The sequence below is a fragment of the Apium graveolens genome, chromosome 3 (genome assembly GCF_009905375.1).
Source record: "Apium graveolens cultivar Ventura chromosome 3, ASM990537v1, whole genome shotgun sequence".
Lineage (NCBI taxonomy): Eukaryota > Viridiplantae > Streptophyta > Magnoliopsida > Apiales > Apiaceae > Apium > Apium graveolens.
In genome coordinates this window covers 94,582,480-94,654,568 of record NC_133649.1, presented here as the reverse complement: position 1 = coordinate 94,654,568, position 72,089 = coordinate 94,582,480, and the positions used below count along the sequence as shown (strand labels likewise).

Here is a 72,089-nt window from a genome sequence, read left to right as displayed (position 1 = left end):
AATATTATTTGAATATTCATTCGAAGGCGTATGACTCCTTTTAATTATTTATTTGAATATTATTTGAATATTCATTCGAAGGCTTATGACTCAGTTTATATTATTTAATGAATATTCATTTGAGGATCTATGACTCCGATTATTTGCTGAGGTATATTCTTTATTTTATTAAAGAATAAGGTGTCAATAATCAAACTTATTTTCGATTATTCAAATAAAGATAATACTTTCATATAAGTATATCTTTGATTATTTAATACTCGTTTCAAGTATAAGTTTTAATACTTCTACTTCAATTATTTTTATAAAGATTATTCTTTGTGGGAATATTATTTAAATAATAATATTCAGACATTTTCTAAATATACTGGGGACTGATTTACTTCATTAAATCAGTTTTACTCCAAACACTCTTTAAAGTGTTTTCGAGTCTTCAAAAGGATTTTTTTAAAAGTTAGAGCGGATCCCAAAACTCATTTTTATATTTAAGATCTTCCTTTTTAAGGGGATTTAAATACTCGCTCAAAACCTGAGGGATCCGGCTCTGTGGTGTATTTTATATTCGCAACAAGGTTGCAGTTTTGGTAAATGAATTGATTACTTGCCCAATGTTCGGGAAGTAAGCCCATCTAATTGAGTCGGCATAAGCGACAGGCCGGGGTACGGTCTATTAATGTGTAAGTGGCTGGGTGGCAGTCCATCAACGCGTAAGAGGCCGGGTGGCGGTCCAGCACAAGGTCCTTATGAGGCCAGGGTGATGACCGGTGGGGGATTCATCCATCTACTAGTAGAAAAGGTTACTTATTGGTATCTTTGCCTGATCAGCAAGATATCTGGTTTATGCCAAAATTCTTTTCCTTTCCAAAATTTATTGGATGTTTCAAACTCTGTTCATACTTTACATAACACAGGTTCCAGGAAATGTTTAAAGAGATATATATGTGGATATATATATATATATATCGGGACTAAATAAAGTATCTCGTAACTTTTTTTTATTCAATAATATTTCAAAGATTGAATCTATTCAAGTCTTAACTTGTGGTCTCATCTATGGGATGTTTTTCTTAAAACTTATAATACTTGAACGGTGGTAGTTCAAGTAGCTTTATAAATGATATAAGTGTGGTGAAGTATTGGTAACTTCATTCCTTGTTTTTACTTATATCTAGTAAGTAATTATCTTGCATATGATAGAGATTCTATTAAGTATCCATTTAGATACTTATATTATTGTTATCACTATGTATTATCTTGCGAGCTGTAAGGCTCACTCTTGCTTTATTTCTTCATCACACAACAACAGTTAGGAAAGATGGCCAGACTCCAGCAGACCCAGCGCAAGCGCGTGGGAAGCGTCCCGCGTCTTCCCGTTGATGTTGTAGCTGCTATAGCTGCAGAGGTAGATCTATTGTAGATCAGACCATCTACTTTGAGAATCAATTATGTATAATTATAACTTGTGACAGATAATGGCAATTAACTGTAAATTTATCAAGTAATCATTTTGGGTTGTAATAACTTTTAAATTGTGGATTCAAAGACTTGTACTTATTTAAATTTCATCTCTGAGACTATAACGGGTTGTGGTATGTGTTAGTGTGGGGTCACAGCATAAGGTTATTTATTATTAATTAAGTGAAGTGATATTGTGGAAAGAAAGACCGTGACGACCCGGATCCCCGACCCCGGATCTGGGGGTGTTACAGAAATGGTATCAGAGCTAAGCGTTATAAACCTCAGAGATGATGCGTCGATATAATAACAAACTCACAAAGATAATAAGAACTCTTGCCAAGTTCATGGTCGGACTACTTAAAGTAGTGCTGATAGTTAAAACCCTTATGGGAACCCTTATAAGTATCATGATAGTAACTTAGCTCGTTTAATGTGTAGGCGCCTGAGATAGAGGACCCTGAGATGTTCGAGCGTGAGCATGATGAGGCATTGCTAGATGTTGAGGATCAGGAGGAGCCTGAGATGGAGGAGGATGAGGAGGACCCCTCAGAGGAGCCTGAGACGGAGGTCATTGCTGTTTCAGATGAGGAGGACCCCTCAGAGGAGTCAGAGACAGAGGTTAATGTTATTCCAGATGAGGAGGACCTGGATGAGGTCCCAGTAGCTGAGGAGCATGTTGGACCTATGGTAGTGTATGCTGGTACCCCATTACCCACACTTCCGGTGGTTAGAGCCCCTACCCCTCCACCACTATCTTGGATTCCTGATAATGACAGCTCAGAGACCCATACTTCCGAGCCTAGGCAGACCGAGGAGGCACCCTCAGCGGCTCCGGATTCACCACCTCTTGACCCTGCCCACAGGCAGTCTTCGTTAGCACATGGATATGTTCAGGATGTTCTGAGGACCCGAGTGGCTGTTGCCGAGGGCCGACTAGATGAGGCCAGGAGGGAGTTGGATGCAGAGAGGGCGGGTAGGCGTACCCGAGCTTATGAGACTAGGGCTTCTATACCCCGATCCTTGAGGAGGGAGCTTACGGGGATAGAGCTCACATCCCGAGCGAGACTCAGATCGCTCCAGGGGGACAGGCATGGTAGGATCTCCAGGCGGCAGGCCGACTATATCTTCCGTCGTGCGATGGAAAGGGTTTGGGAGCTGACCCGCTCCGATGTGTGATTCAGGATTGATGATGGAATAGTCTAGTTGTCTAGTTAGCCGAGGCCTTAGTAAGAGCCAATTTTCCGGGATAGTTGACTTGTATATAGCATCCCTTTTTCTGACTAGACAGATAGACTCTTGTGTATCACTTTTGGGACAGATGACTGTAGCACTGTTGTACTTTTGACCAGATCAAACTATGTATTTCTCGCATTATGTATATATTTTATATTTGTTTCCTTTCGGTTCAGTTCCATAGTGACGGGATCACTGTTTTATCATTATTATTACTGCACTTCGTATTAGAACTTTCTTAAAATAATAGAATTGCGATATACGTTCTCCCCATTATAAGAGCTGTGCAAGGCACAATGTTGTATATGATTGTGACCTAACGTTGAATTTTCCCAAAAAAAAAATTTTATTATTATCAGAATCATGCCGCCAAGAAAGATTGGAACTAGGGCGAACCCTGGATCTGAGGACCAGGGAAGCCATAACCAGGATGATAGGAACCAGGAGCACAGTGAAGAGGAAGATGAGGATTATGTGGAACAGGATGACTCCCTGTATGAAGAGGAAGAGGAAACATATGATGTTGAGGGATTTGAGATAGAGGCTGAAGAAGGAGAAACCGAGGTTGAGCAACCAGTACCAAACCCAGGCATGGATCCCATGGGCCAGTTCATGCAACTCCTAAGGCAGAATTTGGAACGTCAACCCAACCCACCCCCTCAAGGAAGTAACAATGCTGTGGCAAACTCTTTCAGGGCTTTTAAGTCCCTTAAGCCCCCTGAGTTCCACGGATCAGCCGACCCAGTTGAGGCAAGGGCATGGTTAAAGGAAATGGAGAAATCTTTGAGATTTTAAGTACCGAGGAGGCACAGAAGACTGTATTTGCTACCTACCTTCTGAAAGGAGAAGCTAACTACTGGTGGGAGGCCAAGAAAAACATGGAAACAGATGCTATTATAACCTGGGAGAGATTTAGTCAGTTGTTTCTGGGAAAGTATTTCCCGAGGTTTATGGAAAACCAGATGGAGCTCAAGTTCTTGGAGCTAAAGCAGAATAACTTGTCTGTAGCAGAGTACGAAGCGAAATTTACTGAGTTATCAAGGTTTGTGCCGGAGTTTGTAAGCACCGAGGAAAAGAAAGCTAGGAGGTTTCAGCAGGGACTGAAACCGTGGATTCAGAATAGGGTGGCAATCCTTGAGCTTACGGACTATGCCACTCTGGTGCAAAAGGCAACGATTGTAGAAGTCGGAAGTGAACAGATGCAGAAGGAAAGAGAGAAGAAAGGAATAAAGAGGAAAAGTATGAGCATGGGTGGAGGTTCCGCAGGAAGGAGCTTCCCAACTAGATTTAATCGAGGAGCAGTGTCCCTGCCAGGAAGGAACACTGGGTTTAAGCGGCCAATGAGTGTGAGTGTGAGCCAGGGCGGCCAGAAGTCAAGAATGTCCTATTCCAACCAGTCTCGACCCCCATTGCCAGCCTGTAACATATGTGGAAGGAAGCACACTGGGGAGTGTAAGGTAAAGCCAGTAACCTGTTTTAAGTACGGTCGGGAAGGCCATTACTCAAATAAGTGCCCATCATCAACCCCTGCCGTCATTCCAACCGCCACTTGTCATCAGTGCGGACGCCCAGGTCATTGGAAGAGGGAATGCCCAATGAACAAACCAGCAGCTTCGGGAGCAAGCAGGGCTGCTTCCAATAAGCCACCTACTGCGAGGACTTTCAACATAACAGTCCAGGATGCTATGAAAGATTCAGATGTGATAGCAGGTACCCTTTCTCTAAATTCAGTCAGTGCAAATGTTTTATTTGATTCGGGAGCAACTAAATCTTTTATATCAAAGGACCTTGTGCGTAAGTTAAGACTTAAGGCTGAACCCTTGATAGAACCCTTACAAGTAGAAATAGCCAATCATGAAATTATTCCTGTTAACCAGATTCACCCCGCCTGTGAGATAGGCATAGGGGAGCAATCTTTCAGTGTTGATCTGATTCCTTTTAAATTAGGGGAGTTTGATGTGATTTTGGGAATGGACTGGCTATCTAGCAACGATGCTCAGATAGACTGTAAAGGGAAGAAAGTTAAGTTAAATATCCCCGGGAAGAAAGAAGTTATATTTAGAGGAAAGAGGCAGACGCAGAAATTTTTGACTATGGCTCAGGCCAAAAGGATGCTACGAAAAGGAAGTGAGGCCTACCTAGCCTATGTGGTGGACACGCAGAAGGAGGTGCCCAACTTACAAGATATTCCAGTAGTCAATGAATTTGAAGATGTATTCCCACAAGACCTTCCGGGATTACCACCCGATAGAGTGATTGAATTTGCTATTGAGTTGGCCCCAGGGACGGCGCCAGTTTTAAAAGCACCTTACCGGTTAGCCCCATTAGAAATGAAGGAACTAGCTATCCAATTGCAGGAACTCTTGGATAAGGGTATGATAAGACCCAGTGTGTCTCCGTGGGGAGCACCAGGTTTATTTGTTAAGAAGAAAGATGGGAGCATGAGGTTGTGCATAGACTATCGAGAGTTGAACAAGCTAACCATAAAGAACAGGTACCCATTACCTAGAATAGACGATCTGTTCGACCAGCTAAAGGATGCTGTTTATTTTTCCAAGATCGACCTGAGAACTGGATATCACCAACTAAAGATTAAACCCGAAGATATTTCCAAGACAGCGTTCCGTACCAGGTATGGGCATTATGAGTTCTTGGTAATGTCCTTTGGATTAACCAACGCCCCAGCGGCTTTCGTGGATTTAATGAATAGAGTATTTAAGAAGTACTTGGACAAGTGTGTGATAGTTTTTATCGATGATATTTTGATCTACTCAAGGACTGAGGCAGAACATGCGGAGCATTTGAGGATAGCTCTAGGAATACTCAGAGAGGAGCAGTTATATGCCAAATTCTCGAAGTGTGAATTCTGGCGAAATGAAGTACAGTTTTTAGGACATGTGATCAATAAAGAAGGAGTATTGGTCGACCCCTCCAAGATAGAGGCGGTCTCAAATTGGGAAAGGCCAACAACACCCACAGAGGTAAGGAGTTTCATAGGATTGGCCGGCTACTATCGTAGATTTGTTCAGGACTTTGCGAAGATCGCAGCCCCTTTGACACGACTTACTCGTAAGACAGAGAAGTTTGAATGGACGGAGAAATGCGAGAACAATTTTCAGGAATTAAAGAAAAGGTTGATATCGGCTCCGGTATTAGCATTGCCGGACGGAAAAGGAGATTTTGTGATATATAGTGACGCGTCGCACAAAGGATTAGGATGTGTGCTTATGCAGCACGGTAAAGTTATTGCGTATGCGTCGAGACAACTGAAGGAATACGAGGTTAGATATCCTACTCATGACCTTAAGCTCGCGGCAATAGTATTTGCTTTAAAAATTTGGAGGCACTACTTGTATGGAGAGAAGTGCGAGATTTTTATAGACCATAAGAGCCTCAAGTACATATTTACGCAGGAAGAGCTCAACATGCGCCAGAGGAGATGGTTAGAACTAATCAAGGACTATGATTGTGAGATTCTCTATCATCCAGGGAAAGCCAATGTGGTGGCTGATGCCCTTAGTAGAAAGGAGAGACTCAGAATGATAACGACTTCGAAAGAGTTGATAAGGGATTTTGAGAGAATGGAAATAGAAGTAAAGGTAACCGGAACCGGAGCTGAAAAGCTTTTTGAGATCTCAATGCAGCCAGAGTTATTGGAAAAGATCAGATTGTGCCAGGAGAAAATAATGAATGAAGGCAGAGAGTCAATGACTGGAGAGGAGATCCATACTGAGAAAGATGATAAAGGGATAATGAGGTACTCCTACCGAATTTGGGTTCCGAATGTTCAAGAACTTAAAGATGAGATTTTGGATGAAAGCCATAGTTCAAGGTATTCCATTCACCCGGGAAGTACCAAGATGTATAGGGATTTGAAGGAATATTACTGGTGGCCCAACATGAAGAGGGATGTAGCAGAATGGGTAAACAAGTGTTTGACTTGTCAAAGAGTAAAGGCAGAGCACTAGAGACCCAGTGGACTTTTGCGACCCCTGGAGATTCCCGAATGGAAATGGGAACAGATAGCGATGGATTTTGTTGTAGGCTTGCCAAGGACGAAAGCCAATCATGACGCCATTTGGGTAATTATAGACCGACTGACAAAGTCAGCTCATTTCATTCCTATCAATGAGAGATACACAGTCGATAGACTGGTGGACATTTACCTTAAGGAAATAGTGACGCGACATGGAGTCCCAGCGTCCATTATCTCAGACCGAGACCCCAGGTTCAACTCCAGATTTTGGAGGAGCTTTCAGGAATGTGCGGGGACCAAGTTAAATATGAGTACCGCGTACCATCCCCAGACGGATGGACAGAGTGAAAGGACCATCCAGACACTAGAGGATATGTTGAGAGTCTGTGCAATAGACCTTAAAGGAAGTTGGGATGATCACTTGTCGTTGATCGAGTTTTCTTATAACAATAGCTTTCATGCTAGCATCGGAATGCCGCCTTATGAGGCCCTGTACGGAAGAAGGTGTCGATCTCCCTTATACTGGGATGAAGTAGGAGAGCGGAAGATGCTCGGACCCGAAGTGGTCCAAAGGACCAAAGATATAGTGGATCTTATCAGAGGGCGACTTGTAGCAGCCCAAGACAGACAAAAGAAATATGCAGACCTAGCCCGAAAGGACAAGGAATATGAAGTAGGGGACTTAGTACTGTTGAAAGTATCCCCTTGGAAGGGATTAATGAGGTTCGGAAAGAAAGGAAAACTAAGCCCAAGATACATTGGACCTTTTGAGATATTAAGACGGATTGGAAAGTTAGCTTACGAGCTAGCCCTACCCCCTAATTTGCAACAAGTTCATAATGTGTTCCATGTGTCAATGCTAAGGAGGTATCATCGGGATGCCAGGCACATAGTGGAGTACGAGCAGGTGGATATGCAGCCAGATCTAACTTACGTGGAGAAGCCAGTAAGGATTATGGATAAGAAGGAGCAGGTGCTTCGGAACAAAGTGATCAAGCTAGTCAGAGTACTATGGCAGAATCATAATGTGGAAGAATCAACTTGGGAACTAGAGAGCACAATGCTAGAAAAGTACCCCCATTTATTTTCTGTTTGATTCCGGGACGGAATCCTTTTAAGGAGGGGAGACTGTAATAACCCCAAAATTTTCAACTTGTTGTAACCCTTGTGAATAGTGTTTTAGCTGAATGAAGAAATTTTTCACGCCACACTATGTAGGGGTTCTGTTATGGATATTCTGGGATATTATTAGTACTCTATGAAGTATATAAGTGTATGTAAAGATCGTCAGAATCCAATTCCGAACACTTTGGTTTTTCCCGGAAATCCACAAGATACGGAGAGAATTGAGTATAAGGTAACAGGATAAAAAGGATTTAAATTAAAGGATTATAATAGAGGATCATAAAAAGGAATATAATGTATTGAGAAAGGTTAAGGGAACCTAAGTAATAAGATCCCGGGTATGATCCTTCAAACGATAAACGAGAACGAAAGTTAAGCGAACCGTATAACAGATCAGCGGTCATTAGGCAAACGATTAGGAAGTTAATCAAAGGGATTAGTGGGAAGGATGTCATCCAACCAATAGAAAGAGGACAAGGAAGGGAGGATGACATCATGAGGATGACACAAGCATGACATGGGAAGGAAGGAGGTGTGGTGGCTTTGTAACCACACAAATTCAAGGGCAAAAAGGTAATTGACTAAATCAAATACAAAAACCAAGCAACCAAGCCAAGTAAATTCATTCTTCATCAAAAATCAAAAAGAACCAAGGCATTAGTTCTTCATTGCTCACGGCTTTTCACTATTCAAAAGGCAAGAAAAATTCAAAATCAAAGATCCAAGCTTCCTAAATTGGTAAGATAATTCCCTAACCATCTTCATGCTTAGTTAGGGCTATATCATGAGTTTAAGCCATTAATTCCTTCTTAATCTTCTTCATTTAATAAAAGAATAAGACTATGAATAGTGTTTTCAAGTTTTTAACTTGAAGTTTTTCTTGTTTTTCTTGAAGATCCAAGCTTTCCTAAGACTTCTCAAAGCTTCTTAAGGCTTCCTAGCTCCTCCCACTACTTCAAGGAAGGTATACCATCTCCAAACCCTAGGTTCCTATATATTATAAGATGATTTTGATTAGTAGGATGATATTGTAGCTTGTTGTTGTGATTAGAGTTTGGGATTTGAAATGGTAGTGAAATGGAATGGTAAATGTTGTGGTTTTGATTTAAAAGAACTTAAGTATGATTAAAGTTAAGTTTAGGCATAAGTATGAATGATTAAATTGAATTGGTTGGGGTTGTTATGATGAGATAAGGATGGATGTTGGTTGTATGTTGGATTTGAGGTTGATTTGGAATGGTTTTGAATGGTTTAAAATATTGGAAATCGCGTAAACATAGCCGTCGTAACGTCCAACTTTCTTTGGACTGTTTTTGTGCATAACATTAGGACCCGAGAACCCCCTGCTAGTTTATGACCACTGCCATGTTTAGATAGCTCATTTTACGAGCTTCGTTTTGATATGTAGTTCGTTCGATTCCGATGCACGGTTTAGGAGAAACGACCGTTTCAAGTAACGGCATTTCGCGAACGAAACTTTTCCCCTCGCCTTACTTTGAAACATAGGTTAAAGACCAAAAAGGGTTAATTAATGTATGAAACATTTATGGTAAGTGTGATAGGCAGTTGGTAAGACACTCGCGAAGGAATCGCTTTAAAACTCGTAAAGGTTAAATTATTAAAAATGGTGGAGCCGAGGGTACCCGAGTGACTTAAGCGAATCAGTGAGCGCAAAATAAGCGTTAGAGTCTAAGTTAGTTAAAGTATAGATTTACAAGTGATTTTGGTTTAATTCCAACTTACTTGTTGTTTATAGGTCACCAGACTCGTCCCGAGCCTTTTATCACCCCAAGTCGCTCAGGCAAGTTTTCTACCCGTTATACTGTTGTTGTGATGAATATGTGTATATGCATGATCTTGCGATAAATGCATATTGGTTATTAGCAAATTCTTGCGTTATATTGTAGCATGTGATATGGTATATATGCATGCCTGTTTCATATTCTTGATTTATATATCTGTTGGTTCAAATGCTTATAGTTGCATAATACATATGCTAGAGGATAGCGGTAACTTGCATATACCCTTAGTATAGGGACCCAAAGGTGAAAATATTTTCTAAAACCGGGAGTCGAGGATCCCGAGTAGATTTTTGTATATATGGATATGGATATATATATATATTTATATATATATATATGGTTATAGTTTTCCAAACTATTAATCGAATAAGATTTATTCGATAACTTTAACTTTATTTTATTATTGAATATTATTTCGAATATTATTCGAAGGCGTATGACTCCTTTTATTTATTTATTTGAATATTATTTGAATATTCATTCGAAGGCGTATGACTCCTTTTAATTATTTATTTGAATATTATTTGAATATTCATTCGAAGGCTTATGACTCAGTTTATATTATTTAATGAATATTATTTGAATATTCATTTGAGGATCTATGACTCCGATTATTTGTTGAGGTATATTCTTTATTTTATTAAAGAATAAGGTGTCAATAATCAAACTTATTTTCGATTATTCAAATAAAGATAATACTTTCATATAAGTATATCTTTGATTATTTAATACTCGTTTCAAGTATAAGTTTTAATACTTCTACTTCAATTATTTTTATAAAAATTATTCTTTGTGGGAATATTATTTAAATAATAATATTCAGACATTTTCTAAATATACTGGGGACTGATTTACTTCATTAAATCAGTTTTACTCCAAACACTCTTTAAAGTGTTTTCGAGTCTTCAAAAGGATTTTTTTTAAAAGTTAGAGCGGATCCCAAAACTCATTTTTATATTTAAGATCTTCCTTTTTAAGGGGATTTAAATACTCGCTCAAAACCTGAGGGATCCGGCTCTGTGGTGTATTTTATATTCGCAACAAGGTTGCAGTTTTGGTAAATGAATTGATTACTTGCCCAATGTTCGGGAAGTAAGCCCATCTAATTGAGTCGGCCTAAGCGACAGGCCGGGGTACGGTCTATTAATGTGTAAGTGGCTGGGTGGCAGTCCATCAACGCGTAAGAGGCCGGGTGGCGGTCCAGCACAAGGTCCTTATGAGGCCAGGGTGATGACCGGTGGGGGATTCATCCATCTACTAGTAGAAAAGGTTACTTATTGGTATCTTTGCCTGATCAGCAAGATATCTGGTTTATGCCAAAATTCTTTTCCTTTCCAAAATTTATTGGATGTTTCAAACTCTGTTCATACTTTACATAACAGAGGTTCCAGGAAATGTTTAAAGAGATATATATGTGGATATATATATATATATATATATCGGGACTAAATAAAGTATCTCGTAACTTTTTTTCATTCAATAATATTTCAAAGATTGAATCTATTCAAGTCTTAACTTGTGGTCTCATCTATGGGATGTTTTTCTTAAAACTTATAATACTTGAACGGTGGTAGTTCAAGTAGCTTTATAAATGATATAAGTGTGGTGAAGTATTGGTAACTTCATTCCTTGTTTTTACTTATATCTAGTAAGTAATTATCTTGCATATGATAGAGATTCTATTAAGTATCCATTTAGATACTTATATTATTGTTATCACTATGTATTATCTTGCGAGCTGTAAGGCTCACTCTTGCTTTATTTCTTCATCACACAACAACAGTTAGAAAAGATGGCCAGACTCCAGCAGACCCAGCGCAAGCGCGTGAGAAGCGTCCCGCGTCTTCCCGTTGATGTTGTAGCTGCTATAGCTGCAGAGGTAGATCTATTGTAGATCAGACCATCTACTTTTGAGAATCAATTATGTATAATTATAACTTGTGAAAGATAATGGCAATTAACTGTAAATTTATCAAGTAATCATTTTGGGTTGTAATAACTTTTAAATTGTGGATTTAAAGACTTGTACTTATTTAAATTTCATCTCTGAGACTATAACGGGTTGTGGTGTGTGTTAGTGTGGGGTCACAGCATAAGGTTATTTATTATTAATTAAGTGAAGTGATATTGTGGAAAGAAAGACCGTGACGACCCGGATCCCCGACCCCGGATCTGGGGGTGTTACAGTTTGGGTATTTTTTGTTTATTTCACTAGCATGTAAACCTAGCCTGCATTCTTATCAATTTTTTTTTGTAGGCTTGGATGAACGCTTTTTCCCTACCAATATGAATTCACAGTCACGTTCTTCTGGTTTAGGTATGTGTTATGTATATCTTTTAAGCGTATTCACCTTAATCATCTAAGCCATGTTCTGCTTTTCTAGGTATTAAAAAAAATCAAATCCAGTTGTCTCAAACGTTTTCATCAAAAGGTTTGGGTATTGCGTTGTTGTTTCTGTAGACTGTAAAATACACAGCATTATGATCAATGTTTTTTACAGGCTTGGATGAAATTTTTTTGCATGCCAATAAGAATTCTCAATTACAAAATAACCATGATTCATCAAGTTTAATATACAGCTCTGTAACAACTCAGTTGACACATTCTCTAAAGGAAGGACATGTCAGCCATGAATCGTCATCAGGTAAGTTTGACGATGCAGACGTTTAAAATTTTAATTTAAGCAAATGATCTTTCCTCACATTTATAGGTCATAAGCGGTTCTGTCCTGGCCCATTGTCTCCTTCTTCAGCGCCTAAAGGTATGCATTTTTTTAAAAGATAGTACTGCAACTAATCCTGAATTACAATAGTTTATTAGCAAATTTGTTTACAATAGGTCATAAGTGGATCTGTCCTGGACCATTGTCTCCTTCGTCCGCTCCTAAAAGTCTGCCATTTTTTAAATATATTAATGCAACTAACCTAGATTAATTCACAAATCAAACTAACAAAACATTTTGAGCATATTTTCAGCTTTGAGGATAAAAACTCTGCAATCTTCTGAACAATCTAAATTGTTCAGTCAACGTTCACTTGATGAGAATGCAGACCCCAATGTTTCAGCATTAATTAAAAATGGTAAATATAGTATTCCATTCACTTGCATTTTTTTGCCAACATATATCTTTCCCGTTCACGCATGTTTGACAGTATTCGTATGTTAGGTTTTCTTTTCTCCGTCATGCAAGTAATCCTGCAGTTACTACTACACCATCACAACGAAGGCTTAATTTATTTGATTTAACACCTCAAGCTGGATTGATGCACATAAACTCATCGGCTAATCCATATAGTCCTAAACAGTCAGCGTCTTCAGGTATAACTATTAATTTTCAAAAACTTTATAACTTTCGGATAGTTAGTAGTAGTACATTTAACTTTTTCAATCCATGTTTGTCAAGTCTTGCAACAAAGTCCAGTAGCTCAAATATTACAGAATAGGCCAACAATGGCTAAGAAACACAGTATGTTTGAGCTCCCTGCATCTAGGATAATACCAAGCAATAATCCAAACTTAAATAAGAACGATCCAGTTCATTTTGGTAAGAATTTACAATCCCCGTCAAAGTTACACAATAAAGACAAAAAGGCGCAGATTGATGCTCACATTACTGAAAATTCTACCATGGCTAAGAAAAGAGAACGACGAAATACAATATCAATTACAATTCCAAAGACTGAGGATCATGGTATTCCACTACCAGGTCGTTTTCAATATTAATATATTAATTATTTTATCTGTAGTTCTTTCACTGTTTTTATATTGATATTGTTAAATTTAAAATTTGTCTATAGAATGGTTTCCCCGTAATGAAGGTTAGTTATGTCTGAATATCTTTTTATTTTTAAAGGCATTTATTCTAGCATGATTTTTGTTTTTCGGCAATTTTTCTCGAAGTGAATGTTTGGTACAGAAGGAGCCTCTGCAAGCAGAGTAAATCTGATGGATGCTTTCAATAATGCAAGTGATGTAGTACTGGAAGATATGTCGGAATATGAGCAATACGTAACTGGTAATGTCACATTCACAGATTGAATATTCTTCGGATAATTTGGGAAACATCCATGAAAGATGAATGTTGATAATTTTACATCCTGAATGTTTTTACAGATGATGAACTTGATGCAACTGAAAGCCAAGGTGAATATTTATCATACTGTAACGATGAATATATAGATGAGGATTTAGGTATATGGAAATTCAATTAATTCACCTATCCACTTTATAGAAAGAAATTGACGAAAACATATACTAACCTTTTTAAAAATTTGTACAGATTTTTGGAAAGGATACATGGATCTTGGACCACCATCGAAAATATGTGGAAAATGTAAAGCAAGGATGTGGAATGAAGAGAGGAACAACAAATCAAATAAAAACAGTCCACCTGCATTCTCAATTTGCTGCAAAAATGGTCAGGTTGAACTTACTAAAGAACGTCCTCCTCCTCATTTCCTCTACTATTTGCTTTCTGGATCTGAAAAGACTGCTCATTTCTTGAAAAATATAAGGACATACAACTCCTTATTTCAATTTACCTCACTTGGAGGTAAAATAGATCGTAAAATCAACAATGGAGGAGGTCCGTATTGTTTTAAGCTGAATGGTCAAAATTATCATCTTATTGGAAGTCTTAAACCAAAGGAAGGACAATCACCAAAGTTTGCTCAGCTCTATATGTATGACACTGACAATGAAATACAGAATCGGATGGACGAAGTCCCTGGATCTGATTGTCTTGATCCAGAGATCGTCGAAGGACTGTTAAAGATGTTGGATGAGAATAATAAGCTCTCTAAAGGATTCCGTTATGCACGTGATCGCCTTAATATTCCGGATACAGATGATTTTAGTTTGATTCTGGTATCTTCAAAATCTGCATCCGGCAGAAAAAATCAGGTTGGACCATCTAATGAAGTAGTTGTGTTAATTGTTGGTGACATGATAATACATGTCCATTCAGAGACATTGTAGTTGAGACAAAGCAAAAATTCTTAAGAGAGTTTTTGAAACATGCAAGCACTTCATGTGTCTGCAATATCCGTTACTTTTTCCGTATGGTGATGATGGATTCCATCTCAATATACCGTTGAAGAACAAGAAGCAGAACGTGTCTGCTGAAGCGGTTAATGATCAACATCCTGACGAAACCAGACACCGAACTACTGTCACAATGAGGGAATACTATTCCTATAAGCTTATGATATGTCCTGATGAAGATATTATCCGTTACATTTTAATTCATGTTAAATCCAGGAAATTTTTTATCTTATACGTTATACTATTTATGCTGTTTTAGGAATGAATCTACATCTTTGTGGTCGTCTTTGGCAATAATTTGTTGTCGACGCATTTGCTGCAGTAGAACAGTACAGATTGGACTGGATTAGAAACCACCAAAGCACCATTCGTTCAGATTTGTACAGGTCTATTCGTGATTCTCTTACTAAAGGTGATACGAATCTTGGAAACATTGGTAAGAATGTCATATTACCAGCAACCCATACAGGTTCTCAACGGTACATGAACCAGTATTTCAAAGATTCTTTGGCTATTTGTCGTACGATTGGACATCCATCATTATTCTTGACAATGACATGTAATACTCAATGGCCGGAAATTAACAAATGATGGAATATCTTCTCGGAGTGGATGTAGCTAACAAACCCGATGTGATAGCTAGAGTGTTTAAGCTGAAACTTGATCAACTCCTAGACCTTATAAAGAAAAAGAACTACTTCGGGAAATGCATTAGAGGTTTGGCACAAATTTTTAAGTTTGCATGACACACACTCATTATTCCTAAACAAATTTAAATTTAACAGTAGTCTTTTATGCATTTAACACGTTTGTTTTTTGATTTTTTTTTATTTTTAATATCAGTTATGCGTGTTATTGAGTTCCAAAAGCGTGGACTTCCTCATTGTCATATGTTAATATGGTTACACCCGCAAAGCAGACCATAAAATGTGCAACAGATTGATCAGTTAATATATGCCGAAATACCAGACAAAAATATGGATCCTATCGGCTACAACGTAGTTAAAGCGCATATGATACATGGACCATGTGGTAAAGATTTTTCTTATTCTCCGTGTATGGTGAAAGGAAAGTGTGGACGTCATTTTCCTAAAAAGTAAGTGTGTGTTAAAAATATAGGAATCCGAGTAAGGATTTTAAATTTTAATTGAATACTGTAATTTATCATATACGCGGAAACAAGCATCGCTTAATTTATTCTTTTTTCTTTGCTTAAAGGTATAACGTAAACACTTTCTTCGATGTTTGTGGATTTGTTGTGTATCGTAGAAGGCGGACTGAAGCAAGTGTTTTGAATAAAGGAGTTCTTCTTGACAACCATTATATTGTACCATACAATAGAGATTTATTGTTGCGCTTTCATTGTCATATAAATCTCGAGGTCTGTAACTCCTCGCGATCTTTGAAATATCTTTTTAAATACTGCTTGAAAGGTCATGATACTGCCACAATGCTTCTTAGAAAGAAAAATAAAAAAGATACACCGGATGAAATGACTACCAAAGCAAAGTCAATGGATGAGATCAAAAATTTCCTTGATGGTCGTTATATATGTGCGTCGGAAGCAGCTTGGAGATTTCTAGGTTTTGACAGACACCATCGTTTCCCTTCTGTTGAGCGCCTACCTGTACACATGGAAGATGAGAAATGTGTTTCGTTTAAGCCACACGATGATCTTGGAGATGTTGCTGAAAGAGCCAAAATTCGGTTTACCAAACTTGAAGGCTGGTTTGAAGCAAATAAAAGTTTCCCAGAGGCAATAAAATACACTTATGAAGAATTTCCAACATATTTTACTTGGAAGGCAGACTTATGTAAATGGAAGGCACGGGAACGTGGTTAGGTATTTGGTCGATTATCAGACGTTCACTCGCATTCCGGTGAAATATTTTTTTTTAGGATGTTACTCATGCACATCAAAGGTGCCACATCATACCAAGATCTCAAGACTGTTAATGAATTTGTTCATAATTCATTTCAAGAAGCGTGTGATGCACTTGGACTTTTAAAGGACGATAGACAGTGGGATGTTGCTATGTCAGAAAATGCAGTTCATGCAATGCCACGTCAACTCAGGCAGTTATTTGTGCATATATTATCAAACAATCAGGTTGCTGACCCTTTAAAACTATGGGAGAAACATTGGGAATCCATGTCTGAGGATATTCTGTTGATCAGAAGACGGATAACCAACAACAATGAACTGCATCTTAATCAATCAGACATTCAGAATTTTTGTTTGGCATGTATCTTCTAAATTGGTTATAGTTCAACAAAATTCATCTTTAAAGTTATACGATATATTTAACCTGTTAATATTTTCATTAATTCCGATTTATAAATACATTGCAGAAATTGAAAAACTCTTTAACGATGTTGGCAAAAGTCTTAAAGATTACAACTCGATGCATTTTCCTGATGACAGCTTTATGCATGGACTCGATAACAGATTACTGTCTGATGAACTTTCTTACAACAAGGAACACGAGCATGAGGAACATGACAAACTTTATAAATCACTTAATACAGAGCAGCTTCATGTCTACGCTTCTATTATTGACAGCGTTGAAAATGGCAAAGGAGGTATTTTTTTTGTATACGGCAGTGGAGGATGTAAAAAAACTTTCCTGTGGAATACTCTTTGTTGTAAACTACGTAGTGTTGAAAAAGTAGTTCTTCATGTTGCCTCTTCTGGCATCGCAGCTATGCTGCTTCCCGGGGGAAGAACAACTCATTCAAGGTTTCACATTCCGTTGAAGGTTGATGAGTACTCGGTTGCCGGAATCAAGCATGGTACTGAACTTGGTGAATTATTGAAACAGACCAGTTTGATTATATGGGATGAAGCTCCCATGCAGCACCGACATGCTGCCGAAAGTGTTGATCGCAGTTTACGAGATATTATGACATCAGTGGATCGTGAAAAAGCTAGCCTACCATTTGGCTGTATAACTATTGTTTTTAGAGGAGACTTTCGGCAAATCCTCCCTGTGATACCAAAAGCTTCAAGAGCACAGGTTGTGAGTGCTTCTTTAAATAGTTCAAAGATATGGGATCATTGTCGGGTATTCTAACTAGAAAAAAATATGCGTCTTTCCTCTGGGAAAATAGAACAAGAAAAACATGAAATCGCAGAATTTAGCAGGCGGGTACTTGATGTTGGTAATGGTACTCTTCCCAATGTTCATCCAGATGATATAATCAGTGATCCGGAAGTAGTGATTCCGGATAAATTTCTGATCAGAGCAATAGAGAACCCATTAAAGGCTATTGTTGACGTAGTTTATCCCGATCTTGCAAAGAACATAAAGAATGCTGACTATTTGAGGGAAAGATCAATTCTTACTCCAACGAATGCCATTGTGGGTGATATAAATTCATACATTCTTGATCAAGTTCCAGGAAAGGAGCACTCTTATTTTAGTCAAGATTCCTTGGTAGACAGTGAAGGTGATAACAATGATTTTGGTTCTGCTTTTCCAATTGAATACTTGAATTCCATTAATATGCCTTGCCTGCCAAAACATCATTTGAAAATTAAAGAAGGATGCGTGATTATGCTCATGAGAAACCTCAATCAGATCATGGGACTTTGTAATGGGACAAGAATGATTGTCAAAAGGTGTTTGCCCAATAGTATAGTATGTGATATACTTACTGGTTCTCAAGTTGGAACAACTCACATTATTCCACGGATAGAAATGGAACCTTCAAATACTCAATGGCCATTTGAGTTCAAAAGAGTTCAATTTCCAGTCCAGTTGTGTTATGCTATGACAATTAATAAGAGTCGGGGACAGTCGCTTCACAAGGTTGGACTTTATTTGTCGAGATCCGTGTTTACACATGGACAACTTTATGTTGTTGTATCGAGAGTTACTTCTCCTTCAGGCTTACATATTCTGATTGACAGTGATAGTGGAGGATATACAAATGTAACGGCTAATGTAATTTTTGAAGAAGTTTTCTATAATTTGTCGAGCAAAGATAATCAAAATCGGTGACTGCACAATTTGCTTTTATCTCTAATAACAACTTCTGTTAAAGAATATCTTGCTAATTTATAGGGTGGATATGTATCACTTACTTTCCTAATCTTGCAGTTATTCATTATTGCCTTATTAAAAGCCTAATTTATAGTAATATGAAATCCATATTTGATCTTCCATATGTAAAGTATTTTAACAAAGATTTGAACATAATATTTCAACTTTTTACATAGTGTTGATCAATATTTTTGTATCTTTCTAAGAATCGTTAAACAATATTTGTTATTCTATTATACATTTAATAGAAGAAAATAATCCATTTTGAGCTGCCTCCATACACTAATCAAAATTAAACAAAGCAATCGAATGTAACATGATTTCAATTGACAATGCTTAAAAATGGATACAACATTCATAAAATGACAAATAAATGGAGTATAATACTCGCACTTAGCAACATACTTTGAAATACTTGATGGAATTAGAACATAGTTTATGGTAAATTATGAAATGCCAGAGTAATAGAAACCTTCACAACGTCTTTTCGAAATACCGTACATGACAAAAGCAAGTTCAATCAGCTTAAGAGATAGCTGGTTAATTTCTACCGGGAAAGCTAACATGAAATACGAAATCATCTTCTTCCAAAAGGGTGAAAACCAGAGTTTCATTCAAAGATACATGGTTATCTCTTGCAAACTTGTTCCATCCTCCTGACATCCTAAAAGTTCTGCCAGATATCACAATCGCAACACTCCATTCACCATCTGGAGTCCTCAGGACAACTCTATCGCCAACTTTAAAAGACCGATTTCGTGGACTGATATGTTTTGGGATATACTACAGAAAGAGAGTTTTTTATGAAACTGATCAATCCAACACAATATCAACAGCGAACTATAATTGTTATTTACAGAATATTAGAATAATACAAACACTATGATGTTACAGCGAACTATATTATTAACAGATTTATACATTTCACGTACCGGTCCATGAGTTGTGTTGTCCACATTGGATTGGCTCATCACAGCAGTAAAATTGATAGGATCAATGTTTAATCCTGTCTGCTGTATTCCTGCTGCAATGTGCTCCATGCCAGCCTCCAGATCAAGCTCATCATTCTCTGGTTCCTCAGTTTTGATATCATTTTCCATTTATGTCACATTCAAATAAACATTGATTAATCAATTTAAGTAAACAATGGTCATATTTATTATATGTAAAAAAATAATTAAGCAAATTGATAGATGAAAATAGATAGATTCGCTGCATAATGCAAATTAAGAATTTAAAAAGAGCACAATGACCTGTATCACTTGAACGATTGTCCATCGGCATAACTTCGACGTCTGAACTGTTAAATACCATGATTAAAAAGTTCCCATTGCCAAAGTAAGTAAGTAGGATTTTATCAGACTCGGTTAAACCATAGTCAGCCATAAGATCCGTTATGCCATATATTTTCCGAATATTTGGGAAACAGGTTCCGTCATACTGATCTCCATTTATCAGAAAAAATGATAAATTAGGTGGAAGCACTTTTCCAAAATGTCTCCAGAATCGTCCCGGAATTGGCTGAAAAACACATAAAGGTTAAAGCGCATTATACCACCTAGGCAATATAATCCAACAAATAAATATTATGGTAGCTTTACACTAAAATTAATATTTAAAATTTTAAAAATTATATGAAATAACTAAATTTTAGTTACATGAACACTTGCTGACAAAAACAACACAGAAAACACTGGTTTTCAGTTACTTATTATTTCTCCAAATTTAATTTCCTCACTGTTGAGAAACACAAGTATCTTCCACCCAAACCCATTTGTGAGATCTGAAATTACAATTTAATTCAAATTACAGGTTGAAAAGTATACTACTATAATAAAGAAGGTACAAATATGATTGAGTTTTGGAATTGAGAATGAGAAAGTCACCTTGATCATAAAATGTGCCAAATGGTATAGTTCGATTTAGGAAATAAATCACCTCACTTAAGTCATCTTTCAAAAAACTTGCAAAGAAATTTCCATTTCCATTATTAGAGAAAATCATTATTGATCCAAACAAACCACGACAATCCCTATTAAATTCTGACATATGACAAAGAGATTGTTATGTTCTCCTAAATCGAACATGTGACTCATGTCCATTGGCTATTTGTATTACAACAGTTCCCGGTATCTTTGACCGAACAGCCGTAATGAAACTTTCTGGTAGCTTCTGCGATAGGATTAAAATTTTTTATAATTTAATATGGCATATGTATCAAATACTTAATATATTTCGAACATAATAAGCATTAAAAGAAATCTCACCACAGAATCAACCTCTCTGTCCTCTCTAAATCCCGACAGAAAAATAAGGAATGAAGGATAGTCCTTGCTATAGTACTTAAGCTATAATGTAAAACATAAATTATAGAATAAAAAATTCAAGTTGATTTGTGAAACCGATCTTACGGTTAAATGAGGTTAAACTATATATATATACATAAAAAGGACTGTTAAAGAATGGAAATAATAGCTTTACTGACGATGTTTGAATCTTCCAGTAACTTTATGTTTGTTCGTCGTACTTCCATTTGTTCACAGGTATCTGTCATATACATATTAAGTAATATATTAGATTATTAACTGATTAAACATTATATGAATCTAATCCCAAACTGTTCACCAGTTTGTACATTTGTCTACTGCTCTCTCATAAGAGTTTGTTCCAACAATTAACTGTAATCGTCTTAATACATATCACAAGTACAAACATTAGTATACAAATTCTACAACATACATAAGAACTTAAACATACACAAAACATATAAAGATGCAGAACATACATAATCTACAAACATACATAACAGAGTGTATACAAACAATACTCATAATACTCACAATACTGACTATTTTTCAGTGATAATCTAGCCCGTGCATACAATACTTACAACTTCAATCCTATTGTCAATACCAATTAACAATATTCATGGGTCAATACAACATATTGAGCAATTATACGAACTTATTGATATTACCGAACCATATGAAGTTAAATCAAACTCAGTTAGTGACAAATTTGAATGTTAATTGAAAGATAAACCTTGAAGAAACGCAAACCTGATTAATCGAAGTGAAATTTGTTCACTCAGCCGCTATTTTCCCTCTTTTCCGGTCGTTTTCTCCTAGATCTGCATGCAACTGTTTTGTGTACCAATGTTTTGGGATATAAATATGTAAGATATTTTAAAAGTAAATATAAATATAAATATGTAAGGTAGTTTAAAAACAAATATAAAACATGTAAGATATTTTAAAAATAAATGTAAAGATAGTTTTCTCAACTAACATAAAAATTTTGTCATTAATGGATTTTACTGATATTATAATTTTAAAATATATAGGTTAAATTAATATTCTAAGGATCGTAATATTTTCATCATTATCAATTAAAATGAACCAAAAGGAGAAGTATCAAGTAGAGTACAGTACAGTTAAATTAATATGTGAGATTATTTTAATTATTTTTTATATTTTTAAATAACACTTTATTAGTTAATATATAATGAAAATATATTATAAATATCCTATATTTTTATATATAAGATAATTTACTCAACCAACATAAAACCTGTGTCATTAATGGATTTTGCTGATATTATAATTTCAAGAAATATACATTACAATCAGATTATACGGATACGTTATATAACCGCGGTAGAACGTAATATTTTTTTATCATTATCCACTCAAATGAACATCAAGTGTTGAAATATAACTTAATAGAACAAAAAGTGCTTAAAAACTTTCTATGATTAAAAAATTACCTGAAATAAAATAAAATAAATAAAATATTCAGAAAGAGTTAGGTGTCTGCTTATTTGTATCATCTCCAACCTTCACTTTTTCTACATGATTATACAATGTAAATTCAACTATTATAATAAAATTAACAATATGATATTATTAATGTCTCAAGAATTAAAATTAATAAATTAAAATTAATTTATTGGAGTCCATAATAATCATTATTCTGATTGCAGTCTGTTGTTGGTTCGTAGCCATTTTGTGTGTTTTCTCCATAGATTACGATTGAAATTCAACTATTATGTTACAACTGGCAATTTGATATGTTATTTGCATAAACAAGAATCTATTGACATGAGCAATTTTCTGTCATAATAATACTTATCCAATATGTTCAGCGTACGTTCTACCATTACTCTTTTCAGGTCGAATACTAATTGTAAGATATCATGAGTAGTAAGATGTTTAGTAATGGAGTAATTGAAATATATCAGATAGAAAATGAGAGAACTAATTAAATTGTAGAAAATAACGTAATCTTAAATTCTTTACTGTCAAATATTTCATTAATACCCATGTCTATAACACAAGTCACATTTAAGCCACATCTATACTTATAAAATAATTAAAATTTGATAAAATGATGTACAACATAATTCTAAATCTTATTATATTTAATAATATTTCAAGAAATTAAATTAATAAAAAGTTAATATATGGTAGCTGCTACTATTTATCCTCTCCATTTTTCGTATTTTCTACCTTTAAACAGTTTAAATGTAACTATTATATCCCAACAGACAATATGATATTACTATTGTCTCAAAAAATTAAAATAAAAAAAATTAACTAAGATCCATAATAATAACCATAAACGAGATGATGTTCGTTGCTTCTTATCCTATCCATTTTTTGTATTTTCTTCGTATTACATGATATAAATGCAACTATTATATTATAATAATAATAATAACTGACAATATGATATCCTATAAACGGAACAAAGTATGTATTGACACATAATGAAACTTATAATATAAATCATGTCGTTAATTTGCATCAACGGCTTTCTGGGCTTTCTGTCACAGCTGAAGTTATTTGTTCGCACGTTCTACCATTGCTCTGTTCATGTCTAATACTAATCGTAAAACAGCAAAAGGAAAAAGTATATTCAGCTATAAAATAAGTGTTATCTTATTATTTTTTGGATAACAAAATATATAACAAATTCTTATATAATATGATAAATCATAAAACATTTTTAATGTGTATAAATTAAATAATATTTCAAGAAATTAAACAAATGTAATAATATAGCTATAATAATTTGGAACTACATGGTATCTGCTGCTACATATCCTCTGCAATCGATGTAAATGCAACTATTATAATACAACCATAAATATAACATGTTATTTATAGAATCAAGTATTTGTTGACATATAAAATAATAATTTTAAAATTGTTCGATTAAGTTAAAAGTATAATCTTAAACAATATGCCTTATTAGGTTTTTCCAATATATATTTTACTAATCATTTAATAATATTTATTTTTTATTTAATATTTAATGTGTAAAGTGATTTTATCGAGAAGTCTAATGAAGTCATATAATATATATAGAGCTCTCTCCGATATGGAGCACATAGATCACATGATTTAAGTTTATTATTACTTATTTATAATGTTTAAACAATATATTTTAGACTTTAACAAAATCAGGTTACATTCTTATCACCTAATCATATGGAGGTCATATATGGTAATTTCTTAATTTCCATATGATTAGCACAATCAAATATTTATAACGATTTGCATATTATAAGACAAATAATGCAAATGTACCTAATTACTTGGTTTAAGGTATAGAGAAATGGAAGATAAAATGTGTTGGGAACAACTTTATTTTGAAATATATACAAAGATATCTGATTTCCCCTTATCAGTTTATTTGTTAAGGAATGTTTAGTTGTTAATTTGTTTAGATAAATCAGAATAATGCATAATTACAGGATCAATCAATATCCTAACAATCAATTGTGAACCATGATACGTGGGAAGATGGTAGTTATATAGAACACGATCACATCATTTATATGAGAATAAACAACACGTATACCTGGTTCACTACCATTGATCAATAATTTTTTTGCATCTGGTAAGAACAACCATTATAAACACATTAGTGCTTTCTTATGTAGTCTTTTATACTCATTATTTGTTGAACATTTTACAGATATGGAGATGCACAGTCATTTGTCTGCTTTGAATGAGACTCGGAACGATTGGTTCCTGAGAGTTCGTGTCACCAGGATTTGGAACAATACCACTAGCTCTGGCATTTTGATTCGTTACAATATGATTTTGTTAGATTGTGAGGTATGTTACAACAAATCTGTATATTTTGAACAATACTACTAGCTCTGCCATATTGATTCGTTACAATAAGATTCATTACAACATTGCATAAACTATCATATTTTCTAAATGTGGCATTTAGTTTTATATAAATACATTACCTATCTCTGTTATTCAATTTCCAGAATAACCATATGCACGCGGTCGTTGCTCCAGAGCTTTGGAATCTCTTTGCTGGTATTATTACTCCAGGAACCATCTATTGCATCAGAAACATGAATGTTTCCCCAGCTACTGGTTTGTTTAGGCCTGTACATTCTAAGGATATGATCCATTTTACTGCCTCCACCACTGTTGTATTGGACCTAAACAATGATCTCTTCATCACGAGGCATAAGTTTCATATCACACCATTGAACGAGCTTCACGATTCTTTCTATTTTTATGGACCTGAAAACCAGCCTATGTACTCTACAAGTAACTTATAAGATTTAGCAATACCAACTGTTAGTTTATTATGTATTGAACTTATGGCTAAATGTCTAAATTAACAGATGTCGTTGGAGTTGTTGAGAATCTGAAAGCCATGAGGACTGTGCAGACCCGACATGGTTCAAGAGATCTTATGCGCTTCAATATTAGTGACGGACTGTGAGTGTGATTTAATTCAGTGTGTCTTACTTGCGTATATTCAATGTATAAGGACTTATACTTTACACAATTCACAGGATTAGGCACTGTGTATCCTTTTATTCTCCATTTCCTAAACATTATGAAGCATTGTATGAAACTCAGCTGGAGAATCCTGTTATTGTTATACTGGCATCAACCAGATTTTCAGTATTTCGAAGTACATTTTTGCATTTTATACCTATTTTCAATATTTTGAAAAGTTCACATACATTATTCTATTCATGAATTAACTATGATTTGGAATATTTTAGATACATATGTAATCGGTAATCTGCCGTCTACCAAGATTTATAACAACATTGATGATCCACAAGTTTTCCTCATGCGTCAGAGGTACATTAAACTTTGAATCATACTTAATGTAGTTAAGCAAGACAATAAGACAACTCAAATATTTTATCAATGATTTTTTCTGAATTATTTAAGAATATCGTGTAGGTTGGAGGATATGGTTTACCTTGCTCCCCACGCACCTTGATGATGAAATATCTTGAAGAAAGATATGGCTGCTGAAATTTACTATTCTATTCATCAATAAGACACTATTTCATCTATTTTATTATTTAATTCCGAAATATCGCTCAATGTTAGGACATCCGGTCTTCGAAACTTTATGATCGAATATTAAATTCTATCCATGAACTTATTGTAATTGTTAGCTTTCAATGTTTTTCATATGGTTTATTGTGTCCTCTTAACTTTGATTTGTCATTAGTTTTAATATTTCTCCCATTTAAATATCAACATTTGTGCGATTATTGAAAATCCTATATAGCAGCAATGATAAATATATCTCCATAAAAAAATTGTATTAACACGAAAATTATGTTGGTGAATTATAAAGCGGAAATATCCAATTGGTAGGTGTAGAACAATAATTTTAGAGACAAAACAATCTTTTTTCAAGTATAGAGATCGAACCAATCTTTACAAGATGGCCTTTTGAATCTAAAATAAATAAAGAATTTTATTGTCAACAAGTTTGCCTTTCTATAACTCTAAAATACATAACTAATTTCCTACCATTCATGAAACATGCTTACAATTAATTATCCGGTTCAAATAAATCCATATGCAAAAGTTTTTCTTTAACAACCATTCAGGATGCATGCATGGAATTAATGACGTATAAGTGAGTTAAATATTTAAATAGTATTTTTGGTAATATAATAGTGCACTATATTAATATTATTGTTTTTTATATTTGTAAAACACATTATATCTTTTTATTTTATACAGAGATCATATGATTAATTTGCCTCCTAATTTTATGTTTCTAGATTGATATAGGTATGTAATGTATATCATTAAAATATCTTTACAATAAATCAATTTATCTGTCATATCTTATGATTTGTAACAAACAAAAACTGATTACTCCTCCTAATTTTTTGCTTATAATATTTTACTCCTACCTTTTCGAACATCACTTTTTTCCATTAACTGCTTCTTCTTTCTTGGAAGACAATATTCGGTTTCTACATCATACAAATCGACTTCATACAGGTAAACAACCACATCCCACCGTCCTTTTCTTCTATCTTGCTATTGTACTTAATATTTTTGTCTTATGATACAGATAACTATCCACAATATTTGATCAGCTCTCTTTTATTGACGCTTCTAGAACCACATGGAAGATATAGGCTAGAGTTACCAGAATGTGGCCTTCTGTTTCTGTCGCAGATAATGGGACTGAAATAATGAAATGATACAATTTAGTTTTACTGGATGACGTTGTAAGCCTCTAAATTTATAATTTACTTTCTTACATTTTCCAATTAATTAGACTCATATTAACTGATTTATACATCATGATGTTGTCTATTTTATTGTATGATCAGGACTGTCATGTTCATGTTTTTGTTTATGCTGATAACTGGAAATATCATGCTCATAAAATATTAGAAGGTGGAGTCTTTATTTTTTCAAATTTTTACACAAAAGAAGCTTTGGGCTCTCTCTCTAAATTTCGCATCAACTTCTCGCCATCGACTAATGTTGAAAGAGTTGAAGACGACTTCATGATAGCCAGGCACAAGTTTGAATTTGTTGATTTGAGCGATTTGTTTGTTGTTGCAAACGCATATGAGAAACCTGATTCTCCCGATTATTCAACAGGTTATACTATTTTTCAAGTACTTACGTATCAATAAGTCTAACAAATTAAGTTTTTATATTAGTCTCGCAAATTATTTCATTTTATACACTTATTAATCCAACATATATAATTGGTCTTGGTATGTAGATGTGATTGGTGTTTTAGTGGATTTTGAGCATGTATGGAAAATCAAAACTATGTACGGTCTGAATGATATTTGCAAGTTCAGGATTACTGACGGAAGGTTTATATTGGACTTCTCATTGGCTAAGATTTATTGTTGATCAAACTCTGTTTTATAGAAATGGCTTTTGTATTATTTAATAATCTTGAACTTACATATACAGAGATTCTCATAAGGTCACTGTATGGGGTAATCTTGTCGTGAATACTGATGCACGTGTTAGAGAGGTTAAGGCAGGATTTAAAGATGGTGAGGAGGAGCCTATAATTGTTATAGCGTCAAGTACAAAGCTTAAGATTTGGAAGAGTAAGTCCTATAAAATTCAATATTAAAGTAGTAAAGTGTGAGATTATTAACATGTACTCAACATGATTTCATTTCATATGTATATACAGGTTTTGTTCAGATTAGCACACTACCCGCGTCTAAGATATATATCAATTTGGATCATGATTTTTTTTTGCTATGAGATAGAGGTACACTCATTTTCATCAACTATATTTCATCCATATATCTTAGATGATTAGTTAATTATTTTTTGAAGAGCTCAAAATCATTTATCCATATTTGTATCAGGCTTCGCGAAGAAGGTTATGTACCTTCTGACAAGACAACTTCTTCTCCAACTACGAAGGATGTTAAGGAGGTGGTGTCTGTCATTGAAACGGTTACACTAAAGGAGTTAAGTGAGAAAATTTCTACTGATTTTCTGAAGGTATTATTTATCTATATGCTGCAAATTTAAGATCAATGTGTAAGTTCACATATAATACATTCTGTATTTGATTAATACTGCATGCATAAATACGAAGTAGAGTTTTTTGTGAATGTAATAAATGAAAACATGTTAATGGAATGTGTAGATGAGTTTTATGTGCAAATTAAAGGTTAAATCCGTTGAAGAAAGTGACAACTGGTGGTATGGTAGCTGCAACAAGAATGATTGTCACGAAGAAGTTATAAAGTTCGAAGGAAAGTATTGATATACCATATGCCAGAAGAATTATCCAGTACCACAAAAGAGGTTATTGAGAAACAAATTCAGTCTATACTCTTATCAATATAAATATGTAAAGTTAAATGTATATATGAACAAATAACTGACCACCTAAAAAATCACCAACAATTCATATATCTTATTTGCAGGTTCAAGATCGTTGTTCTTGCTGAAGATGACACAGAAGCTTTTAATTTTGTTTTATATGATCGTGCCGTGAAACGACTGTTGGGTAAAACAGTAACTAATCTGATGGCTGAAGGATACAATGTAAAGTACTTTAATCCCTTTAGTGTCAATTAATTATTTTATCCGAAACATATGTTACTGTTTTTATGATTATATCAAGTTGTCTACTGATTGTAATTTTGTAGGATCCTGCATCATATCCTCCACCATTGAAGCAAATTGCAGGAAGAGAAATTACTTTTAAAGTTGAGCTCACTGATGATAACATATTAGTTAGAAGCACAGTATATTATGTTGTGGATGCATATGAATGTTCAGTTAGCACTTCTCCTGTGCTTGAAGACATTGATACTGGGACTTCAGTTTCAAATTATATAAATGTAAGCTTCATGTTTCACATCTTAAAAATTTCCTGCTTATTTCATAATATACCTACAATACTATATATCCTAAAGATATTTGTTAGCTCTTGAATTTATAAATATTTTCATACTATAACCAAAATTGCAGATAAGTGTTCTCAGTCTATCAGATGGTACAGGCACTCCAGGTTCAGCTCTATCGACTAACAAACGAGTTAAAAAGGTCGGTAGATTGTATAATTACCCATTATTAGATGTGATTTATCATACAAAATATACGTACAGTTGTTTATTAAATCATACTGCATTAACATTATATCAATTTCCAATATGCAGGAAAAGTAAAATGTTTTGGTACCGGACTCAAGATTCATATAATCGCTTCGTTTCGAGGAATCTTGAATGAAGATTATCTCATTTTTCCACTTCAGAACTTCAATAATTATGTTTGATTTTTATTTCCATTGTTGTTCACTGTTTTGAAAACAGTAACATTTTGCACGACGGTGAAGTTAAAACTTTTGGATGTTCTTCATGTTTTTGCAAATTTTTAAATTAATGGACCAATAATTTTTAATGACAGGTAGTTTGTCTAGTAATTAGATTATTGTGCTTTCCGTTATGTGGTTAATATTTTATACTATAAAAGTGCTTAAACTATATACAAAAAATAAAACTCTTCGTACTATTTGACGACAATAATATATTTTTTTTTGTCAAAGACAGAAAAAGGAAAGAGACGTTATAAAATGATTTGTTGTTATTGTTTACACATGATGATATTGGTATAAAAATGTTGGCACACAATGTCGCAACTTCATGAATATATATCTTTAAAATTTAAAAATAAATTATATATAACTAAACCCCGTATGCGTAGTACGACAAGATAACTAGTTTATAAAAATTGCACAAATAAACTTTTCAAATTAGTACTGTATGTTATATTTTTTGAAATAAATTTTTTGCAATCAATTTTATATATGTTATTTTCTAGTACTAAAGACATGAACAATAAAAGCGTTCAAAATAATCGACTACATTTTAAATTGAACATTTATTTTTTAAATCTCATTATATATCATTTTAATAAAAAAAGACATAAAATATAAAAAAGTATTGATGACGCATGGTATATAAAAGGAAAAATACGGTCATTATATAATATTATAAATTTGGGGATTTTGGAGAATGAAGGAGATTGAACGAGGAAAAGGAATAAGAAGGGGAGTAACAAATCAACCAGAAACAAGGTACGATTTTACTACCTTATTGCACTAGTATTTATGTTAGATTATTTTTTATGTTTTGTAATTTCACTTTTCATTCATGCCCTAATTTTTTAATTGTGATGAGAGTGATCTTAATTAATTGAATTCAATTTCACCATATGTATACACACATATGTATCTTTCATGTTTAGTGTGTATCCTGTATTTCATTGCCGTTTTTTTTATGCTTACCAATCACTCGTATGAATATATATCGAGGATTCGAACCTTGTCAAAGACATTGAGGTGTTAAAAAATTGCACTTTTCCGTAACTGCGAGAATCGATTTTAAAGTGGGACTAGTTAAACACGCTTTAACTAAAGTATGTTAATGGAAGTATCTTGTTTTGATAATTTAATGACATTAATCTTGTTCTTGACATAGTAAGCATGTCTTCCTACGAGAATGTTGTTGGTGGGAGACTTAAATTGAAGGGAAAAGCATTGGATGTGAAGGCTGGTGGTTTGAAGAAGAAGAAAATGAAACACAGCAAGTCTGTTACTGATAAAGTTTCCGAGGTTATAAGCAACGAGGCTTTGAGTGGTAAGTTCAAATTTTTGGTTTTTGTTTAATTTGATGAAACACGGTGCCAATGTATGATTATGTACTCTATTTTACCGGTCTAGTTGATGCAAACGCAAACCTAGAGGGACGGGGTCAATAGGTGTTTTGGACTAGAATGACCAAATTTTAGTTATTTATTACCCATTGAATATAATACTACTCAAACAGCATGGTGGTTTACTACCACTACCATGTTCCGGTTATAGGTGACGTTCACTATGCAGTAGCTGAAAGAATATGGTGCACTGCTGTAAAATAAAGTACACCAGAACTTTTAGCTAGGTTCAAAAATCCAACCTAGTCTATGTCCTACATCATAGACCCATATTAACTTGATATGAGATTGTATTATTACTTTATCATGTTACAGTTTCAGAGCTATTATACAACTCCCGGACTACAAAACTTGTGATAGTGCCTCCTCAAAACAAGTTCTCCCAAACACTAAGTTCTGATAAAATGCTTTAGAGGTGGAAGAAACATTTTAGGCTTGTGTTTGTGTTTAATGAACTTATTATTAAGTATAAACAAGCCAAATAGTTGCAAGCAGCTAGTACTTGGAATTCTTTGAAATATTACATTTATGTAAACTTTATGTAACTTAATTTGACTGATACAAATTTGAAAATGGATATATAAGTATAAGTTGTGAATGAGTTTGATTAAGACCAATTGTTCCAGAAATTAAGATTGATGTAGAAGGCCCCAACTGATATCAGATACATATTAAATATATGTAATAATACACATTGTAGGGACCTTGCAAAGTCAGAATCTTACTATTTACTTTAATAAGAAAAGGATGGTGCCTAATTAAACAAGTCAGAATGTGTAAGGTGCATTTTGGATTAACTTCACTTCACGGCTTACCTTTAGGTTCCTTCTTACTTTATCTAGCAGCCTCCTTTAGCTTTATATGTCCATGACAAATTTTTGTATCCCAATTACTCTGAAGTGTTAGTACTTGCATAATGCGGCATGTTGTATTTCATCATCGCAAGGTTTAAGCTATGACGATTCTCGCTGACTTCATTGTTATTGTTGATTTTATGTGATTAAATTAGCTTGTTTTCTTTGTGTCGTGTTGTTATGCATCCCGAATCCGTTGCAAAGTATTGGAATACATAATTCCTTGATGTCATTCTTGTATATTGCTTCAACCCTTTAGATGCTGCCGAAGGAAATAAGTAATTTTGAATTATTTTTAGTAACATTAGCCACAAACATGTTAATCCCCGCATCTATCTTAATTGTTCACAACTACCTGTCCTCAAAAGGTCTGGGGGGGATTTGTGTATTGGCAGACCTGAAGTGTGTTAGGTTATTGTCATTGTTAATATAAAATATCTTTCTTTTATTAAACAATTCTACTACTAAGAGGCGATAGTATTTCTACCTTGGGCCTGTTCTTTTAGGAAGAACGGAAAGAATTTAACTTTTAAGAGATGATAGAATTTGCACATTGGGTTTATTCTGGTGGGAAGACGGGAAGACCAAGTAGAGTAGTTTAATTACTATAAATGTCTCCCATTTTCTACCACGGAGCTATGATTTGAAATTTCCATTTGAGGTCTATGTGTAGTGATGTGAACACTTTTGAACCTTGGCTCGTTTTGTTTACATGTTATCGGGTATGCCTAACTGTATGAGGGATTGCAGTTTTCCTTTTGCTTTCTAAGTAAATTTATTTAACATGTTTGTCCTGTGTTATTTAAGGATTTGATTTTATACTGTCTTAAGTATGGCATTTTTTCTTGACTTAGGTGGTAATGCCGATCTAACTGATCAGTACCAGGAAGATATGGATGATGTCCAAAAATTTGACGGAGATAAAAATGCTGCTCCCCACATTGAGAGCCTTACTCCCGCTGAGAGACGTTATATGGAACAGAGGCAGAAAATTGATGAACACAAGCTTGCTAAAGTGGCTAATAAATCACATCGTGACCGCATTTCAGATTTTAATCAGTATCTAGCAAATATGAGCGAGCATTATGACATTCCTAAAGTCGGCCCTGGCTAATTATCACTTTGTGCGTGACGAATACAAGATGTACTTCAATGCCAGACAATGCCAGAGATTGTAAGGTTTTTATTTAAAGTTGCTCCAACTGGGAATTGCCTATCTTGCTTATGTATCATGTTGTGTTGTTATTTTAGCTATCATTTGCTCCTTTTCGTTTATTACTTGGTTCCCAATTATTTGTGGCAGACATGCAGCTGTTCGTGATTGTGTAACTGTAAGCTTCTGTTACCTTTGCTAATAGCTAAACAGCCTGTGTTGTTGATTGTGAAGAAAATCATTTACTAGACATCCTCTTTTTACGAGTAATTATGTCCCAATTTTTTTTCCAAAAAATGAATTGTCCCTTCTTTATTGGTAATGGATCCGCGTGGGTTAAAATGAATACAACTAATTCAAACATATCATGTGTCATTTTGGGATTATTTTTTTGTTGGTACATATAGCATTACTATTTTTTATATATTACATTCCGGGTTCGATAAGTTTCTCTTGATCTGCAAACAAGAGATAAAACTTAATAGTTTAACTGATTAAACAGTAGTGCAACGATGAAGGATATACAAAGATTTAAATGTCATTTGGGTTTACGTGAAGAAAGACAGAAACAATTAGTAATTGGTTAGTCCAGTGATTTTGAGTCATTGTAAGGTGAAGAGCGAGAGAATATAATGGTAGGGTGAAGAGGAAATAAATATGAGAATGTCAGTTTTTCTGTTATATTTCTGGACCTGGTTATTAGCAGTACTCATTTTTTTCTACATTTATTTATATAAATTTTTTGAAAGTGATGCAAATTATTAAATTACAAGAATTATTATGGCTCGCTACCGATAATATACATTTGATTCCTGTTTTAATCAGTAAAGAAAATGTAAAAGTTAAACATTATATTAAACTTCTGGACATGGAAAATTATTGTTTCTAATTCTTATCCAACCAAATAATTTTCAGTCTTTTTGATTTTAATATGAAATAAAGATCTACAAACCTAATAACCTACATACTGCTTCCAAATAAAAAATAATGATAGAACAGTTGATCACCTGCTGTACAAGGCTAGACCGCTAGAGAGAGTACAGAGAAATGGAAAAGGGTAAAAACCAGAGTTATAAAAAGCGTAAATCGGATCTAAGCGGCGAGGTCAATTTCTAGCGCTTAAGCGTTAAAACAGACATTTAAGCGTTTTTAAAAGCGGATCATTATTTGGATTATAAATAAATAAATAAATAAATATGTATATATTAAAAATAATGAATATTTTTTGAATAAAAAGACAACATTCAAATATTATAATAAAATAATAAAATAATCATTCACAAAATCATAATCAACTTAGAAAATATAAGTAATATTTAAAAATATCAAATTACACATCTTTTAAAAATAATATTAGTCTTTTTCTAAGTATTTTTAATCCCCGTTTAATTGATCAAAAACTGCTTAAACGGTCAAAATCCGCTTAATCCTGCTTAAACTTTACTAGACGCTTAAATATCCAATTTTGCATTAATCCAAACGTTTTTACCTCCGATTCCCGCTAAACCCCCGATTAATGCGCTTTTTACAATGCTGGTAAAAACAGAACAAGAGCAAGAGAAAGGGCAAACCATACTAAAACTGAGAGCCACGACTAAATTTTAGAAATATTACATCTTTTGACATCTATGTTACTAATTCAAATTGGTCCATAATTGTTGGTCATTGGTCAGCCACTAGGAGACCCCGCATGCATAATTTACTTCATAAATATTTGGCTTATCAAAAAACACAAACTTGGAACACCCCAAAAACAGATAGAGAAAGATTGTTTACAATCACAATCTGAAGATACATTACAATATTATCTGTTGAGCCTCCGATATTAGAACTAGGTACAACTTAAGAAAAATTAAGAGACTAATGTCTTTTAACAAACTTTAGATCCAATTGAAAAAATTAATGTCTTTACTCTTCTCTACAAAAACTTGGTTCCGGGTGCTAGTATTCCATGCACGTCAAACTATAAGAGTTTCAGAATAGCCTGACACGATACTTCTATTTTTAAAGGCTAGAACCTGCAATATCACAGTTGTTTAACATTAAAAGCAAAAACAACAGGAATGAATGGAATAGCATATCTATAGAAAACAGAAACATAAATATATTGAAAGAGCCACTAAATCAAGATTAGCCTTTATTTCGACCATGAACAGGGCATAAAGCTGTCCGGGCACCTAAACAAAACACACAGAGTCAACCAGTTTACTCTGAACTTTCATATTGACTAGACCAGAAAGTGTTAATTCACATAAATATTAAGAAAAAGAAAGATATCAAGGAAATAGGACGTGACTAATATTCATAATTGAGATGTAAATCATATAAAATAAAAGATATATAGCCAAACTCAGGGGAAGAGAACTTAGACATATAGGCATATACTAAAGTAATTGAAGTATAACCTAATGGCTCACATAGTAATTGGATCAGCTTCCACCCTTCTGCTTGAGAGTGATTTTGTCCCCCAAACTTAGAGCAATCCCCTGTGTTTTGCTTCTAATTCTTATATAACCACTAAGATTACCATCTGCTTGTTTTTCAACACTCAAATTCACCAGAGCATCCTCCCCGAACACACTCTTAGCATACAAGTTTGCAGCTAAAAATCCACATTCACCTTCCATAGCCGACCTGGAAAATAAAGTTCCAACCAGGACACAAGCAAATATTATTCAAATTTATTGCCAAGGTGTAGGTGACAACAAAACGGAATACACAAAAGCACATATTTAAAAATAAGAAGCTACAGGCCAGCAACTGCCTAAAACATAAAAATTTGCCTGTCATCATTGATGCAGTTTCTCCCATTACACCTATTATATCACTGTTTTCTGATCTTTCTAATATATTATTTCAAGTTCTAAACGTACAATTGCACACACATTCAGTATCTATGGGGCACAAGTTGCATGTAAAAGAAATAATTTACCAACCAAAGACCTCTTGATCTAGTGTGATTAATTATTGGGAAAAATAATAATGGTAATACTGTGGTGACATCATTTGTATAATTCACTATTTGATGCATGTCAAAATACAATTCCCTCTACAGGGTGGATATCTTGTTTTGACACAACCTTGAAAACTTTATCTAAAAGCAAATTAAAAAATTTAATGCACACACTGCAAAGATAATTTCCTTGGCTAAAAACAGAAACTATAAGCTATTAGAATTCCTGAAAATTTAAGCAATGTGCACCCTAATAACGAACTTATAGCGTCACAAAAAAAATTAACAAGGGAGAGTAAACTTGTAAACAGCAAAAATGTGTCCAGCTGCTGAAACTAGGGACTTACGGTGCAGTAAGGCACTTCATATTGGTTGCCTTTATAATGTGATCAAGAAAATCTTTCTCATCTTGAATGACAGTGTTGACAGCAACCTGCAATAGTATGTAACTTTAGGATCAAATTACCTAGCCAAAAAGCACTAACAATCAGAAAGAGCTTACATCTTATTAAGAAAAAAATGTAAAAGATAGCGAGCTTACGTCCTTTAACCAGTTAAAGGAGAGATCCTATATCATAATTGTTTAACATATCTCGATCTGAATGTTACAAAAGAATGAACAATAGATGTACCCGGCCACAGGTCAATAAAGGGAAACACGCATCCAATTTATGCAAGCATATCATCAAGTGACAGAAATTTGTGTCCTGAAAGCTGGTATTACTTTTTGGAAGTGAAAGTCGAATATTAATTTTAGAATCTAATTGTTTTTAAACTATTTTATGATCTATAAAAAAATATTTGATCCTAAAAATATGATACTGTCATTTGCTTTGAGTTATTAGGCCTTGATATGGAACGCAAGAATGACTGTATTACTAGTTTACACCCAAATAAACATTGCTGTTACAGTATAAGAGCTTTAAACTTTCTCTTGTAACATAACTAGAGAAAGATATAAAAAATCACTAAATCAGGTGGTTCAAAAGTATGATATAGCCATAGGACATAAAAGGAGTGAAGCAAATACCTTGTTTTCCCACTCAAACTCGGCCCACATAGTTCTAAAGGCGGCATCGTTGCATACTGCTGGAGAGATGTAGTCCATGATGTCAATATGAATATCATTTAGGACCACCACAGATCGTTCAAGCACATTTGAGGTTTCGTAAACAATGTTTCCAAATATGACTCCCGTCTCAGTTGAGGACACTTTGATATTTGCTTTTATCTGTTTGCTTGATTCCGGAGCTAGAGTATAATTCTGAGGGCGCTCAACAAGTTTGAGGTCACCCATGGTTGCCAACTCCAAGCACAAGTTCTGTAGAGTCTCCTTGGTCCGATTTATAATAGTAACATCAAGGACAATATCATAGTGATGAACTGTCACATATGCCTCAGCATATACTGGGTCACTAAATCCAGTGAGTTGAAGAATACGGTTCAGCTTGTTTGCATCATCTCCATCGTTTACAAATTCACCAGTAGCACGCTTCAAATCATCTTGTACCTCGTCTTCCAATTCTAGCTGGCTCATACCCTAGAAAAAGTAAAATATAAGTTGGTCTCCAATCTAAGGCACATGAAAATACATCGACCAAAAGGCAGAATGCTGCCTAGATCTTCTATATTTTTTTGATACAATGTTTATGTCTAAAGGATCTATCAGATATGTATGCTTAAAAAGAAAAAATTATGCAAATTAAACACCGAGAGTAGTTATAGTTACAAACCAACAGATGATTTAAATGGATCTCAGAGATGAGAAAACAATGTGAAGGCGCATACTGGACGGAGGACAATCAGTATACTACATAGTAATAAAATAGACAACTGGACAAAATTCAGTTGACAGTAGCTATTAAAGCATTACAACATTGGTAAACGTAAGAATAAAAAGACATTCAGTGAAGAGCATCTTACCTTCCTACTCTTTAAATGGTAGAAATCAATAAGATCATCTGGTTGAGCATGAGAAACTTGCGCCTTTGCTTTGATCTCCTCTGTTTCACGAAGCTGTTTATCTGAAAGCATCTGAACGAAACTTTCACGACAGGACCGCAACCAAATTTTTCTGATTTCGTCCCCAGTGTTGCATAGCAATCTTATGCAAAGGACAATCCTGTCATTTGAATCACTATCAATAGGGTGTGATAGGAACGAAGATCGTCCAAGTTGTAACATGGAGACAATGATCAATAATGCTTGAGTTGATGCTTTATTCACTTCAACTACTGATGGCTGAACCTCTTCAAGTCTGAGGATAAGTTTGGTTAATGTGCAAGAAACAACTGCCCCGAGGAAAAAATCACCGCTAAGGATAAGGGATCTCAAATTCCCAATACTTGAAGATCCTTGAACAACAGTAGGAGCGGAGGAAGCGGTTTCAGAGGCTGCACTCTGAGTCGCATAAGTCCCATCGGCAAGTATAGCTGGTCTTTTTGACGAAACTGTAATAGAGTTTACCTGTTGAGATTTTTGTGAAGTATCAGCAGTCTCTCCTTCCGAAATGAAGTAAAAGGGGAGATCTCCAAGGCATTGTTTTATTGTTACCAAGCCACTCTCTACTTCGGACAGAGAAAGGCAGTACTCTCCAATGATCCAAAGAGCACATGAACAAACTCTTGCAGCTCGGATCTGATAAAAAGTGTCCAACAACCTTGTTATGATAGAAACCCTCAATTTTGGGTTGGTTTCAATTATTTCTCGCACAAATACAGCAACATCCATAGCTGAAGCAACATTGCTGTCTCCCAAGAAGTCCATCAATAGATGAACAACAGTGCTTGCAACTTCCGGAAACTTGATAGCACAAGAATGAATAGCTTGGATAAGCATTTGTCGGTACTCTCCATTCTTCTCAAGCTCCCCGCCTTGAGTTTTCATGACTTCCTTCTTTAAAGTAAGAACAACCTCATTAATATTTTTGGGAGTAATCAACTCAAGAACAATATCAAGTGTTTTTCTTTGAATGTCAGTATTTGGACTAGAGAGTGCTCTAAGCACATCCATAACCATTTCTACCAAAATTTCTCTATGAGAAACTTTGAGTTCGTTCAGACGATCAAGCACAATAAGTTTTACATTGTTATCACTCTGAGACAAAAGAAGCTGACAATAGGTATTGGCTGCAGCCCTGATTGCTGTCGGTGCAGATGACAAAGACACGAGTGTTCCAGCGCATTCATATATAACAGCAGCAGAAGGGACATTTAGTAGAGATATGATTATCTTTATATATCTCCCCTTCTCTCCCTTATTTGTTCGGCATACTTTCCGAATTAGCTCCAACACAACCATCTGTAACAGCTCCCCCCACTCAGATACTCGATCAACATGGGTAAGAAGATAATTAATGGCACGATCCTGGGCACAATTAAAAAGCATCAGAAATGCATTCCTCTTGGCTGATTGATCCTGCTCGGTTGTAAGCAACTTCTCAATCATCTCCGGAGCATCAACTAAGAGCTGTTCACCCTGCGGCAGTTTGTAAATAGCCATTATTGCAAGAATTGCATTCCTCCTAATAAATTGGTGTCGATGCTCCAGGTTAGATAAAACTGATGGAATCAAAGGCTCAATGATCTCCACCTCATTCAACCGACAAAGGAACCTCAAAGTCACACCTCGTATGTACTCATTTGGATGCTGCAGATTATTCCTCAAATTTTGGCAAATCAAAATCATTTCAGGTAAGACACGTCCTTTGGCATCCGTCTTGTCAATGATTTCAAGATACAGAAGCAGAAGTTTCTGAACAGTGTGGTCTTCAGAAGGCAAAACATATCGAACAATAGTTATAAAAAGCTGTGGAAGTGTTTCTCCATTGAGCAAAAGCATAATAGCTTTCTTCATCGCCTCAACCTTTGCTTCCACATCATTTCCTTCTAGAGCTTCTTTAATTTCATTGGCAAGAGCAGGTGTTCCTTTATCAAAATGAACAAGTAGAGAGCAAGATTTCTCCATATTTCACCAATTACCTGATTTTAATAACATAAAATCTTCAATTATTACAAAGTTGACTAGTAATAAAGGACCAAAGCATTTAGCAAAAAAAATAAATAAAATAAAGGACCAAAGCATCATTGTGAAATGCAACACTGAAACCAAATTATTAATAACTGCAAAAATCCAAATATACAAAAAAAACATAATTACGACTAAGTCTTTGTTCATTGTAAGAGAAGGCTGATGTTCAGTATAGGATTAAATCACAGACCCCAAAAAAGCCCGTGCAAACAAGCCCGATTACCTTTAGTCGATCAATTTTGGGACAGACATTTATTGAACATTCATAAAACTGGGATTTGAAACCTATGGGCCTATGGCCTTACTAGATTAAAAATTAAAAAGCTGACACTGATTTAAACATTGAGGAAGCTACACAATGAACAAGTTGTAGCATGCAAGATTAACCATGCTACCACAAACAATTATAGTCCAACACAAAGCTAACTACCAAGCTATCATCAACAATACTCATCATTGTATAATACATGATCCAACCTATTAATACAATCCAGCCATCATTGTCGAATAATGTTCTATTATCCTCATACTAATACTCTTGCGCTTTGCTGCCGTGTTTAATTCAAAATAAATGAAAGCAATGAAGCCACATTTTAACATACGAGTGTAAAAGCTAGGCAATCATTATTGAACAGTTTATTAATTACAAATACAACCATTCACACTTACTAATTTTCATTTCATTCCCATTGGATATCACTTGTACTTGATTTCCTTCATAATCAAATTCCCAATCACTCTGATAAAAATTCATTTTCTCGGAAATGTCACCGACATTTCATCGAATCAAATACGATTCACATACAACCGCAATTCAACTTTCAATAACCTACTACACCTAAATTACGCGATCATATATTGATACAGGAAAACAGATCCAAGTAGAAACGAACATAATCTAATAGTCTATCCACTTACACACATATACAAACAAAAAGTGAAATGAAAATCAAACAAATAAAACTACAAGATCTGTAATTAGGTCATATACATACACATGTGCATACAAACAATGTAAAAACACTCGAATTTAGACAAAGAGAAATCAAAAAATTATACGTGATTCTTAAAAATCAGTATGTGTGTGTTGCGGAGAGAGACATACCGGAGACGAGACGATCTGATTTCAGTTGCAGATCTGATTTGATTTTATTGTTTCATCAGCTTTCGATTTATCGTTGCTCAGTTTATTATTATTTTTAATATACTGGACTATATTATAAAGCATCGGTTTTCACAGATTTATTACCATAATTTTAACATGAGAAATGACCGGCTCCTAAAATGGGAGGTGTGACTTTTTATTGGTCATTAACTTTAGGAGAATTTAAAGTTCAAGAGCAAAATTTAAAGTTCCATAGCAAGAATCATTGAAAATACAAAAATACCCCCATGTTAGTATAATAATAATAAATTAAAAATCAAGACAAGGGTAATATTGTCTTTTTAATAAAAAGTTGATATGGAAGTTAAAAATTGGCTCTATAAATAACACGACCCTAGCTTTAAGGGAAACTAGTCGTGCATTTCATGTGCATACTCTATATTATATTGTGCTAATTGAAATTATTTTCGTTATAATTATTGAAAATATATTTATGTTAGTTACCTTAACGTATGAATAATTTATTTGTTTATGCATATGAGTATGAGTAATCTGGGTATGTTTATAATGATGCATTCGCAAAAATTAACAAATTATGTTAGTATCATTTTTTGCTACTTTATAATTAAATGGCATTTATAATATGTTAATGCTTAAAAAATAAACTAAATACAAGTAATTATGTGTGTCTGGTGTATATCAATCACTTTAAATATAAATAATTATTAATTTGTTTGCAATTTTGATATGTTTACGTGTTAGAATTGTGATTGATGATTTACACTATATAGGTAATTGATGTCAGTACTATAGTTTGTCTATTGAATGACATATGATACTCTCTGTCCCAATAACTTTCTATTTTGGGATGTTCCAACAAATTGTTAACATTTCCTAATATAGCATATTATCTTTATAATAGGTCCAAAATATACCCCCACTTTCTTAATTTTTCTTGAACATAATTCATTTGTATACTCTCCGTGTCTAACAACGATGTTAACAACCTATAGGATGGTGGGAGTATATGATATATGTCATCGAACGATTAATATTGAAGTATAAATGGTATATATGTATATAAATAGTTTATTTTGTTTTTTATTGCATTATATTTAATATATTTCGTCATTTCATTATGTTGGAGGACGAGGTAAGATAGATGATAAATAAAAATATATGAGTATGTATGTGAGTGTGCGCGCGCTTGTACTAATATATATGTGTGTGTGTGTGTGTGTATGTGTGTGTGCATATGTGTATATATGTATGTGCATGTGTATGTATGCTCTATAGTCTGTGCAATGCACAAACATACTCTAAATTGTGCTAATTGAAATTGTTTTTACTATAATTGTTGACGATCTATTTACGTTGTTATTTTATGGATAACTAATTTGTTTGTTTATGAATATGCGCACGAGTTATTGAGATATGTTTCTATCATTTTTTGATATTTATAATTAAATTGTATTTGTAATATTTTATTGCTTAGAAAGTAAAATAAATATAAGTGATTATGTGTGCCTGATGTATATCAATCATTCTAAATATAAAATAATTATTAATTTATATGTAATTGTATAATGTGTTTATGTGTTATAAATGTGATTGATGAGTCAAACTATATAGGCAATTGATGTCAGTACGGTAGTTTGCTCACTGAATAACATATGATACTCTCCGTCCCAATAACTTTCTATTTTGATATGTTCCAACAGTTTGTTAACATTTCATATAATCGCATTATCTTTATAATTGGTCCAAAATATATCCCCACTTTCTTAATATTTATTGAACATAATTCAATTTTTACTCTCTGTGTCTAACAACGATTGTAACTGTTGGACAAACTTAGTATTTTAGATCAAGTTGTGAATCATTTTGAGACTCTATATGAGTGAGACACATTATGTGTTAGTGGTGTGTATTTATTGGAACGTATTCTCCTCTTCGAGGGGATTCCAACGCATATTTACACGCTCAAAATGAGTAAAAGGTGAATGAGAACTGATGTTCCAAAATTTTACCTTTTAATATGAAAAGTGGTTTTGTACCACATCGAGAGTAGCACAAACCCATTCCTTAGTTTTTCTTATAAATATCATGTACCACATCGAAAAGAAAAACAAGTACTTTCAAGCCTCTCTTTATAAATAGAGTCTTAGGGCATCAGTTTTATTAAGTCGAGGAAATAAGAGTAATCTCTTTCATTCTCGGTCTCTTTAGTCTTAAATTTTTCTAATATTCCGGTGATAGTTCTCGGGCTCAGTTCAAGTTTGCTGAGAGTATATTCGATCTATCGATTATACTAGTATCTCGTTTTATCCTGGGAAGCAGGTCGCTAAACACGGATGGTGCGGGGCGAAACTGCTTTAAGGAGACAGTTTTCTGGACTCGAGATTAAATCCAATCTCTGTTTGTTTTCTCAAACCCTTCTCCTAATTTAATTGTTAATTCTCATATGCTTATGTGATTTAAGAATTAGCAATGTTCTTGTGAAGTAGTTATATATTCAATATATATATAATAATGTCTTTATCGTACAAGATTGATAACAATCTTAAAGCAGTTTTCATCAATTTTCATAATTTCTTGTGAGTAGACGCAAAAGTCAATTTGATTGTTTAAATTGGATTTATTTATGGGTATATGAGTGGCCATTATTTGCCTCATTAATTAAATTAAATTTAGTGCGTTAATTTCTTTGATCACTTGTTGCCATGTGCTTGAAATTAATATAAATTTGATTTTAAGTGGTGCTTTGTTTAAGCACAACAGGTACGAGGCAAAAGTAAGCACATAGTTGTTGGATAATTGGTTTCTTATAGGCTATTGATGCTTTAATGGTTATTGATTTATGATCAACTTATATTCAAGTGGACATATTTGGTGACCTCTCTCGGGTTGATCATTATAAATTGGTAGATTAAACCCAAATTTATAATTCGTCCATATTTTCGCTATTAATGGATAGCTTATTATGTTTTGTTAACATGGTGATTGATAATATATATGAGCTAGAGTTTCTTAATTCTGAATTGATTTTGGAATTATTATTATATTGATACAAGAATCGTATATGCTATAGTTTACATGCGTGTTTGCAAGTTCATAACATGATATTGCTATGCAATTAAATGATATGGCTACATAAATGTGACCCTTCATTATGGAACTTGATTATTTGGTGATTAATTTTTTAATCATTGTTGAGTGATGATAAGGCATCAATTATTATTGTTTAATCTTTAATAATGGAGTTATATCACAAACTTGTAATACTGGATAGAATGCAGTAACATGTTTGTTGTTAAATAATGTGATGAGTTGTGCAACTCAAGTGAACCAGATTTACAATTGCTCAGGATTCTCCACATTAAAAAACCTAATGGGCCTGGAGTACAGGTTATGGGTCGGCACATAAATTATATTTTTTCTGGTTGGATTTTTCCTCCAGTTAAATAGTAATTTCACGTATTGGTGTCGGTCTGCTGCGGCAGTGACACACGAGCCTATTATAGTGATCCATATGATACTTAATACGGCGAATATTGATATCAGTAGTTATGCTGAACTTCGGAGAGAATCCGGAAAGTTGTTAATCCTAACGCATCAGTTGATCAAGGATCACTGAATGTGGGGTTATTGAAGATTTATGTTCTTCCTTGGGCCTTTTCTGGTTGTACCAGTAGGTGAGCCAGAAATGTAGGTTCGTGTGAACCATGTAAATATTTTAGAGAAATTCGGTAATTGAATTTTTAATGATAAGAACCACGGAAAGTTCTTTAAACATGATATTAAAATCTTATAGGTTTTAATGAATGACGTAAAACCTGCTCAGATGAGAGGTAGTGACACGATACGTGTTTACTTTCTGGTTTGATAATAAAACATTTATCACTTGTACTCGTAGTCGAGTCAATATTGAAGCTAAATAGAGAGATGTGTGCTCTATAAACTCAAGGGTAAATCCAACTTAATACAGATAATTAAGATGGTAGTGAATAAATTTGATGATGAATAATCACGGGGCAAATTATGTTTGCAACGTGAATATTCATGAGGTCGTTGCACCTTACTCGCATTAAATAAATGGAGTAGATGCAGGCTTGAGTTGCGCTCTGAGAGAGATGCAAAACGATTGTGATCAGCTCAGACTATCACTGAATTTGAGGATATTAGTTACGAAGGGTTAATCGTTCCTTAAACATGATACCACATAAGGAAATAATTAAATTTCCTATTAGTTTTGGAATGTTTTCTGACATTCTGTAAAATATTAAAATTGTGGGGTATCTAAAATAGAAAATTATTGAATTTTCTATGAATAGTGGAATGTAATGAAACATTCTTGAAAATAATTGAAATGTGGGGGTATCTCGAAACTTGATACCAATACCTCTGTTGGTAGCATGAGATCCAAAATCAATTGAGATATTTTGGATGGATACATAGACAATGGTTGAGTCTAATAATATCCGATATATGAATCTAATTTTTGAGATTCGTAAGAATACTATTACAGAGTTTAGGAATGCTTATGCGATAAGCTAGTAGATCCTAGTAGATCTGTAATTAAAAGTCATCTAAATGAACTTACGAGTTATTGGATGAATGTGAGGATGAACCTGCAGAAAGCAAAAGACGTGGATAATTGCTAGTCCCGAATGTCTTGATAATTTGCTTGAAGGTGAACTCGTAAATTTAATAGAAGCAATGCGCTTCTCGTATAATTTCTTGATAAGTGAATATATCAAGAGAAAATTTGACTATTACTGAGAGTCAATAAATCAAGATTTTCTAGCACGTGTACTGGAAAATGGATTGTGCATGTTCTCTCTATGTCCTTTGTGGGGGAAAGGATGTTAAGAAATAGAGGGAGTGGTTCTGTTTGACAGAATCTTGTTTAAAAAATATATAGATCTTCTTACGAGATAGAAGCATTAGGACCCAAATGAATTTTCAAATTGGGAAAATATATCTGGGTCTGAAGGAAGTATAAGGTCAGACTGATACTAAAATATTACATTCGAAATTGATGACCTTATATAATTTATGAAATATTCTCGAGTTTTGAGAATAAGGTTCATTAAGATGATACTAAAATTATCGTATTGTGAAATTTAAAAGTGCATCAATGAATATTGAGATGGTCTTTCTAAATAGATATTTGGAGAAATATCTATTTACGTGAACTCGAGGGTTGCTCTAGATAAAGCAAGAGTAAAAAATCTGTATTTTTGGTGATCATGTTGAGTGAAACAACATTGACACGAAATAATGGCATATTAAATTTGATATTGCTATGATAAGCAATGGCTTCAAATAAATGACATGTTGCCATTTTGAGGACGCTCAAAATTGGTTGCTATGTGAATAAGGACTGCCAGTTTAAGGACGCTTAAACTCGGTAATGATGCAAACTGAAATTGCTGGTTTTTTGGGACGCTAAGAGCTGGTAATATCAATAACAAGTGAAGCCTTAAGTAATAACTAGTAAAGTTATTTCATAAATGTGAAATATGTCAATATGAGATGTCAAACTGATTCAAAATCAGAGAATTGACAAGTGTGCATGTGTTATTTACACATGATATGGAAGTCATAATTGATTGCATGTGAGTGATCTGATCATTACGAGAAGTAATGACAAGAGGATCATCTCTGAAAATCTTGATGAGATTGAAAAGTTTTGATTTGAAGATTACAATCTTCGTGACTTTAAAATTTTTAAATGATACATGTCACATGTTGGTGATGTGAATTTTGAAGAGATCAACGAAGCTAAAGTTGTCATAGCTAGAATGAATTTATATTTATCCAAGCGTAGATGAACAAGGATCTCTCAAGAAGGATTGCAAGTCTGTTATACTTTTTAAAATTGTACAAAATTAGACATAGGCTATACAGTTGGTAAACTGTGTAGATGCACGAGTACAATGGAAACTGGTCACTTGGAAGTGATTGCAATGAGATTTAAGGTGTATGATATGTGCTCGTGAGCTTGGACTGCAATACGAAAGATATCTAATTGTACTATGTGAATATAGTATGTAAATTAGATATTTGACTTTAATACCTTAAAAGTCATTCGAGAATACAGTTCACACTTAGCAGCCGTGTCATGGAAATCCTAAACTTAGCTCGATTCATGATGGAATACGAGTCTGGTGCATAAAATAAATGCAGTTAAAAGGCTGAATAGCCATTTTGTAAGGATATTCCTAAATGACAAGGAAAATGTGTCTTCAATATGCATATATCGTGTAAACAATATGCAAATTGGGAGATCACATTATTGTGTATGAAATGGTATGTCTCACATCTATGATGAGGACATAATACTATTAAACAACTATTCTCAACGAGAATTATCATGATTGACTATGTAAAGTCAAATGATAATGTTTGGATCCACTAACCATATGGTTAAACTGAGTGAATCTGTTTAAGCCAAGGGAATCTAGTTAGACCGAGAGATAGTTGTCAAATCATCGAGAGGAATGAGCCTTGCCTATTGCTTAACGACGTCATGGTGGACACCTAACCTTGCTGACTGGAGATCCCAAGAACTTGGTTCAATGGGACAACTAAATCATGATGACCAAATCACTGTGGGGGTAACCCCTGGCCTATTTCTATGATGATGAAATAGTGAGACCCGTAAGGTACGAGGTTAAGCTTTATGCTTTTAATGATCTTTGACGAATACAAGGATTTCAAGTTTGAATACATAATATTCGGTTGAGTAAACGCGGGTTACTCTATAAGATAAAGATCACCTATGTAAGAGAGAAGTATGGCCGCTTCAAAGGAGAATTGCGAGGCACAATTCTTTAGAAACTCTTGCAGAACCAGGACGATGTTCCAGGGCCAAAATGGACATAATCATGAGAACTGAATGAGTCAGGAAAGATATAGTGATGAGTATGTCATCGTTTACACAAACGGTCGAACAGTTCAAGGACATCGCGTCATACTGTCTACCAGTAAAGTCAATATACTTATTCGAGCGAAGGTTCAAGGAGCATTCTCTACCTATCGTATGCTATATCTGACCGCCGGAACTATCACCAAGTCAAGCTCCGCGTCTGTCTGTCTATGTGGTGCGTGCTACTGGACCATCAATCTCATTTGTGGGGGATTGTTGGACAAATTTAGTATTTTAGACGAAGTTGTGAATCATTTTGAGACTCTATATGAGTGAGACGCATTATGTGTTAGTGGTGTGTATTTATTGGAACGTATTCTCCTCTTCGAGGGGATTCCAACGCATATTTACACGCTCAAAATGAGTAAAAGGTGAATGAGAATTGATGTTCTAAAATTTTACCTTTAAATATGAAAAGTGGTTTTGTACCACATCGAGAGTAGCACAAACCCATTCCTTAGTTTTTCTTATAAATACCATGTACCACATCGAAAAGAAAAATAAGTCCTTTCAAGCCTCTCTTTATAAATAGAGTCTTAGGGCATCAGTTTTATTAAGTCGAGGAAATAAGAGTCATCTCTTTCATTCTCGGTCTCTTTAGTCTTAAATTTTTCTAATATTCAATATATATATATAATAATGTCTTTATCGTACAAGATTGATAACAGTAACAACCTATGAGACGGTAAGAGTACATGATAAGTATATGTTATAGAATGATTAATAGTGTAGTATAAATCGTACATATGTGTATAAATAGTTTATTTTATTTTTTATTTCATTAAATTTAATATAATATTTTATCATTTCATTATGTCGGAGGACGAGGTAAGATAGATGACAAATAAGAATATATGAGTATCTATGTGCATGTGTGCGCGCACGTGCCTGTATGCGCGCACGTTCCTGTATTAATTTGTATGATATATATATACATACATATGTATGTATGTATGTACGTATGTATGTATATATGTATGTATGAGATGTTTTAATTGGTGATAATGCAGGGAACTCATTATTTTTTAATTAGTTTTTTTGTATAGAAATTATATGATGATACAACACCCGGGGATTACTTCATTCAAAAAGTTCATCATCTAACCAAAAAATACGTAATAATTTTGATGTAATTAATATATTTTTTTACTTACTTGTTTATGAAATTTATTTAAATTAAAGGCATATGCGTGAGACACAATCTCGTAAAAATTATAAATATATTTCTTAATCTTTTTCTTTGTTTCGGGACATTTAGACAATAAAAAATGAACATCAGTTAACAAACTTACAAAATATGAGAAATAAAAACTAGGAGCATGCTTACACTTTCAGATTATGTCTACGATTATCAATTAGACATTATTTAACCACACCCAAATCACCTTGAAAAATCATGAAAAACGATACCAAATCATTAATCCAAAATATCAACTAAGTTTTCATTAATGATCTAAGAAGTATCAAGGTTATACATAGCCCATAAACAAAATGAAAATAGAATCCATTTAAATTATCTATCTTTGAGTCCATCTAAAGTATATATCTTTGAATCTATTTAAATGTTAAAACATTTAAATATAAGACATATATATTTATTTTTTATAAAAAATAATTGACGTAAATTAGATGAAATGTTAGTTGAAGAAATAAATATGAATAATAATACAAAATTGGAAAAGAAAGCTAAATTACACTTTTTAGAAAAGTATTTAAGTCAAGCTAACTTATTTAATTATTATAACAACCTTATCTTTCAACATGATATAATTATTTAGTTTGACCGATTACTTCTTTTTTTTTCTTGATGTTCAAATTAAATATTTCGATATCAAAATTTATCATATAATTTTTAGAAAGATTAAGAAACTTGGTCAACTTTTCAAGGCTTAATTGAAAAATATTAAATCTACAAAGACAAAAATTTTATTCTAAGAATTACCATAAATTTGATAATTTTTACAATGGAATAAATTTAACTTTCAATATACAAAAAATGGTGTTAAAAGAATTCAAAATGTAAAGTTCACAATAAGATAACAAATGTGACCATAATAAGGCTCTAGCTGATAAAAGTTCAACGAAGAATGATATACCCGAAATAACGAAACTTGCCCAAACTCAAACTTGAAGATTCAAAAAGTCTGTTTTCAACAAGTATTCATACCTTAACCACATCTTAATTTAAAAAATATTTGATAAATGTCGACATTTACTTGCACAAACTCACAATTTTATGGCACATAAAGAATTTAATACACTATTCGAAAATAAAATTAGACAAAGTTATCGATTGTATTAGTATATCATATATTTTTATTTTTTACATATACATTGAATGATATCACTACTGTTTGTAATAATTGGTGAAAACAAATTATATGTCTTGCCTCATAAAAGAAAATTAAAAAAAAAATTTACATGCTTTTTGGTATTATGTTACCCTTATTAATCAAACTAGCTCTTTAACCCGTTCCTTGCACGAGTTTGTTTAAAATATAAATAAATTGTGTGAAATATAAGTTACATGATTTTTGATCGTGGGGAAAATATATATTGTGAGATTAATTACCTCTGAGAAGTTTGTGTCATACGATTAATAATCCTACAAATTTGCTTAACTGTTTCTTTATATACATGAAAGTTCGATATTTGTTATATATAAATACGTTTAAAACTTTTAGCATTATATCACATATATCTTTCGATCTAATATTTGTGTACATTTGGTTTCAGTCATATGATGACAACTATGCTTTCTTATAATAGTTTCTTAGAATATTCGCATAAAAATAATTTGTGCTCATCACCGTGAAATCTTCGTATTGTGGGATTAATAATCTCTGAGGAGTATGTGCCGTAAGACTAAAGACCCCACAAATTTGCTCAAGTGTTTTTCTTATATACATTAAAGTTCGATATTTATTACATTTATATACATTTATATACGTTAAAAACTTTCAGCATTATATCACGTATATCTTTCGATCTAATATTTATGTATGTTTAGTTGTGGTCGTGTGATGACAACAATGCTTTTTATATAGTTTCTTGTACCATTCATATAAAAAAATTGTGCTTTGCACGCTGAAAACTTAGTACACTAACCTATTTTTTTCTTAAAAATAGTCTTTGTATTTAATATATTCACTTAAAATATTAAATTTTTAAAATTGTGTTAAAATTATGTTTAGTTTTAAAATATATTAAGATAGATGTAATATATATATAGTTATAAATTATTTTAAATGATGAAATAGTAATAAATATATGTCATAATGAGTTGGATTAATTAATACATTCACATTAGTTGTAATTACGTATATAGTAAATGAAAAGTTATTAACATATATAATTATGAGGGGTATTTTAGTAATTTTATGAAGAATAAAATATCTCAATGAATGTTAGATATATTTGAGATGTCATGTCTAATATGATTTGTGTTTAGTTTTCAGAACTTAACAACAGGACATATCAGGACTTACTGAAATTAGAACTTATTGAAGTCAGAACTTACTGAAGTCAGAACTTAATATCAGAACTTAAGGTGTCAGAAGATACATATCAGTACTTAAGTGCAGGAAGACTTTCAGAAAAGGAATGCGGATTTACATGAGAGAAGATCTGGACTAAAACAAAAGAAGATATGCATGAAGATTTAGAGAACTAGAAGACTTGTAGAAGATATCTGATTGATATATTTTAGGAGACAGAATTATATTCTATATCAATTAGAATATATCTTGTAATTGTGTACTCTATAAACACAGCTTAGGGTTTACACTAAATGTGTTATCATTATCGAGAAATATTATTCATTGTAACCTAGCAGCTCTTAGTGATATTTGTTCATCACTGAGAGAGAACAACAATTCATATTGTAACAGAGTTTATTGAATATACTTGACCTTTGTTACATACTTGTGTTCAAATCGATTTGATTGTATAAACACTGTATTCAACCCCCTTCTACAGTGTTGTGTGACCTAACAAGTGGTATCAGAGCTTTTCTGTTAACACACATACAGTAAAGATCCAAACAATCATGTCTGAAGAAACACAAACCCCAACTAAGCCCACCAAAACTCAAAACACTCAAACCCACAGTCGATATTAGGGTTCCCATACTGAGACCTTCTGAGTATCCCATATGGAAAGTGAAGATGACTATGTTTCTGGAAGCTATAGATCCAGAATACCTTGACAGAATCAATGAAGGACCATATAAGCCTACCAAGCTCTCTGTTGCAGTTACCAAAGGAGAAAGGTGATTACACAGCTGAAGACATCTCAGCTATTGCCAAGGATGCAAGGGTAAGGCATTTGCTGCATAGTGTCATTGATAATGTCATGTCAAACATGGTAATTGGATGCAAGACTGCAAAGGAGATATGGGATGCTTTGGAGACAAGATGCCAGGGAACTGATGCAATCAAAAAGAACAGGAGGACTATACTCACTCAAGAGTATGAGCACTTTGACTCAAAAGTTGATGAGTCATTAACTGACTTATATGACATGTTTGTCAAACTCTTGAATGATCTGTCACTGGTGGACAAGGAATATGATCTTAAAGATTCAAATCTAAAATTCGTTTTAGCTCTTCCTGAAAATTAGGATTTGAAGTCTACTACCATAAAAGACAACTATGACCTTACTGAAACTACTCTTGATGAAATTTATGGTACGCTCAAGACTTATGAACTTGAGATGGATCAAAGGAGCAAGAGGCATGAAAGAAAGTCAAGGAAATTTGCTCTTAAAGCTGATGAGGAATCTCCTAAAGTGGTTGCCTCAAAGAGGGTCAAAGGAAAGGCTCTCATCATAAAGTCTGATTGAGAGTCATCATATTCTGATGATGATGATTCAGAAACTGAAAGTTTACCTGAAATAGATGTTGATGCAGAGATGATGCAACTGTGTGCTCTTATGGTGAAGGGTATCACAAAGATAGCCTACAAGAAATTCAGAAAGGGCAAGAAGTTTTCCAGGAAAGGTGGAAGTTCTGATAAGAAAGGGTTCAGAAAGTCTGAAAGTAAAGGAGGAAAGTCTGACAGAGGAGACAACTCAAATGTCAAATGCTACAATTGTGGTGAAAGAGGCCACATATCTCCTGACTACAAGAAAGGAAAAAGTGACAAAGGCAAGACACTTGTCAAAAAGAAGAAAAGCTGGACAAACACTTCAGATTCTGAAGATGAGGTGAACTATGCCTTGATGGCAAATATTGATAGCAGTACTGAAACTACTGAATTAAAGGTACCTCAAACAACTTATGCTTTTCATACTGATGATATTACTGAGTTGAGATTATATCTTAAAACCATGTTCATTAGTTATAGAGACCAGACTTTGACATGTGAAAGATTAAGATCTGAAAATCTTGCTTTTAAAAATACAAATGACTATTTAGAAAAGGAGTTAGTTTTTCTTCATCAAACTAAGAAAGAAAGAGATGAGGCTTTGTATGTTAGAGATGAAGTACTAAAATTGAATGAATCTCTAAAAACTGATTTAGAAAAGGAAAGAGAGATCATCAGAACTTGGAGTAACTCTGGCAGAACAGCTCAGGATATACTAAGTAGTGGAAACTGGAAAGAGGGCTTAGGGTATGGACATGATAAAAGTGAGAAATGAACTATGAAAATTGAGCCAACTGTTGTTAAACAGACTGCTAAGCCAAAGGTAAATCCTGTTAAGTTTGTAGCAAAAACTGTAAAGTCTGATTCTGAAAAGATGAAAGAGTCTAGGATAAAAGTCAAAGAAAAGTCAACTTCTGACAAATTAAAACAGGATAAACCAGCTGAAGTTAGCATAGGCTTAATGACAAAGAAGCAACTTAAGTATAAGCTGAAAGATATAAGAAATGTGAACAAGGTAAAGGAAGCTAGGAAAAATAGGAATGGAAAGGAAGGTGTAAATAAAAGCAATAATTATATGCCTGTTCCTAATGCTCCTAGAAAGAAATGCTATAACTGTGGAAACTCTAACCATCTTGCTTCTTTTTGCAGGAAGAATAAAGATATAAACTCTTTACCTCCTAGATCAGGAGTTAAGAGTCAGTCTGTTAGGTTTAAGCCACAAAATCCTTGTTTTCATTGTGGTAGTTTATGGCATTCCATTTATACTTGTAAGGAATATCATAGTTTGTACTATGATTATTATCAAATAAAACCTTCGTTGAAGAAAGTTAGTTTAATTCCTTCTAGTGTAAAGTCTGATGAAAAGTCTGTTATAAATTCTGATAAACAACATATAAAATGCTAACAAACTTAAAAAGGCCAAAGGATCCAAGCAAGTCTGGGTCCTTAAAACTAACCAATAGTGGTCTTTGTGATTGCAGGGCAACATGAAAAATATCCTAGTTCTGGACAGTGGATGTTCAGGACATATGACTGGAAATAAAGCCCTGCTATCAGACTTTGTAGAGAGAGCTGGTCCAGGAGTTTCTTATGGAGGTGGCAACATGGGAAAAACTCTGGGTTATGGTAATATCAATCTTGGGAATGTCATCATTGAAACAGTAGCTCTTGTTTCGGGACTTAAACATAATCTGCTAAGTGTGAGTCAAATCTGTGACGGAGGTTATCATGTGGATTTCTTTGAAGAACACTGTGAAGTTGTAAGTAATTCTACAGGCAAAGTGGTTCTGAAAGGTTACAGGCATGGTAACATATATGAAGCCAGACTTTCAACAAGTTCTGATGGTTCTGCAATCTGTCTGTTGAGTAGAGCATCAATTGAAGAAAGCTGAAATTGGCACAAGAGACTCTCTCATTTAAATTTCAACATAAATGAGCTAGTAAAGAAAGATCTTGTGAGAGGACTGCCAAAATCAGTATTTTCTTCTGATGGCCTTTGTGATTCATGTCAAAAGGCAAAACAAAGAAAATCTTCATTCAAGAGCAAAACCGAATCCTTAATTCTTGAGCCTTATCACCTACTGCATGTTGATCTATTTGGTCCAGTCAATGTCATGTCTATTGTAAAGAAGAAATATGCTATGGTTATAGTAGATGAGTTCACAAGATACACTTGGGTGTATTTCTTGCACGAAGAATGAAACTGCATCTACTCTAACTGATCATGTCAAACAGCTGGATAAATTGGTCAAAGATTCTGTTAAAATAATAAGAAGTGATAATGGCACTGAGTTCAAGAATTCAATCATGGAAGAGTTCTGCAAAGAGCATGGAATTAAGCAGGAATTTTCTGCACCTGGAACTCCACATCAAAATGGAGTTGTAGAAAGAAAGAACAGGACTCTCATTGAAGCTACATGAACTATGCTTGATGAAGCAAATCTACCAACCTACTTTTGGGCGGAAGCTGTGCAGACTGCTTGTTTTACACAGAATGCTACACTCATAAACAAGCATGGAAAAACACCATATGAGATGGTGAAGAAAAAGAAGCCAAATCTGAAATACTTTCATATATTTGGATGAAAGTGTTTTGTTCTTAAGATTCATCCTAAACAGCTGTCAAAATTTGATCTAAAAGCTGATGAAGAAATTTTTGTTGGATATCCACTTTCCACAAAAGCCTTCAGAGTCTACAATTTAAGAATAAGGGTTGTCATGGAATCTATCAATGTATCTTTTGATGATAAGAAGATTACTGGACTTGAAGATTTCAATGATCATGATCAGCTGAGATTTGAGAATGAAGATTTAAATTCTGATTCTGAAAATACCGATGACTTATAATCCTAATCCTGTAAGTTCTGACATTCAGGGGGAGCAAGCTGAAGATCCTACCACATCTTAAAACTCTCAAGAAGCATCAGAACCTGTCACTGGCTCTTCAAGTTCTGATGAGCCAAATTCTGATAATTTTGGAAGCTCTGATTTTTCAAATCCTGAAAAATCAAACTCAAATTCTGAAGTCTCAGAGAGCATAACTACTGGGGAAGCATCAGAAAGTGCTGATGGAGATAGCATGGATCATGGGGGAGGATACGTTTCTAGAGATCAACTTCCATCTGCAAGGAAGTGGACTAAAGCACATACACCTGATTTAATCATTGGAGATCCTAAAGCAGGTGTCAGAACTAGAACTACAACTTCAAATGAATGTCTCTATCATTCCTTTCTATCTCAGACTGAACCAAAGAAAGTGGAAAAAGCTCTTCAAGATGCTGATTGGGTGCAAGCAATGCAGGAAGAGTTAAATGAATTTGAAAGAAATAAAGTCTGGACCCTAGTGCCAAGACCAAATAATAGATCAATTGTTGGCATAAAATGGGTGTTCAGAAACAAAACTGACAGTGATGGCATAATTACAAGAAACAAAGCAAGGCTGGTTGCCAAAGGCTACTCTCAATATGAGGGTATTGATTAAGATGAAACATTTGCACCGGTTGCTAGATTGGAAGCCATAATAATCTTTTTGGCTTATGCTACTCACAAAAAGCTTAAAGTCTTTCAAATGGATGTGAAAAGTGCTTTTCTCAATGGAGAATTGGAAGAAGAGGTATATGTTGAACAACCACCAGGATTTGTAGATCCAAAATTTCCAAATCATGTCTACAGACTTGACAAAGCACTTTATAGCCTTAAGCAAGCTCCAAGAGCATGGTATGAGACTTTAGCTCAATTCCTTCTAGAAAATGGATATAACAGAGGCACAATTGATAAAACACTGTTCTACCTCAACCATGGAAATGACTTACTTTTGATATAGATATATGTTGATGATATCATCTTTGGTTCTACAAATGCCAAACTCTGTGAAATGTTTGCAAAACTAATGCAGTCAAAATATCAAATGAGTATGATGGGAGAACTTAGCTATTTTCTGGGACTTCAAGTCAAGCAAAATGAAGAAGGTACTTTCATAAATCAATCCAAGTACACCAGAAATTTACTGAAGAAATTTGGAATGCAAGACTGTTCAACTGCATCCACTCCCATGGCCACTGCAACCAAGTTAGATAAAGATACTGGTTCATCAGTAGAATTACTAACTACAGAGGTATGATTGGCTCTTTTCTCTATTTAACTGCAAGTAGACCTGATATCATGTATGCTACCTGTCTTTGTGCAAGATTTCAGGCTGATCCAAGAGAACCTCATCTAATAGCTGTGAAAAGAATTTTCAAGTACCTCAAGGGTACAACTGATCTAGGATTGTGGTATCCTAGAGAATCAGATTTTAAGCTAATAGGTTACTCAGATGCAGATTTTGCAGGATGCAAAATAGACAGGAAAATCATTAGTGGAAGCTGCCAATTTCTTGGAGGCAGATTGGTTTCTTGGTTTAGAAAGAAACAGAAATCAATTTCCACATCAACTGCAGAAGCAGAATATATTACTGCAGGAAGCTGTTGTGTACAGATTCTTTGGATGAAGAATCAGTTACCAGGACTATGGGTTAGAATTTTCTAAAATACCTATTTACTGTGATAATCAAAGTGCTATTGCTATGACAGGTAATCCAGTTCAACACTCAATGATAAAGCACATCAGCATTAGGTACCATTTCATAAGGGAACATATAATGGAAGGTACAGTGGAATTGCATTTTGTTCCAACAGATCAACAACTAGCAGATATCTTCACAAAACCACTATGTGAAGCTACTTTTATAAGACTGGTAAATGAACTTAGAATGGTTTCAGGTTCTTTCTCAAAATCTGCATAATTTTTGTTCTCATGCATCAGACTTTATGATCAGTGTTTACAGATTGTTTTATCTCTATATAATCTATGCTTAAATTGTAATATATTAGATACTGATTGTTATCTGATGTGATTCTATATACTCTGATAGTATTTTGAATGTTCTGTGATTATTCAATCCAATAAGGATAACTGTGCTAGATGCTGACCTAATAGTCTTTAACATACTGGAAATCCCATGTTTGAATTAGTTGTTTATGTGGAAATTCATTAACACAAGCAAATTCTGATTTTGAGCTTAGTCAAATTTACTTTGTGTATCTTATTACTAAGTCACAAACTAGATTCTTGCTTCTTATCTGTCAAATTCTGATGTCCGTAAATCTCAAGGATGAACCACATGCTTGATAATCCTCACTTATCTGAAGAAAAGAAAAGAAAAGAAAATTGAAATCAGGTACTCTTTTGAGATCTAGAGTAAATATGTGGAAGAAAAACCCAAGTGCATTGCTGGTATTAAGTTATATGCATTAGAAAAGCAAATAAATTTTTCTTGGTGACTTTTCAAATTCTCTGATTACTGGAGAAATACTTTGATAATAGCATAAATTCTGATAGCAGTTGTGACTCACTTACACTGAGAAGCCACTGTAAAAAGAATGTTAAAAGATGCATAAAATGAGCACAAATAGTTGAGGTGGATTCTTGAATAAATTTATTCTATAGTAGACTTCATTATTAATGACAGATTTTAAGCACTTTTCTTAGTTATGCCTTATTTCTAAGATGTACTGAAGTTTATTAGACTTTAATCTTTATCTGATATTTTGCTAATGCACACACTCTCACTCCATATGAATGATGAAAATAACTTGTGGTGATTAAGTTGTTTCAGACAAACAGTTAAGTGTCATTTGCATAAATTCTGAGGACAAGTTTGATGGATGCTTAAACTCTGAAGAAACAAGTCAGTATTTGTATGAAGAATCACAGAAACAAACATTCACTTTCTGAGTACAGAAGCCGTATTCTGGTGACCATTAAATTCTGATAATAGTCAAGTTCTGATGCAAATCCTAATGGAAACTCTGATGCTTATATGGCATTCTTTATTTACTTGACTTATTTGTGGTAAATACTGTAATAGTCATATTTTATCAAAATATATTTAAGTGAGATAAAAATAGTCCTAATCATTTGGTTAGTGGGAAACATGTTTGCCTTGAAAAACTGCATGTGCGCAATAATTACTGCTTATTTCTCGTGCCCACTAACTCCTGCTTTAACTATTTACTGGCTGACAGGTGGAAAGTGTTTGTTTTACTTCTAAAAAGAGTTGTTGAATAGAGAGAGTATAAATATGGGAGTTAAAAGATTTTACAATTTTTTACCTACTTTCTAATTCTTTTCTTATCTCTATTATTCTCTCTCTCTCTCTATCTAATATTCTCTGAAGCTCTATCTTTTCACAGGCATTTTATCAAACACTTTGTGTACACACTATTCTCACTTGATTTTTTCACAGAGATGGCACCAAAGGACATCATTTTCAATGGAGCCAAGTTTGTTCCTAACAACTACTTGGCTATTCTTAGCAAGGATGAAGCTCCATCAGATCTTCACTTCATTCAGGACTTTCTTGCTAACAGCGAGATTGGGTATGCATTGACCCAACCTCAATCACTTTCAGGAACACAGGTACTGGAGTTTTGGAGGAGTGGTGTTTATGATGATGATAGACAAGGTGGGTCCCCAAGCATTATATTTACAATAGGGGAAGATGAACACTTGGTTACCTTATCAACTGTTCGACAGGCTTTACATCTTCCAGAAAACTGTGTCTACAGTTCAGCAGTTGAGGAGCCAGCTCTTCAACAGATGATGGCCAATCTGGGTTATGAAAAATCATTGTCCAAGCTGGGACAACTGAAGAGGCCATACATAAGGAAGGAGTTGAGTTTCTTCTTTGACTGCATCACCAGAACTTTTGCAAACAAATGTTCAAACTTTGATGTAATTCCAATCCTTAGTCAGCAAATTGGGTATGCTCTAATTACTCAATCTCATTTTGATTATACTAGTGTTGTACTAGGTTTCATAGGTGATAGGATGATAGAAGATAGAAATACAGTTTATTTTGCTAGTTTCTGTCAGATTTTATACAGTTTCTGTTGTTCTGATGCACCTCAGAATTTTAGTGAGTCAATTCCACCATTTAAACTTGCTAAAAGAGCTTTTACTGACTTATTATCCACTGATAATAAGAAGGCTGTACTAAGACCCCTCCAAATTCCACAGTCAGTCAAACAGGTCTTAGTAAACTCTGACCCAAACACCTATACTACCATATATCCTGATGTCCAACCATCCCAACCTCCATCAGCACCTACACCACCTACCACTTCTCAACCTCAACCAACTCAACCTACCATCAGAACATACTTCCAACTAGCTCAATCCAAACAACAACAACCATCTGCTATAACATCAAGATCCAAACCTTCTAGAACAAAATCTGTTCCTAAATCTCCACCAAGAAGAAGAAGGATGATTCTAAGGGATGAATCAGATGAAGAAGAAGCACAGGTTCATGCATCAGAACTTGTGACACAAGAAGCTGAAGGGTCAACCCATCAGAAAAAGACTGAAGCTGAGGGTTCTGGTAATTTGAAGAGGAAAAGAACTGTAAGTTCTGATGCTGCTGAAGCAACTCCTTCACTATCAAGGAGATTAAAGAAAATGAGGGCAGGAAGGCACATGGCTAAGCCTCCATCTGAGGATACTGAATGAAGCTGAGGATGGGGATTAGGAATCTCTGATCTCATCAGAACCTGTTGTAATTGAAGCTTTGCCATCCCCAACTCAAGCTCAAGACACTGTTCCAGATACAGTGCTCACACCTCATGTCTCTCCAATCAAAGCTACAGATAATGTTGAAGAACAAGACACAAGTTCTGAAATAGATATTCACAATCTGAATATTCCAACTGTTCTTTATCTGGAAGCTCCAACAGTAACTCAGCCATCTACAGTTAATTCTCCAATCTTACAGGCTGAGATACCATCTACACCAATTCTGGAGATAAATTCTAATGATCAGAAATTAGATGAAGTTGTTCCAGAATCTTCTATAGCCTCACACACTCTTGTGTTATCAGAGGATAATGAGTCTTCTTCAAGTTCTGGAGACAGTGTTTCAGTAAATACTCCAAGCTCCTACTCTTGGAAATGAGGCACTTATTAAAAAGTTTGTTGAAAAGAATGCTCATGTTCCTTGGGAAGAAACTCACAGAGGAGTTGAGTGGACCAAGAAGTGGAATGAATCTGATTTCATTCCAAGCTCTAAAGTTCTGACAGAGCACATTGCCAAATCTAATGAGCTGATGACAAATTCTGATTTCAAGACTCAACTCAAAGTCACAGCTCTAAGTATCAAGTCTCTTCAAGGTCAACACTATACAACTCATGAAAAGGTTGATAAACTTCTGGAAAAAGCTGAAAAGCTGGATATGGAGACCAAGATTGATAAAAAGAGTTTTATCAGACCTATTTCTGAAAAAAGTTAAAGCAATTGAGAAGATTCAGGAGAAGCAAAAGGCCTAAATTACTGAGGTCCTGCAGAATCAAGCTTCTCAAAAAGCTCAACTTAATGAAATTCAATCTTCAGTATAACTTCTTCTCTCTCTCCTACTACCAGATGATGCCAAAAAGGGGGAGAAGGTAGTTAAGTCCAAATGCTCACCTACTCAAATACTGAAGAAGAAAGATGATAAAGGTGATGACTAGGGAAACCCTAGCAAGGGCAAGGGTCAAGGTCAAGTGCAAAGCAGCAAGGTTTCTTCTAGGAAACTAATCTCTGATGCAAGAAAATCTTTTACTCAAAAGAAGACAAGTTCTGAAGCTGCTTAAACTCAAAATCTGATAGCAAGTGCTGATAATCAAAATCTGATATCAAGTTCTGATGTTCTGATTCAAGGGGGAAGTAATGACTCTCAAAAGTTTTTGCAAACTCTGAAGCTTAAGGGAAAGAAGACTACTTTCTACTACAAGGATCCCAAGATTCAGACACTTGATAAAGAGATTGCTAGAAGATTATTTCTGAAACATAATCCTGGAATGGATTTAGAAAATCTCAAGGAGGAAGAAGCTAGATTTAAAGCTGAGAAGACAAATCTAAAGTTAAAAGCTTCTGTTGCAAAGAAACCTCCAAGGCCTAAGGAAAAAGGCATTGTGATCAAGGATAAATCAAATATCGAGGCATCAAAGCCCAAGACTAGATCACAAACTAAGATTGATCCCAAAGATAAAGGAAAAGGAAAAGTTGATGAACCAACAAAGCCACAGGAGATAAAAATTCCTCAAATCCTGATGAAACCAGTGTGCAAAATGGTTCAAGTTCATGATGATACTCTTGCTGAAGATGAATCTGTTCAAACTCTGAAAAAAAGAAAGATTACTGAAGAATCTAAGATAACCTCTGACAAAGCTTAAGTTGTTCAGAGTGAAAAACAGCAAGCTATAGAAGAAACAACAAGTTCTGATAAAGTCATCAAGAAATCAACCTCTGACAGTGCTCAAGTTGATTTAGACAAAATGAAAGTTGCTGATAAAAAGAAACTTCTATGGAAAAATGTCAAACCATCAGATCCAAAGAAAAGCCAATTACTGTATGATTTCATGACTATTGGGTTAAATGCTAGAGAACCAAGAGACAGAGCAGTGCTAGGATCTGATGAAGCTAAGATCAAAACATGAGTTGAAGTTGCTACTAGAGATCCATTTTTGCTAACTGACAGACCTCTTGAAGATGTTACATAGAAACACCTTGATAAGGTTATCTCTGTTCAAGTGGTACTGGATGCTCATGATAAACATAATGTAAAAGAAAATCTGATTCTATTTCTTGAAGATGGAAGAACATATCAAATGTCAGAATCAGATGTGCTGAACAAATCTCTAAAAGAACTTCAATTCTTTCATTATTTTGTAGAGATATAGTCTGATATTACCAAGAGATGGTCAAATTTCATATTGAAGACCATAAGAGATAAAGCAAGAATTTTTGGTTCAAGGGTTACAGAATTCATTCCTAACATAGTTGAAGAAGATGGAAGTGAAATTCCAATAAAGAAGGATTCTGCTAAACTTGAAGTGATTTTGAAAGAGAAATGTCTGTGCTACAATGAAGATTCTTCTCATCCAAGGGTAATAAGACTGGGTGATGGTTTAGAAAGAAACCATATCTCTGCTCTAAGGACTGTAATCTACCAGATTGGAAGTCAAGACGAAGAGATGAAGCAAGTCAAGACTACAATAGCTCAAGTCTTGAGGAATAAAGAAGAAAAGCTGATATCAAACTTTGTCAAGAATCACTTTGGATTCAGATTGACTCAGTGAGATTGGTAAAAGCTACAAGGACTATAAGTTGTAGTTAGTTGTCTTATTAAACTCTTATTGCATTTGTACTTAAAATGTTTTTGACATCATCAAATCTATTAACTTGTATATTTTGCATAATTTACAAGTTGGGGGAGATTGTTAGATATATTTGAGATGTAATGTCTAATATGATTTGTGTTTAGTTTTCAGAACTTAACAACAGGACATATCAGGACTTACTGAAATCAGAACTTACTGAAGTCAGAACATAATATCAGAACTTAAGGTGTCTGAAGATACATATCAGTACTTAAGTGCGGGAAGACTTTCAGATAAGGAATACGGCTGATTTACAATGAGAGAAGATCTGGACTAAAACAAAAGAAGATATGCATGAAGAGTTAGAGGACTAGAAGACTTGTAGAAGATATCTGATTGATATATTTTAGGAGACAGAATTATATTCCATATCAATTAGAATATATCTTGTAACCGTGTACTATATAAACACAGCTTAGGGTTTACACTAAATGTGTTATCATTATCGAGAAACATTATTCATTGTAACCTAGCAGCTCTTAGTGATATTTGTTCATCACTGAGAGAGAACAACGGTTCATATTGTAACAGAGTTTATTGAATATATTTGATCTTTGTTACATACTTGTGTGCAAATTGATTTGATTGTAGAAACACTGTATTCAACCCCCTTATACAGTGTTGTGTGACCTAACAATGAACCCCTAGTTGTTGTATTATATATACTAACCTAAAACCCGTGCAATGCACAGACTTTTTACAATCTTACATTTTTTTTAATTTTTTTTAATATGAATTTAATTCCTAATTTTTTTATTTAATATTTTTAAATGACATGATTTAATGATAAATATATTAATCAATGTTCATGACATTTTTAAGAAGAGGTATCTGAAAAAATTATTATTACCTATTCAGTTAATATTTTTATTGATATTTCTACGCGTGATCACAACTTTTTTTAATTAAAAGTTAAGTTAGTTTATATAAATAGTGTACGAATTATGTTTATTCTGATATTAACTTCTCTTCATCTTCAAATTAATAGTTAATAAAATTTTGATTTAACCCGAGGTTCATTATACCGACCAAATTTAACTAATTAGTTTAATTTTATTATAATTTTTATGGTGCAAGACATTCATGTACTATAACAAGACTAAGTCAAATTGAAAGCCCTAAGAATTAGTTGTATGATAATCTAAATTTGTATTTTGTATTATATTACTTGAGTCTGTAAAAATAGTCAAAGATTAGATTGGAGTATTTTTCTGTAAACAGTCTCAATCCTAAGAATAAACTCTGGAAGAAGATCATGTCTCAGAGAAATTATGAAGAAGATTGGAGTTGAATAAATCTGTTTTAGGAAAAATATTCTAAGTCAAGATATCTACAAGTCGCAGATCAAGTCATGTAGAGAAGTCATTCGAGAACTCCAGAATGACTTATCGAGAAGTTCAAAACAGCTTATAAAGAAGTCTCAGAGATATCGACAATTCAAATGAAGACATGAAGATTGAAGATATCGAAAAGTTAAATTATCATTAGAGATCTCAGAGATATCGATAAGTCAAAATGTATATAAAGATCTCTGAGATATCGACAAGTCATTTCTGCATTCGAAAACTCAGAGATATCGACAAGTCAAAATGAAGATACGAAGATTGGAGATATCGACAAGTCAATTTTCTCATTAGAGATCTCAGAGATATGGACAAGTCAAAATGCCTATAAAGATCTCAGAGATATCGACTAGTCATTTCTACATGCAGAAATTTGGAGACCTCGACAAGCTAAGTTCAATTATAGAGAACTCAGAGACCTCGACTAAGTCAAAGACACTTATATAGAACTAAGAGATCTCAATAAGCCATTATACTTATCGAGATGTCAGTTTTCTATAAAACAAACTGGAGATCTCGATATGAACCTCAAGTACAGAATGCAGACAAGTTAAATATTTAAGATTATCAATCAATAAATGATCTAATCAGTTAGATTGAAAAGTCTACTAAAGCAGCTTGAAGAGTGCAAGATCAAAGGCCAAGATTAACTGACAAAGGAAAGTCACAGATCCACAGGATTTGTAAAGATACACTAAACCAGAAATGGAAAGCTTTAGAGATAACTTAAAGTAGGGTTTAGTACATTTTATTGCATGTTGTGTAAACTTGTGTTTACTAATCTATAAAGTAAACACTGGTCCTTTGCTTTTAAACAGTACAAACAGATCTAGTTTTTCTTGTAACTCTCTGAAGGAAGAAGCTGAGTTCTATACTGACAAAGAATCCAGGATTTGTAGCAAGACACTAACTTAATTTTAATACAAAATTAAGTGAGTTTTGAAATATTGTGTGCACTGTTTTATTTCAGTTAACATAATATTACTGCATTTTAATCTGCTTTGTTAAACAAGTAATAAACATTCAAAAAGCCTTAAAAATATCTAAAACACATTCACCCCCCTCTGTGTTGTATTCATTAACTAACAAGTGGTATCAGAGCAAAATCTGAAAGCAAACATATTAAAGATCTTGGAAGAATGAATACACAAAAGATTAGCAGTAGAAAAAATACCAGCCTTTGATAAGACTAACTACACATTATGGAAAAAGAAGATGATGTTGTTTCTATGGATGACCAACCCCTTGTACATCCAGATTATGAAGAATGGACCTTTAATTTCTATGGAAAGGATTGAAGAGTCTACAAAAGGAGACATGGTCATCCCAACTTACTTATGGTCTAAAAGATCCTTCAACATACATAGACATTGAGAAGGAAAAAGTTCTCTTGATAGTGGTCTGCAATTAATTTTGATAGTCACTTCACAATGTCATGTACAATAACATTGTCAACTGTGACACAGCCAAACAGACCTGGGAGAAAATAGAGATTCTGTGTGAAGGTACATAGGAAGTTAGATCTAACCAAAGGAGAATACCAGTGTCTTAAGGTTTCATGGCTAAACCTAAAGAAAGTATTACTGATGTCTTTGAAAGATTCAACAAGCTGATTAATGACTTGCAGCTTCATGACAAATACTATGAAGCTGAAGAAGTTAACTTGAAGTTTTTCCTCACCTTTCCTGATCATCTAGAACAGAAGATTTTAGCTATAAGAGAAGGAAGAGACTTGAGCAGAATGACACTTGAGGTTTTGTATGGCATTCTGAAAACCTATGAACTGGAAATGATCCAAAGAAAATCTTTAAGAGCTGGTCAAGGGCACATTGTTGATGGAGCAAGTGCACTAGTTCTTAATGACAGTCAGTCATCTGATGATGAACAAGAAATCCAGACTCCAGCTGCTTCAAGTAGTGAACAAATGAATAAAGAACCACAGAAGCAAGTTATTATTGAACTTGAAGAGGATAAATTATATACCTTGGATGAACTGGATGAGTTAGATCAGTCCATAGCTTACTTAGCAAGGAAATTCTCTAACATTAGAGTAAAGAAGCCAAAGTTCTTCAAAAATAAGGGACAAACATTCAACAAGGACAATAAATGGAAGAAAAAGACACAATACAATTTTGGAAACAAAAATGGCTACAAAATAGGTGCTTCAATTGTGATGAATTGGGCCATTTTGCTACAGAATGCAGGAAGCCAAAGAAGGTGAAAAAGGACAAGGCCTATCTTGAATTGGAAGCAAAGTATGAGGCTCTTCTAAGAAAGAAACAGGATAAAGCTTATGTTGTAGAAGGAAAGAGCTGGGATGATTCAAATAATGATGATGATGAGGAAGTAGGAAACTATGCACTCATGGCCTTGGAGCAAGGATATTCATCGTCATAAAAAATAAAGGTACCAACTCTTACCACCATTGATTTAAATGAAATTCAATATAAGGAGACTGTTAAAAAGATGAGCATAAAAATGTTCCACATTCATACTAGCATGGTAGCATCTACTGAGGAGGTCAGTAGGTTATTAAAAGCTAATGAGAAGCTTGAGAGTGAGAAACAAAAGTTTGAGCTATTGCTTGTGGATCTTGAGACAGTCAAACAAGAAAATGAATATCTAAAGAATAAGCTCAAGTGTGCTAGTGAGATAGAAGCTGTGTTAAGAGAAAATATAGAAAAGAATGAGGTAAAACTGAAGTCATTCAGGAATTCATCTCAGCTGGTTGGTTAGTACCATGAAAAGAATAAGCCATGTGCTAACATAGATACTGGTTTGGATTATGATGCATTGAACAACTAACAAGAAAGTTGAAGGTGACAAGCGAAAGGCAACAGTAAATGAAGATGTCCCAGCTATGATGAGAAAGGTTAATTCACCACTAGTTCAAAGCATGTGAAGTAAATTTCAGTGAAGATGAGTTGATCATAAAAAAAGAACTTGCTGATGAGGATAATGAGAAGAAATGCACAGAAATAACTCAAACTTCTAAAGCTGAGAAGAAGCCCATGGTAAACCAAACTTCCAAGAAACCGATCAAGGAAGTAAAAGCTGAGAATGCAGGAAAGAAAAAGAAAAACAGAAATGGGAAGGTTGGAATAAACAAAAGTAACAACTTTGCATTTGTTGCAGATGCTCCTAGGAAACAGTGTCAGAAATGTGGCTCTACAAATCATCTAACCCACCTTTGTAAAAGGGCTGTTAGTGAGCCAAGATTGGGAGCATGCAAGTATAATGAAGCAAAGGATAATGATCCCTACTCATTCTGTGACAAGTTTGATTGCATACCTTGCAACATGAAAGTAATGACAAGTTGCCACAAGCTGAGAATAAATCTTAAGGAAGTCATTATAGAGACCTCAGCTAAAAAGGAAAATGCATATCAATCAATGAATTCTATTCTTTCTGAATCATCAAATTCTACTTCTACCAAATCTGTTAACAAGAAGAAAGAACCTAACACTGCTTGGGTTGTTAAACACACTTAATCCTCATTGTGTGCAGTGCAAAGTGAAGAAGGTCATATGGATCATAGATAGTAGATTCTCAAGACATATGACAGGTGAAAGGTTCCACAATGTGATATCGGAAGATAATTTCTAAAAATGTTGTCATTGAAGATGTAGCACTGGTAGCTGGTCTTGAGGTGAATCTCCTGAGTGTCAGCCTAATTTACAGATAGAGGATTCAATATTCTATTTGAAAAAGGAGAATGCCAAATTATCAGTAAAAAGACTAGTGAAACTGCTTTGGAAGGAGTAAGGAAATGAAGTTTATTTTTTGCAGACCTGGACTCAGTAAAGGAGGATGGAATTTGTTGCTTCTACACCAAGGCATCTTAAGAACAAAGAAAGTTGTGGCATAAAAAGCTCTCTCACTTGAATTACAAGGCAATCAACACTCTAGTCAAAAAGGAGTTAGTGGGAGGCATGCAAAATATGGAGTTTGCTCAGATTGAGTTATGTGAGATGTTAAAAAGGAAAAATGAAGAAATCAAGTCACAAAAGTAAAAATGTGAATTCCATAAGTGCACATTTGCAACTTATTCACATGGACTTATTTGGACCAGTAAATGTCTTATCAATTTCAAGAAAGAATTATGCACCTGTGATGGTGGATGACTACTCAAGGTACACATGGGTAGAATTTATGCACTATAAGGATGAAACTCCACACATCATAACACATCAAGAAGATTTTGAAGCGGGCTGAAGATCAGAATTGTGTGAAAAGGTTGAGGAGTGACAATGACATAGAATTCAGAAATGCAACTTGAACTGAATTCTGCAAAGACAAGGGCATTATTTAAGAATTCTCAACAGCTAGGACACCTCAACAAAAAGGTGTTGTTGAAAGAAAAAATAGTACATTAGTGGAGACTGCTAAACAATGCTGCAGGATGCTAAATTGCCAACAAGTTTTTGAGAAGAAGCTGTGAACATTGCATGCTATACTAAAAACAAATATCTCATTAACAAGAATCTTGGAAAATCACCCTACTCAATCTTACCTAAAAGAAAGCCTACTGTGAAACAACTTCATGTGTTTGGAAGCAAGTGTTATATTTTGAAAGACAACTCTAACTATTTGGGAAAATTTGACTCTAAAATTTTTGAAGCAATTTTTCTGGGATATTCATTGGAAAGAACTGCCTACAAAGTCTATGTTCTTGAACAAAAGAAAATTATGGAAAGCACATATGTAATTTTTTATGATGACAAGTGTCCAAGCTTGGAATGCCTCGATGAAAATGAAGCCGAGACCTTGAAATTCGAAAATCTCAACATTGATAGTGATTATGAGGATGATTCTGAAGTCAACACAAATAATAGAATGAATGAAAAGTCAACTGAATAAGTGAATCATGAGAATGGAAGCTCATCTCAAACACCTGAATTTGATAACACAAACTCATGGGGAGAAAGAAGAGAAAGTTCTGCTAGTCATGCCAGTGATGAAGAAAATACAGAAAATTCAAGTCAACAAACTCACATCAGGAAATGGGATAGGATTCATACAATAGAAGCAATTATTGGTGATCCTAATGTTGGAGTGAGGACTAGAAGTTCAACTGCTAATGAATTTTTACATGCATGCTTTCTTTCACAAATTGAGTCTAAGAAAACTGAAGAAGCTCTACTTGATCCTGATTGGATATCTGCTATGCAAGAGGAGCTAAATCAGTTTGAAAGAAACAAAGTTTGGGAGTTGGTTCCTGTACCAAGAACAGAAGTGTAATTGGAACAAAGTGGGAGTTTAGGAACAAAATGGATGAAAATGGAATTGTCACCAGAAACAAAGTAAGGTTTATTGCAAAAGGGTACTCACAGGAGGAAGGAATTGAATATGATGAAACTTTTGCTCCAGTTTCAAAACTTGAACCAATAAGGATCCTTCTTGCATTTGCTGCACACCTAAATTTGAAGGTGTATCAAATGGATGTAAAGAGTGCATTCCTTAATGGTGAGTTGGAAGAAGAAGTTTATGTGCAACAATCACCTGGCTTTGAAGATCCAGAATTTCCAAACTTTGTATACAAATCATTCAAGGCTCTCTATGAACTAAAGCAAGCACCTATAGCTTGGTATGACACACTGTCAGAATTTTTGCTTAAACATGGATTCACTAGAGGTACAATTGACAAGACTCTTTTCTACAAGCAGCATGGTGATGATCTGATTCTAGTTCAGATCTATGTGGATGATATCAACTTTGGTTCTGCCAATAAAAAGCCATGTTAAAGTTTCTCAAAACTCATGCAGAGTGAATATGAAATGAGTATGATGGGAGAACTAAGTTAATTTCTTGGATTTCAAGTTAGTCAAAGAAGTGATGAAATTTTCATCAGCCAAACTAAGTATGTCAAGGTGTTAGGAATATGTTGTGTACTTGATGATAAGTTAAACAAAACACCTTATTATATTTAATTTAGTGAATTTGTAGCTTTCAATGGATGATCTCTTTAACATCCGTTGAAAGGGTAGCTTATGTATTAATAAGATTAGTAGCACATTTCTGCATATTGTAATGCTTTAGAGAACTAGATGTTGTAGAATATTCTAAGTCATATTGACTACTAGATTGATATGCAAGATAGGTTGGCTAACTGTAAATATTATATGCCTTGTAATCTTGTATAAGTAAAATAGGGTTAACTGCTATGAAGATGCTCTCAACGGAATTTTCACAAGGTTTCAACGGATAATCAACTAGAGCTTCAACGGATGTTCAATCAGACTCTCAACGGATGATCCAACAAAGTCTCAACGGATGATCCCACGAAGTTTCAACGGATGATCATATTCGAAAGCAGTTGATAGTGACTTGACAGTCACATGCGTTGATTGTATGCAATTAGAATGTGGCATCCTATTTACAGGTTTTAGAGAATAAAGAAGCATTTACATTTCCATGATAAACTGAAGATATTCAAAGATGCTGGATAGAGAAATGAAGAAGCATGAAATTAGATTAGAAACTTTTTGTCTTATTTGTTTGTCTTTTTATCATGTAACTTGGTGATATATAAACTAAGTGTAGCAAGTTATACAGAATGAGAAGTTAGAAAGCAATTACCAGAGAAATAGATAAAGCTATATCTGTAAAGAAATTCTATGTTCTATATAAATTCAACTTGTAAGCAGCTGTGTGCAAATCTTGCATCACATAATTCTCAAATTTATATATATCTCTGGTGGAAAAGTTCAATCCACCAGAAAGTTTTTAAATACTTGTATTTGATTACTTTGTGTTTGATTTCTTCAATACTTTTATTCCGCACTTTAGCTAAATCAAACACAGTTATATATTCAAAGTAGAACAATTCTTAAAATTTAAAAAGTAGCCAGAATTACATTCAACCCCCCTTTTATAATTCTTTGTTAGATTATTTTGGAATAACAACTAGTATCAGAGCAAGCTCTTGAAGAACAAAGAATTTAAAGATTACAACAACTAACAAGATGGGCAGAAAAGATGTTGGAGTAAAGATTCCATTTCTGGACAAAGACAATTATCACCATTGGAAGGTGAAAATGCACCTGCATCTCCTCTCTCAAGATGAAGAATATGTGGACTGTATTGAAAAAGGTCCTCATGTCTCTATGAGAGATGCTACAGGAAATGAGCCATCTATCCCAAAGCCTAGAGTAGAATGGTTTGATCCAGATATTGAGCAAGTTCATAAGAATAAGAAGGCCATGAACATTTTGTTTAATGGTGTTGATGGTGACATGTTTAAAAATATCATAAATTACAAAACTGCTAAAGAGGTCTGGGATACAATTCAAGTTATATGTGATGGAACTGAGCAGGTAAGGGAAAACAAGATATAACTATTGATTCAGCAATATGAGCATTTTCATAGTGAAGAAAATGACTCACTCACTGACATATTTAGTAGGTTT

At 34.1% G+C, this 72,089-nt stretch overlaps 5 protein-coding genes across 6 annotated transcripts; 4 read left to right on the top strand and 1 right to left on the bottom strand.

The window, feature by feature from the left end:
• Positions 1–15,615: 15,615 nt before the first annotated feature.
• LOC141714443 (uncharacterized) lies at positions 15,616–17,712 on the top strand. The gene is made up of 4 exons (XM_074517962.1): positions 15,616–15,734; positions 15,857–16,366; positions 16,538–16,704; positions 16,991–17,712. The coding sequence occupies exons 1-4, from the start codon at positions 15,616–15,618 to the stop codon at positions 17,710–17,712; spliced, it is 1,518 nt and encodes a 505-aa protein (XP_074374063.1).
• A 12-nt stretch (positions 17,713–17,724) lies between these two features.
• On the top strand, positions 17,725–18,642 carry LOC141714442 (uncharacterized). Its single transcript, XM_074517961.1, has one exon. The coding sequence runs from the start codon at positions 17,725–17,727 to the stop codon at positions 18,640–18,642; it is 918 nt and encodes a 305-aa protein (XP_074374062.1).
• A 6,026-nt stretch (positions 18,643–24,668) lies between these two features.
• On the top strand, positions 24,669–29,659 carry LOC141714441 (uncharacterized). The gene is made up of 16 exons (XM_074517960.1): positions 24,669–24,809; positions 24,974–25,265; positions 25,343–25,439; positions 25,517–25,638; positions 25,733–25,814; positions 25,920–25,932; positions 27,326–27,602; positions 27,730–27,826; positions 27,930–28,072; positions 28,162–28,189; positions 28,343–28,481; positions 28,630–28,742; positions 28,913–29,033; positions 29,138–29,332; positions 29,463–29,537; positions 29,651–29,659. Exons 1-16 carry the CDS (start codon positions 24,669–24,671, stop codon positions 29,657–29,659), a joined length of 1,944 nt encoding a protein of 647 aa, XP_074374061.1.
• Positions 29,660–30,452: 793 nt separating this feature from the next.
• On the top strand, positions 30,453–33,462 carry LOC141712619 (uncharacterized). Its single transcript, XM_074515624.1, has 3 exons — positions 30,453–30,567; positions 30,971–31,129; positions 32,914–33,462. The coding sequence occupies exons 2-3, from the start codon at positions 30,976–30,978 to the stop codon at positions 33,171–33,173; spliced, it is 414 nt and encodes a 137-aa protein (XP_074371725.1). The 5' UTR covers positions 30,453–30,567; positions 30,971–30,975; the 3' UTR covers positions 33,174–33,462.
• A 1,508-nt stretch (positions 33,463–34,970) lies between these two features.
• LOC141712618 (coatomer subunit beta-1-like) lies at positions 34,971–41,469 on the bottom strand. Of its 2 annotated transcripts, none has more exons than XM_074515622.1 (6): positions 41,300–41,469; positions 38,089–40,145; positions 37,196–37,705; positions 36,513–36,598; positions 35,618–35,846; positions 34,971–35,230 (listed from the first exon to the last, which is right to left on the bottom strand). In XM_074515622.1, exons 2-5 carry the CDS (start codon positions 40,129–40,131, stop codon positions 35,642–35,644), a joined length of 2,844 nt encoding a protein of 947 aa, XP_074371723.1. In that variant the 5' UTR covers positions 40,132–40,145; positions 41,300–41,469; the 3' UTR covers positions 34,971–35,230; positions 35,618–35,641. The 2 variants fall into 2 exon arrangements, with proteins under 2 accessions (XP_074371723.1, XP_074371724.1); XM_074515623.1 differs by having other exon boundaries at positions 35,630–35,846.
• Between the last annotated feature and the right edge of the window lie 30,620 nt (positions 41,470–72,089).

Coding starts and splice junctions, on each gene's coding strand:
- LOC141714443 (XM_074517962.1), top strand. CDS start 15,616: ATGGATCCTATCGGCTACAACGTAGTTAAAGCGCATATGATACATGGA. Junction 15,735..15,856: donor GGACGTCATTTTCCTAAAAA/GTAAGTGTGTGT, acceptor CTTTGCTTAAAG/GTATAACGTAAACACTTTCT. Junction 16,367..16,537: donor TTTACCAAACTTGAAGGCTG/GTTTGAAGCAAA, acceptor ATTTTTTTTTAG/GATGTTACTCATGCACATCA.
- LOC141714442 (XM_074517961.1), top strand. CDS start 17,725: ATGCGTCTTTCCTCTGGGAAAATAGAACAAGAAAAACATGAAATCGCA.
- LOC141714441 (XM_074517960.1), top strand. CDS start 24,669: ATGGAGATGCACAGTCATTTGTCTGCTTTGAATGAGACTCGGAACGAT. Junction 24,810..24,973: donor TGATTTTGTTAGATTGTGAG/GTATGTTACAAC, acceptor TTCAATTTCCAG/AATAACCATATGCACGCGGT. Junction 28,073..28,161: donor AAAGCTTAAGATTTGGAAGA/GTAAGTCCTATA, acceptor ATGTATATACAG/GTTTTGTTCAGATTAGCACA.
- LOC141712619 (XM_074515624.1), top strand. CDS start 30,976: ATGTCTTCCTACGAGAATGTTGTTGGTGGGAGACTTAAATTGAAGGGA. Junction 31,130..32,913: donor AAGCAACGAGGCTTTGAGTG/GTAAGTTCAAAT, acceptor TTCTTGACTTAG/GTGGTAATGCCGATCTAACT.
- LOC141712618 (XM_074515622.1), bottom strand. CDS start 40,131: ATGGAGAAATCTTGCTCTCTACTTGTTCATTTTGATAAAGGAACACCT. Junction 36,599..37,195: donor AGTTTGAGTGGGAAAACAAG/GTATTTGCTTCA, acceptor ATACTATTGCAG/GTTGCTGTCAACACTGTCAT. Junction 35,847..36,512: donor ATGAAGTGCCTTACTGCACC/GTAAGTCCCTAG, acceptor TTTATTTTCCAG/GTCGGCTATGGAAGGTGAAT.